Source organism: Pituophis catenifer, unplaced genomic scaffold (assembly GCF_029215685.1).
Source record: "Pituophis catenifer annectens isolate HBS135680 unplaced genomic scaffold, rPitCat1.0.hap2 SCAF_7, whole genome shotgun sequence".
Classification (NCBI taxonomy): Eukaryota; Metazoa; Chordata; class Lepidosauria; order Squamata; family Colubridae; genus Pituophis; species Pituophis catenifer.
Genome location: NW_027256887.1, coordinates 79,362,112 through 79,434,200, shown reverse-complemented (window position 1 = coordinate 79,434,200; position 72,089 = coordinate 79,362,112). Strand labels below are relative to the sequence as shown.

At 42.6% G+C, this 72,089-nt stretch overlaps 1 protein-coding gene across 1 annotated transcript; it reads left to right on the top strand.

Moving 5' to 3' along the window:
- The first annotated feature begins 16,875 nt into the window (after positions 1 to 16,875).
- On the top strand, positions 16,876 to 71,453 carry SLC15A5 (solute carrier family 15 member 5). The gene is made up of 9 exons (XM_070947791.1): positions 16,876 to 17,236; positions 19,297 to 19,519; positions 36,977 to 37,146; positions 41,189 to 41,409; positions 42,726 to 42,912; positions 48,325 to 48,513; positions 50,001 to 50,132; positions 67,867 to 67,975; positions 71,306 to 71,453. Exons 1-9 carry the CDS (start codon positions 16,876 to 16,878, stop codon positions 71,451 to 71,453), a joined length of 1,740 nt encoding a protein of 579 aa, XP_070803892.1.
- Positions 71,454 to 72,089: the final 636 nt, after the last annotated feature.

Here is a 72,089-nt window from a genome sequence, read left to right as displayed (position 1 = left end):
AAACTCTACTTGCTCTTCTGTTCTAGGGTTTTGCAAAGCCATTTTCTTCCTGTATTACCTACACAGAACTCCAATTTATTGGCTGGATACACCCTATGCTTTAAGCCATGCTTTGTTTTAACCTTGGTTTCTGGCATAAATCACCATGGTTGGCTTCCCATATTAAATAAAGCCAACAAGTTATGGTTTACAACTTTATGGCTGGGTTCCCACACAGTGCAAAACTAGCATGGACAGGAGCTGCTCTTAATAATTGTACAAAAACTACCCCCTAAAAGTGCTTTAGAAAGGGAAAAAGTACAACATAAAAAAGAATAGAAACCAAGTATAATGTATTATTGTGGCAATTAACAGTTGCAATTCTACATAGACTAATGTAGATATTAGTCTATTAGTCTAGATATTTACATAAGGTAAAGGTAAAGGTTCCCCTCGCACATATGTGCTAGTCGTTCCTGACTCTAAGGGTCGGTGCTCATCTTCGTTTCAAAGCCAAAGAGCCAGCGCTGTCCGAAGACGTCTCCGTGGTCATGTGGCCGGCATGACTAAATGCCAAAGGCGCACAGAATGCTGTTCCTTTCCCACCAAAGGTGGTCCCTATTTTTCTACTTGCATTTTTTACCTGCTTTCGAACTGCTAGGTTGGCAGAAGCTGGGACAAGTAACAGGAGCTCATCCCATTACGCGGCACTAGGGATTCGAACCGCTGAACTGCCGACCTTTCCATCGACAAGCTCAGTGTCTTAGCCACTGAGCCACCACACCCCTAGATATTTACATAATGTAATATAAATATTCAGGGAACATGTACATTTCTAATTCATTTATATAACTATCTTTCTTTCTTTTTTTTATTAACCTACTGTATTTGGAATAATTGAGTTTCATATTTCTTTATAATTCTCTATCCAAAATCTATGTTTATAGGTCATCTGCTCAAAGCTGGCAATCAATCATAGGTCATCAATCCATTGAGTGAATGGGGCAACGATATATTTACCTTTCTAAAGTTGCAATATCAGTCTTTTAGCCTTAGGGCAGGGAGAATCCATTTACATTGTCCAGTTGTTAAATTCCACGTAGTTAATGGAAATTCAAGATTCCATGTAGTTCATATATAGTTCAAGGGAATATCATCCTCTGAAAATTTTAGTTCTTACCACTATTTTCTCTCCAAACCTGTTATGTAGAGGAGATTGTAAAAACATACGTTATAAAGAATCATTATCTTTATTATATCTCCAATAAAAGTTTCTCTTAGGCAATCCTTTTTATATACAAATGTATTGGAATGCAATAAAGAACCAATTGTATAACTTTAATTCTCAGATTATTATTTTTTTTAATCTGAAGGATGGCAGGATGGCAAAACATAATTTTAATGGTTTAATTATTTCTTGGCAGCAAAAAACAGGCCAGAACAAGCTAGTATGCTCTTGGCTGGCTATTGTCAATTACTGGCAGAAAACCAGCCACTGAGCATGCTCTCTGTGCTTAGCAAGCAAGAACGAGACAGGTGCAAAGGAGGGGCTTGGCAGTGATGTCACCGAGGAGCAGAGTTTTCCATAACTTGTCCTACTTTCCTGTGGCAACTCCTATGTGTAGCCAAAATCCATGTGGGATAGACTTTGGAAGAAATTTTTAATGACTTCCTCCTCCTCCTCCTCCTCCTCTTCTTCTTCCTCTTCCTCTTCTTCTTCCCCTTCTTTCTCCTCTCCTCCTCTTCTTTTCTTCTCCTTCTTCTTCTTCTTCTTCTTCTTCTTCTTCTTCTTCTTCTTCTTTTCTTCTTCTTCCTCTTCCTCTTTCTCTTCCTCCTCCTCCTCCTTCGTCTCTCTCACCACTTCCTGAATGCTTCCCTCCAATCCTCAGCATTTTTGCTTGAATGGGGTTTCACAGGGCAAAGAAAAAAGGATTTAATGTGTAATCAGCCAAGAAATGAAACACTTTTTAAGGACAACCAGCATTGAAAGTGCATACAAAGGTGAATAAAATGAAAACAAAAAACCTGATGCAACTTCTAGTCTGGTTTTTGTTTTGTTTTTTTTAGCCATTTCCATCTCCAGCTTTGGAAAAAATAGCAGATGAATGAGAATTTGCTGAAAAAGAAGATAGGGTTTGTTTAGTTTTTTTGGCTTGGGAATGTAACATTTTACTACATGGATAGGATTTCCCACATTTAAGGTTACCCCGTGGGATATTTTAAGGAAAAGTAGAAACAGTGTATGCACAAGCAAATATAACAGAGCATTATTGGCTTCGAGTTTTCCTTCCATTGAGGGATTTCCATAAATAGATGCTGGATGCGTTTTGCAAAAATAATTCTGATCGTGTAATAGAGCAGAAGTGGTACTTGGAATGAAGTCAGAAAAATTGTTTTGAGATTTACAGTTTTGGTGCTGTCAAAAGCTTTATTCTCATTTCCATGAGTAGCAGAAACCAGGCTAAACAATCTGAATTATGCAAACCAGAGGAACAGTGAACTATAGGTAGTCCTCAACGTACAATCACAATTGAGCCCAAAGTTTATGTTGCTAAGTGAGACATTTGTTAAGTGAGTTTTGTCCCATGTTGCCACTTTTCTTGCTGCAGTTGTTAAGTGAATCACCACAGTTGTTAAGTTGGCAACACGGTTGTTAACTGAATTCAGCTTCCCCATTGACTTAGCTTGTCAGAAGGTCGTAAAAGGTGATCGCCATGACTCTGGGACACTGCAACGGTCATAAATATGAGTCAGTTGCCAAGTGTCTGAATTTTGATGATATAACCATGGGGAGGTAAGACAGATTTTATTTTCCTGGGCTCCAAGATCACCACAGATGGGGACTGCAGCCAAGAAATTAAAAGATGCTAGCTCCTGGGGAGGAAAGCTATGGCAAATCTAGGTAACTTACTAAAAAGCAGAGACATCACCCTGCCAACAAAAGTGTGTATAGTCAAGGCTATGGTTTTCCCAGTTGCAATGTATGGCTGTGAAAGTTGGACCATAAGGAAGGCTGAGCGCCAAAGAATCAAGGCCTTTGAACTAGGGTGCTGGAGAAGATTTCTGCGAGTCCCTTGGACTGCAAGGCGATCAAACCGGCCAGTCCTAGAGGAGATCAACCCTGACTGCTCTTTAGAAGGCCAGATCCTGAAGATGAAACTTAAATACTTTGGCCACCTAATGGGAAGGAAGGACTCACTGAAGAAGAGCCTAATGCTGGGAATGATGGAGGGCAAAAGAAGAAGGGGACGACAGAGAATGAGGTGGCTGGATAGAGTCACTGAAGCAGTCAGCATGAGCTTAAGTGGTCTCCGGGGGATGGTAGAGGACAGGAAGGCTTGGAGGAATGTTGTCCATGGGGTCGCGATGTGTCGGACACAACTTCGCAACTAACAACAACAAACCATGGGGATGCTGCAACAGTCATAAGTGTGAAAAAAATTGGTCCTAAGTCACTTTTTTTCAGTGGTGATGTAACTTTGGTCACTAAATAAACTTGTTTTAAGGTAAGGACTACCTGATGGTGACACGAACAGCATACAGCTTTCTAGATGCTGAATTTGAACAACCGCAGTGGTGAATTTGGGTGAACTCACCCAGTCATGCTTTTCTCCTTCCTTCTGAGACCCTGCCGGTTTCATTCCCATCTTTTCTGGAGCCAACCTTGGTGGAGGCAGTTTAGGCATTATTTATAATTAACACAGAGCTGCTTTATCTCAAATGCATTTGGCCCAAGGTCAGTATGAAAATTTGGTGCCGTGGAGAGAAATGATGGATTGCTAATTACTTTGAATGAGGTCTTCTACCATGCTTGCTGCCTTGCTGGGTCACTTATTATTATTATTACTTCCTACTTATCACTTATTATATTTATATGGGAGGGGAAGGGGAAGGAAGCGGAGGTGGAGGCGTTCAATTAATTCCTCCAAAGCGATTTGTATTTCTAACAGGCTACTTGACTGACAGCTGTAAAGACTGCATCTTTCACTGTTATGCAACACATTTACAGGTGATGTTGTCCTTGAAGATGGTTCCGGAAACTTCAGTTAGTCAAAAGCGTTGCAGCTGTCTGGAACCGGAGACAGCTTTGGGAAGATTGCAGTAGATTCCCTTTTTTAAAAAATATCCATGATAAATTCTTGCCTAGGAGAGATACCAATAGCATTTAACTATGATGGAGACTCATTGAATGCCACCTAGGATCCTCTTTGATGAGATGGGTAGCACACAAGTTTGATGAATAAATAAAATAATATGTTTTCAATGATCTTCTACAAGGGAGGAACCTCTGGAAGAAGAGGGTTGGAAGAGGCATCTCATCTCATCCATGTCCCCCTAACTTCAGATGGAGGAAGAAATCTTAATAAACCTTCTTGAGGTGTTCTCACCAATACAATTCAGGTAAGGTTAATCGACCCAGAATCAATGGTGGGATTCAGCCGGTTTGGGCCGATTCGGGCAAACCAGTAGTTAAATTTCTGGCCCCTCTTTTTTTGGGGGCGGGGGAAGTGTGTCTTATACTCGAAAAAATATGGTAATTGTATTTATCTACTTCTGCCTCCTTGGGAAGTATTCTGTCCAGAATAGGTAATCCAAGAAATACTTAAAAAATAAATTCCATTGATTGAAGGCACAAATTTATCCAAACCCTCCCAGAGAAGGAATTCTAATCCCTTCTAGTTTTATTAAAAAAAACAAAACAAAACAAAACATGAAGCTGTCCTTGAGAAGCATTTGCAGCACTTTGAGAAGAAGAGGCATTAAAACGGCTATTGCAAAAATGATTATCATCACGATTACTATCATTACATATCACTTCATTGACAGAGCGGTGCCTGAAATGCTCTCCTTCATTTGTTGTGCTCAGGGCTGACAGAACAGGATGAGTGTGGAAGGAAGCGGCAGGCAGCACAATCTACGCTTGAATAGGGAACGTACCTAATTGTACATTTGTGAATGAGAATACATGATGGGGAATATACTTATTCTCCAAGTTTTGTTCAGCGGTGTGCCATTTAAAAAGTAGGGTGTTTTTTTTTTTTTTTTTTAAAAGTAAATTCAGGGAATGGAATGGAATAGAATAGAAAACAAATAGAAATGAATAGGGTAGGGTAGGGTAGGGTAGGGTAGGGTAGGGTAGGGTAGAATAGAATAGAATAGAATAGAATAGAATAGAATAGAATAGAATAGAATAGAATAAGAAACAAATAGAAATGAATAGGGTAGGGTAGGGTAGGATAGAATAGAATAGAATAGAATAGAATAGAATAGAATAGAATAGAATAGAATAGAATAGAATAGGGTAGGGTAGGGTAGGGTAGGGTAGGGTAGGGTAGGGTAGGGTAGGGTAGGGTAGGGTAGGGTAGGGAGGGTAGGGTAGGGTAGGGTAGGGTAGGGTAGGGTAGGGTAGAGTAGAGTAGAATAGAATAGAATAGAATAGAATAGAATAGAATAGAATAGAATAGAATAGAATAGAATAGAATAGAATAGAATAGAATAGAATAGAATAGAATAGAATAGAATAGAATAGAACAGAACAGAACAGAATAGAACAGAATAGAGTTGGAAAGGACCTTGGAGGTCTTTTTTTTTTTTTTAATTAAATTTATATACCACCCTACTCCCGAAGGACTCAGGGCAGTGAACAGCCAAAAGATAAAATACACACAGTACAAACATTAAAAAACCATTTAAAATACATTAAATACTTTGGCCCAGAACAAATTTAAAACACCCCAATTTATAAAACAAATTTAAAAGCAATTAAAAGAGAGGTTAGGCCAGCCCAGCCTGCTGGAATAAGAATGTTTTGAGGGCACAGCGGAAAGTGCGCAAATCCGGGATCCTTCGTATCTCCGGGGGGAGCTCGTTCCAGATGGCAGGTGCCCCCACAGAGAAGGCTCTCCCCCAGGGGCCACCAGTCGACATTGTTTGACCGACGGCACCCTGAGAAGACCCTCTCTATCGGAGCATACTGGTCGGTGAGAGGCTACTGGTGGCAGAAGCCGGTCCTAAGCCATGGAGCGCTCCAAAGGTGGTAACCAAAACCTTGAAGCACACCTGGAAGACCACCGGGAGCCAGTGCAGCTCATGCAGGAGGGGAGTCACATGGAAGTGTCACGTCGCTCCCGTAACCACCCGCGCGGCCACATTCTGGACCAGCTGGAGCCTCCAGGTGTTCCTCAAGGGGAGCCCCATGTAGAGAGCATTGCAGTAGTCCAGGCGGGAAGTGACGAGGGCATGAGTGACCGTACGTAACAAGTCCCGATCCAGAAAGGGACGCAACTGGCGGATCAGGTGAACCTGATAAAAAGTCCTCCCGGCCACAGTCGTCAAATGTTCTTCTAAAGACAGCCATGAGTCCAGGAGGACATCCAAGTTGCATGCCCTCTCCGTGGGGGCCAACGACTCACCCCCAATAGTCAGTGATGGCACCAACCGACTATATCGGAACGTCGTTCTCTGCCTCCCAAGTCCCAGCTGATCGGGAAGAAATGGGGATTTTACAGTATCCTTCCCCTGCCATGCCCACCAAGCCACACCCACCAAGCCATTTCATGCCCACTAAGCCACGCCCATAGAACTGGTAGTAAAAAAAATTCAATCCCATCACTGGACTAAATGTCAAAGGCGCACGGATCGCTGTTACCTTCCCACCAAAGTGGCCCCTGTTTTTCCATTTGCATTTTTTACGTGCTTTTGAACTGCTAGGTTGGCAGAAGCTGGGACAAGTAACGGGAGCTCACCCTGTTACGCGGCGCTAGGGATTCGAACCGCTGAACTGCTGACCTTCCCATCGACCAGCTCAGCATCTCAGCCACTAAGCCACCACGTCCCTTAAGGATAAGCTAGCTGCCCTTGAAACCAATATTCTACTTCAAGCTGGAGAACTTACCTGCGATCTACGTTAACTGGCAAAGTTGGGTCCGTATTAAAATGGGTTGCTGCTATGTGTTCAGAGGTGTCATTAGTAAAACCATCTACATTAGCAGCCTCTGACGGAGCCCAATTATACTGTCAGGCTTCCCCTGAGAAAAACCAGTCAAAGACAATCAGTGTGTTTCAGAAGTGTTAAACACTTTGCAGAACTGCACATAATCAGCCTGGTGTGCAAAGAAGAAGAAAAAATATGGGGGAGGAGAAAGTACAATTTCTTCAGCAAAGGAGACACATTGGAAGTCGCTGTACCCCCAAACCCCAAACTACAGGAAACTATTTCTATAATGTGGATCTCCTCTACGTGTGTTGCCTGCACATGTTGTCATGCAGCTGGGACTTTAAGAATTGCAAGGCTGCCTCTGGAGACAAGGCAACTACAGTAGGTACATCTACCTTCCAGCTGATATCAGTTCAATTACAGATGCATCATGTTCCCAATATGAAGCATATTTCTCAATAATAAACCGTATCAGAGAGCCTGAATGGCTTGAAACCTCCTCAGTTTCACCCCATTTCTCCTCGGGAAAGATAATGGCTAGATGGAGAACAATTAATCTCATATGAGAACATGGAAGCATACGTTACTCTAAAATGGACTTAAAGTTGAGTCGTAATTTCTATTTAAACCACATCTTTATAAAATGCGTATTGAAAATCCACTGTGGGGGAAAAACACATTTTATTATGTGAAGTAACTTTTTAAATATAGCAGAATTAGAGTCAGGAGAATTCCGGAAGAAACTGTGACAGCTATTTTTTTTTTTTTCAGAAAGAAATGATAGTACTGCTTCATACTGCACTAGTGAAGTTACACTTGGAATATTGTGAGCCGTCTTGGTCACCACAATACAAAAAAAAAAAGATGCGGAGATCTTAGAAAGTGTGCAGAAAAGAGCACCAAAGATAATTAAGGAGGTCTGGAGGCTAAATCATATAATGAACTGTTGAGGGAACTAGGCATGTCTAGCCTATTGAAAACAAGGATTAGGCATGATAACTGTCTTCCAGTACTTGACAGACTGTCACAGAGAAGAGGGGATTTTCCAAGGCACCAGAGAGCAGGACAAGAAGTAATGGGTGGAAGCTTGTCAAAGAGAGATCCAAGTAAGGAGAAATTTTCTGACAGTGAGAACAAATATTCAATGGAATAGCTTCAGTGGTGATTTGCTCCTGGTTCGCACCGGTTTGCAAGAACCGGTAGTAAAAATTTGTAGTAGTTCAGAGAACCGGTAATAACATTGGCTGGCCACGCCCCCAAACCGGTCCCCGGCTTGGTTGCCACTTGCTTACCCCGCCCACCTCATCAGAGGCTTTTTTTTTTTTTTTTTACTTTTAAAAGCATTTTTTCTACAACCTCTTTGGCCAAAAAAAGGCTTTTAAAAGTAAAAAAAAAAAGCCTCTGATGATCGTGCGGCTCAGCTGGGATCGTCAGAGGCTTCTAAAAACATTTTTTCTACAACCTCTTCAGCCGAAGAGGTTGTAGGGAAAAAAAATGCCTTTAAAAACCTCTGGCGATCCCAGCTGAGTTGCCTGATCGTCAGAGGCTTCTAAAAGCATTTTTTTCTGCAACCTCTTAAAGTTGTAGAAAAAATGTTTTTAAAAGTAAAAAAAAAAAAGTTGGCCACGCCCACCCAGTCACATTACCCCCCATCAAGCCATGCCCACAAAATAAGCCACGCCCACAGAACCGGTAGTAAAAAAAATTAAACCCACTCCTGATTATAGCTTGCTTCCGGAAGTTGTGAGCGTTCCATCACTGGAGGTTTTCAAATCAGACTGGACAACCATTTAACCAGGATAGTATAAGGTCTTCTGCTTTGAGCAGGGGGTTGGACTAGGAGACCTCCAAGGTCCTTTCCAGCCCTATGATTTTATATTCTAAACACTGGTAATATTCCTAGCAGAGGTGGGTTTCAGCAGGTTCTGACAAGTTCTGGAGAACCGGTAGCAGAAATTTTGAGTAGTTCGGAGAACCGGTAGTAAAAATTCTGACTGGCCCTGCCCCATCTATTCTCTGCCTCCCAAGTCCCAGCTGATTAGGAAGAAATGGGGATTTTGCAGCAACCTTCCCCTGGATTGGGGACGGAATGGACCCTTCTCCTGCCATGTCCACCAAGCCACGCCCACAGAACCGGTAGTAAAAAATTTTGAAACCCACCACTGATTCCTAGTCTGGCTATTTATCCCCCACCCAACTCACCCCAAGCATTTTAGGAACATTTATCCCAAACAAATCTCTTTGTGTTTTGTTCATTCAAACACTTTTCATACACAAACAAACATATATACACATACACATGCATACACATAAGTGGCCTATCGCTCATCCACATATCAATAGTCCCCAAAAAAGGGACTCAATCCAACAACATTAATTGTAACTGAATTCAGATTAATTTGAGTTTGCAGTCCTAGCATACCTCAGTGGCAGCTGGAGAACCTCTTCTGAAATCAAGTGTCTTTGCACAGAGCCATACCTCTTTTGACAAAACACCAAAGAAGATACACTGAGATGCAATTTGGTATCGTTGTATAGAGGTCATTGTTAATCACCTGGTCAAGATAGTAGAGATAATTCTGCAAACAACTCTTAGCACATAGCCCTTAGCCCAGGAAGAACAGATATTTTCCAAACAAAAACTCTGATCAGCATATCTGGGAGATGAAATAAGGACAAACGGTGAGGTTGTCACAACTCTGTAGCATACAAACTCTTCAGTCTATCATATTCTTAGCTCCAGGAATATAAAATGTGCGAGGATACTTAGATGGCCCATGAGAGTTCAGTATTTTTAATATTCACTAAACTCTACCTTCGCTTTTCCACCAAGTTGCTCGTGACTTTCCTGACCTTATGTTAAGCTTCACAACCATCCTGTAAAATAAATTAAGTTGAAAGATACTTTAAATCTGGCTGAAAATCAATCAGTGAGTTCTGCAGATGAACAGGGACTAGAAACTGGCTCCCCAGATATCCTTTTGCAGAAATTGATGTTCTTTCTACAACCTCATAAAGGCCTCTTGCAAGTAGTTGGATTACAAAAAAGGAAACTTGGATAGACAACTGCAAAATTGTTTCTAAAATTCTAGCTTACATGATGATTTTCTCCTAGGGAGAATCTCATTTGAAAGCATTCTCTGCCCAGCCAGTTTGCACACAGATTGCTTCAACCTCCCCACTCCCATCCTCCCAAAAGCATTTGGATAAAAGTCAATTTTCAGTGGAGAAGAAAGTTCCACTTTTATCAGAAATTGATTGCTCTTCTTGGACTGGGCAATGGTGTTTTGCCTAAGATGGAAGTAGAAGTCTCGGTTTCCAGGTTTCTAGCTTGGTCCCTTAAACCTCCACACCAAAGTGGGTCTCAAAGGGGTATTACTCCTTGGTTCCTACTCAATGGTACAACAGCTGTGTTCAGGCATGTAGATTCAAGAAATGGAACAAGAATATAATTCATTCCCCTATCTACCCGTGAACTGACACCATGTCAAAAGTGTTAGATTTATAGTACTATATTGGATAGTACCTCTATCGAGAAATGGATACCCTAACTTTCCTGAGATTGCTGAGTTATGGCTCTCTGCATCTCTCACTGACCACATTAAATGAAACTTCTCTGTCCGGCAACATGTGGGAGGCTCAGATTCCTCATCCCGATGTTATCTACACAATTGCAATCCAGGAGTTTATCCATGTAATCTGTTCACTGAGCTAACAATTCCTAGGTGCCACGGGTAAGGCTTACTGTCCATTCATGCTAGAGATTGCTAAGGGTGAAACACAGCAATTAAATTAGTGAATACTTGTAAAAGACTCAGTTAAAACTTAGAACTATCTTCATTGTCTGGCAGCATCTCCCTAAAGTAGCGATGGCTAACCTTTTTTTCTTTGGGTGCCAAAACTGCACGTGCTCGCACGATAGCGCACAGGTGCAGGCCCACACCCATAATGCAATGCCTCCATGCTGCCCTGCCCCCCTGTGCAAGTCCAAATGACCCCCCTCCGCTGCCCCACCCCACCCCCATCACATGCGTGTGCGACCCCCCCCACGCCCCATTTTGGGCCTAGCAGGCCTCCCTGAAGCCTCCAGAGGCCAGAAATGGTTTGTTTCTGGACTGCCGGTAGGCCTGTTTTTCGCCCTCCCAGAGCATCCGCGCAAGCCCTGTATTTACTTGGCATCCAAAACAGGTCATGTGGAGACTCCTGGGAGGGAAGGGGCGGCATGGGCGTGCGCATGTGTCTCCCACATGCACAGCAGAGACTTGAAAATCAGCTGGCTGGTGGGAGGCACGCATGCATGTGCAGTGGAGATGACCTAGGGCAACAGCTCGCGTGCCCTCAGAAATGGCTCCGTGTGCCACCTGTGGCACGCATGCCATATATGTTCGCCATCATGGCCCTAAAGTTTTAGATTGGGTCTTTCTCAGCTTCAGCTGAAGATGCCATGGACCAAATCTGGAACTTCTTAGCATGTTTACCATGGAAGTATAGTTAAAGGAGATTTTTCCTCCACCCTAATCATGGTTACTCTAAATTACTAGCAATGAGCAGCTAGAAGCAAATCTAAGTAAATTAATGTTTTATTTGTAAGGAGTTTGTGATATATGAGAGAGAGAGAGAGAGAGAGAGAGAGAGAGAGAGAGATACATGCACACATACACTGTACCCTTTTAGTAGATAAAAGTATGGAGAAGAACCTTGAGTACTTTCTCCCATTTACAATTTGTCATACGATTTTTAAAAAGTAATCTTTCCAGATGATAAAGCTGGGTCTAATTTACCCATTAGTGAAAACAATGTCGTAAAGAATATCTGCCGACTGCCCAATATAAAACTCCACCATGCATCATGAAAAATAATCGCAATGCAATTACCTCTGAATTATAAAAACGTCAAATAGGTGCAAGTAAGACAAGAACTTACGAATATATATGAAAAACTGCCTGGCACAGATATAATGTCTATGTTTGCTTTGAAGCTAAAGAAGAAGGACATAGAGAAGGAGAAAGAAAAGTGGAACAATGATCAGGTGCCAATAAAGAGCATAATGGGGCCTTTCAGCGTATCCTGCAAGATAATAAAATAATGGCTGAACATGGATATGTGCCAACACTTTACTAGTATAGCATACATACATGCGTACATACACACAAAGGGTATGCTTATCATGCTTGCCATCATTTATCTTTTTTTTATGTTCTCTTGATTTTATTGTAATTTCTTTAATTATTGTGAGCATTCCAGAGTCATTGAGAGCTGGGTGAGACATTTAATAAATGATTGCAGATGGTTGTCATTTAATGACTACTCATTCAGTGACCATTCAGAAGTGCAAGAGGAGTTGAGGCCATCGCTGCATCCCTGTGGTCACTTGTTCACCATTTGCAGCCTTCATGGTCAGCTTCCAACAAGCAAAATCATTGAGGAAGCTGCCAGTAGATCATAAAACGATCAAGTGATCTGATGACCTAATGACCACAATTAACAACAGCAACCAGAACTGCTGCCTCTGCTGTTGTAAGGCATCATGGTCATGTGATATCATGCTTTAAGGCTGCGTTGCTTAGTGACCATTGCCAGTCCCAATGACAATCTTTAAGTGAGAACTACCTGTGTTATTATTGTTGGTAGCACAGTCAGCCAAATTTTTAGACTGGATTTGGCATTTTTGTCCACCTATCCCAAGGTCTTGTCCACCTTTGTCCCAAGGTCTTCGGATAAGCAGATGTTGTTTGAGGGGTCCTTGGTGCTCTCTGAGCTGGCTTGCAGACATTTCATTACCCTAACTAGCAGGGGTGGGTTCTACTTACCTTTACTACCAGTTTGCAACGAGATCGCGCGCGTGCACAAGTGAAGCAAGCGTGCACGCCTTGCTTCTGTGCATGCATAGATCGCCGATGACGACATGCGGGGCAGTGGACGGGGCCTCCCACTGGTTTTACTACCAGTTCTTGCGAACCGGTCTGAACCGGGGGCAACCCACCACTGCTAACTAGGTAACATCATCAGTGCTAGTAAGGAGTGCAGTTTGCTCTCAGTTTATATTCTGGTGTCTTTCCTGTCTGTGTGGGTGGGGACGGTTTTAAAGGTTCTTTGGTTGAGCTGTTTACTGTTGGCTCTTTGGCAGTTTCTTGAGGTATTGCTTACTTGATTGTTGGCCTGAAGTTGACCTTGGAGTTAATCTACGCTGATCTGAATGCTGATTACTGGTGGATTACTGTTGTTTGATGGTGTTATAAGCCATTTCAAGTAAAGTTGCCTTTTGCAATTGACGGAATTGCAATTGATGGAAATATTGTCAATGTCGGACAGCGTTCAAACGGTGCTCCAATAGTTTTGCAATTGCACCCAAGGCACCTATCACTATTGGTACTATCTTTGCTTTCTTTTGCCATTGTCATTCTACTTCTATTTTCAGGTCTTCGCACTTTGTGATTTTTCTATTATGGTTCGTGAAACAATCAGCCAGATGTTTAGGCTGGATTTGGCATTTTTATCCACCTACCAGGTTCTTCCCAAAGACCTGGGATAGGGAGATGTTGTTTGTGGGCATTAAAGGTATTGTAATCCTGTTTAACAGGGACATGGTGGCTCAGTGGCTAAGACGCTGAGCTTATTGATTGAAAGGTTGACAATTCAGTGGTTCAAATCTCTAGTGCTGCTTAACAGGGTGAGCTCCCGTTATTTGTCCCAGCTTCTGCCAACCTAGCAGTTCGAAAGCAGGTTAAAAAATGCAAGTAGAAAAATAGGGAAGGTAACAACGTTCCGTGCACCTTTGGCGTTTAGTCATGCCAGCCACATGACCACGGAGACATCTTCGGATAGCGCTGGCTCTTCGGCTTTGAAACGGAGATGAGCACCACCCCCTAGAGTCGGGAACGACTAGCACATATGTGCGAGGGGAACCTTTACCTTTAATCCTGCTTGAGGGTGGGTTGGATTAGATGACCTATAAAGTCCCTTCCAACTCTGCTAATCTGTAATCTGTGTATATGTTATACAGCTGTGGTCATACAATATGCTAAGTCATAGAACATAGAATAATAGAGTTGGAAGGAACTTTGGAGTCCTTCTAGTCCAATGGCTAAACCCAAAGACAACAAGGCAACCTGAAGCAACCTTATTGTGTCCTCCAGTAATCAGAAAGGAAGTTTATAGTGCATGCATCGTCATTGCCTTATTTCTACACTTTTTCCCCTTTTAGTTTACACTGACCTTCCAAGAATATTACACAATACCTGAAACCCTTGTTCCTGGAAACACAATAAATCATGCAAATATATCCTGAGTTACAGAGTGTCTTAACTACTGTTCCTAATTATTTAAAAACATACCGTACATGCTCTAAATCTGAAAATTCCCTCTTTGGTTGAATGGTTTTGCTTTCTATTATTCCAACTGTCTACTGCAGTCTTTTACAATACTTTGTAGTAGAGTCGTCTGTAGAACATTTCCTTCTGTAAATAGGCTAAATGTGTAAAATGTAAATTCTTGGGGAACTAAGCGACTCTCCATCTTTGATGACTGTGCTGTGACCTTTGCATATTTATCTAGAAGAATGTTGTGTTGTGAACAATGGATCTACTTGCAAGTAAGTGAGCATAAAATTGCTCCCATGAAGCTAAGTGGCTTCAGGGTTGGGCCTCAACATACTACGGAACTGAAGGCTCAGTAGCTGGCCACGGACAAGAGCAGACAGGTAAGTCAACAATAGTCATCCTCAACTGAATTGGATTCTTATTTCTACCCTTCCAGAGTAGATTTGCTGGCTGGCAGTAATGAGAACTATTATCTATCCCATGAAGAGGAGACCAAGTTGGAGTAGACTGCTTGCAATATTAAGAGTAGAAATTATCCAGCCACATTTGTGTGATTGATAAACTGGGTTATCAATCAAACACAAAAATCAGTCAAATTGGTGGGATTCACAGAGTGCTCTAAACAAAAACTGAACAAGCTACCTTATGTTTTAGCCATAATCAGATAAATAAGCGAGCAGGTTGTGTTTATTATTGAAAAAGTGTTAACTTTATGAAAAACCATCACCGGGAGTATAGAAATATTCTTTGACTGCATAAAATACAAGTGTTTAAATGTCTAGCATTCAGTTTAATGTTATAGTTCAAATTAATTCCACACAAATCAACGATGAAAAAATGATGAGATGTGTTTTTTTCTCACAGGAAGAAGTCTCATTCAAAAAAAAAAAAAAATGGAATGCAGATTAAGAGGTGAGTTTGCAGATTATTCAATCTATTTTAGCATAAAATAAATTTACCAGGTTTGTGAAAAGAAGTTGAAGAAGAGATGGGTTAAAAATATGATATGTTGGGGTTCTTTTTAATAACTGTTTAATTTAGCCAGCCATTTTGATTTATAAATCATGGTTTGTCTTTTTACCAACATGATTATGCTGCCTACGCTTTGCGTTACTGGCTGGGTTATGATTTAGCCTGTTGCATAAACCTTCTGGCCTATGCAGTGGACTAATTTATGGCTTAATATGTTGTGTGAACTCAGCCAATTATGGTTTATTTAAAAAACCATGGCTCCCTAAGCAACAGTTTAAAAAATGTGAATTTAGCCACAGTGCTTCCAGTAAGATGGCTACAGTAGGACCTGCGAACCCATTCTCTTGTTCCATCTCAATTGAAGTTTGCTTGCTTTCTTGTAATAAATAGACAAAACGAAGGATGTGAAAGGTTACAAACAGGTAATGTCTCTGCAGTTTTTCTTAATCTTGGCTACTCTTAAAATGTGTGGACTTCAGCGCTCAAAATTCCCTAGCTAGAACACTAGTTAAGGAATTCTGGGAGTTGAAGTTCACATACCATAAAGAGGCTGAGGTTGAGAAACACCGCTTTAAATATTAATGCATAGAAAAAAGCCCCAACTTTTTTGCTGCCAGGGACTGGTTCCATGGAGGCTGGTTTTTCCACAGACTGGGGGTGGGGGGCAGGCGGGCATGGTTTCATGCACTGCCTGCATCCTGTGCATGTGCGGATGGGGCTTTGTTCAGTTGTGTGGCCTGGTTCCTGGTAGGCCACAGACAGGTGCCCACGGGTTAGGAACACCTGAGATAGTCTCTCTGTTTAAACTGCAGACTGACACCATAGATTTTAGCTATAAGAATTTTTTTCTGGAAATCTTGCAAACAAGGTTGAGATTAGAACAAAGTTGCAAGAAAGAAATATGTATATATTTTGGTTTGGAGATATCCCAGGTGATTTTCTTCATGGCTCCCAAACTTTTCATTAGCACTTTGCAATTATTTGGAAGAAGGTTTGTTGATGGAGATCCTACTTACTACACTTAAATCTAGTGGAATATAGTTTTTTTTTTCCTAATTAACTTTCTTATCTGAATTTAACTAAGAAAATAGCAAAATGTAATAACGATAAGCTGTTGTTCATCCTGTAATGTGTATCCATCACATCTTTATCTGTTTACTTCCAGTTTCATTCGTGGCTGCTTAATTAAAGCATCGGAATATTAGCCTCATGTTATTTTCTCGATCCTAATACTTGAATTTTGCCAAGGTATTTTATCTGTAACGGACAGATAAAGTTTGCTGCACATTGTATTGGATTCACATAATTTTAATCGGCAATTGTGGTCTGGAGGTAGGTGGAAGAGAGGGCACAGATCATGTTTGCCACCTAACAAGCTAATTAAACAGGGATGGTTTTGGGGTGTTTTTTTTTTTTTTTTTTTTTTGTGGGTTTTTTTTTAATACAGAAGTTGCGCCGTCTTATAAAATCAATGCCAATGTTTTGAATCTGTTTTTTTTTTTAAACAGAATGAAAATAGGACTCGCTCTGAAAATTGTGGCCGAGGATGGAATCTAACACAAATCTCTCACTTAGGTGTTAATTATAGAAGAGGGTAAACTGAAGCACACACATACACATAGACACACTGACACACACGTTCCGTTGCTCACAGCAACCTTCAAAGTCATGCCTCTCTTAGACTTAAGACCTGGGCAGGACGAACAACTTCTGAATCACGTTTCCAAGATAGAAAAAAGACTAGCCAATCCCCTTGGCCTGGCAAATTCAAAGTTTGAGAAAGAATTCCAGGTGATGGTTTGCTTACTGCTGGTGGAACTGTGCGAAAAATTTACTTTCTACGGCATCGTCTGCAACATGATTCTTTTCTGCACCATCAAGCTTGGTTATCACAATTACGAAGCCGCCATGCTCAATGTTTGCTTTGCTGGGGCGTGTATGGTGGCCCCAGTTCTGATAGGCTGGCTTGCTGAGCACCCGGTGGGACGGATCAGACTGGTGTACCTGTGTGCCTTGCTGCATTTTATCGGTAGGTATCACTTTCTTGGGGCACCTTATGGTAGCTGCCAGTTATTTCCAAATGTAAATGGTACGCAAATGATAGCTTTATAAAACCTGGATGTTTCTGTATCAAACTGGGGCATTTGAGAAATCAATGTGCGGCATATTTTGAAGTAGTATATATGGCCTCTTTTTAATTTTTTTTTTACATTTTGGGGGGAACTTATGTTGCTTTTCCTGTCATTCATGCTGTGACAGTCATGTAGACCATAAGGGATGAAACTAATCAGCCTTGAGACAACAAGCAGAGATTTCTCAAGTTTGAGGCAATTCAGACTGATGTCAGGTTAAGGAAAGAATAAGCAATATTGTCCCAAGTCTTTTTGACTTTACAGTGCTTTGGTTTAATTTTAGAAAATTACAAGTAGAGCTTTATTATTTTTGATGAATGTTTAATGAAAAGAAGAACTAGAGATAATATGATAGCAGTGTTCCGATTGTCAGGGTTCCAGAAAACCCCCCAACTCCAAGTAAAAACTCTGAAGCAAGCATTTTTCAAAGTTCTATTTACTAGAATAGGTAAACTGGCACATCTGGGAAAACCCGAATCTGAAAGGTCCGGGTTTTCTCTCAGTAAATCAAACCCCCCAAAACCATCCCCTCAGTCCTCAGTTGATCACATGCTCCAATCAACTGCCATCCCATCTCAAGACAGCAGTCCGATCACTCCTTCTCCAGATGCAGGATCGGCCTGACCTTGACCAACAGGAAGAATGCTATTATGTCTAAAGACAACCCCTCTACTAAATTCCCCCTCCTACTTTCCCACACATGAGAAAGTGGCAGCATGGAAGCTTCCGGCCTAATATGGCTTCCAAAGCTGACAGGCGTCTCCCCCCCACCCCCTGGCAGAAAAAAAGCACACCCTGAAAAATAAAACAGACAAAACACAAAAGATGGGGTTAACGCCTTGTATATAACCTCTTAACCCCCTGACACTGATATCTAAAGTGCTGCCACAAAGAAGAGGTGGTCAACCTATTTTCCAAAGCACCTGAAGGCAAGACAAGAAACAATGGGTGGAAACTAATCAAGGAGAGAAGCAACCTAGAACTAAAGAGACATTTCTTGATGGAACAATTAACCAGTTGAACAGTTTGCCTCCAGAAGTTGTGGGTGCTCCCACACTGGAGGTTTTTAAGAAGAGTTTGGACAATGATTTGTCTGAAATGGTATAGGATTTCCTGCCTGAGCAGAGGGTTGGTCTAGAAGACCTCCAAGGTCCCCTCTAACTCTCTTATTCTGTTGTTTATTTATGCCTCCAGCAACAGCTCCCAGGGGCATTTTTTTAAAAAAATCAGAACAGCAGGTTGCCTTAGCTGGATGGCTTTGTTAGGAAGTGCGCTACCTATTGACATTAAAAAGGACAAAGCTTCAACTGAGATAATTGAATGACAGGATAGTTAATTGTATCTTCTGACTGGCAAAGTCCACTGTGGCAGCCATTTTGTTAATGCCTAACCTCATTTGAAATACAGACAGTCCTTGACTTATAACTACAATTGGGATCAGAACTTCCATTGCAAAGCAAGGCAGTTGTTCAGTGGGGTTGTGCCTGATTTTATGACCTTTTTTTTTGTCATGATTGTTAAACAAATCACTGCATTTGTTAAGTGACTCACACATTTGTTAAGCAAATTTGGCTTCCCCCATTGACTTTCCTTTTCAAAAATTGACTGGGAAGATTACAGATGACAATCACATGACCTGGGGATGTAAATTGTAAATTTGTAAAAATAAATGCTGCTTACCAAATGCCCAAATTTTAATCACATGTCCTTGGAGACCGTGCAACGGTCGTAAGTGTGAGGACCAATTGTAAATAACTTTTTTCAGTGTCCGAACTTTGAATGGTCTCTAAACAAATGGTTGCAAGTCAATGGCTGCCTTAGTTCTTTTTTAAGAGCCACCATGACCTGCTCCCAAAATTTATAAGGCACCTACCACTTCAAAAAGTCTATGTTCCTTCAGAACTTCCCAAAATAACATGTCTATGTAATGCTTTCAGATGTTCCTTTCTTTCTGCAGGTACAGCCCTGTTACCTGTGGTGGCCTTCCCTTTTGAGGATTTTTTCATAGATAAGCACTATGTCCTCCACACTTTGGCTAAAAAGAAGCAGGAAATCCTCTTCTACATTGCGTTGTTGGCCACCTGCCTTGGCTCTGGAGGAATAAGAGCCATTGTGTGTCCTTTAAGTGTTTACAACCCCGATGAACATAGACCAAAGGAGCTTCTGTCCTTCTTCAACTGGTCAGTATCATGTGCAGGTGATACAAGTGGTCAACTGTGGGAGGGGGTCCAATCATTTTGGGAAATCTGAAAGTGGTTTGTTTGTTGCAAGCTATGGAATTTAGTGCCAATGGTTTCACTTGTGTGGTTAATTATCAAAGAAGACAAATATTAAGGTCCAATGATCGCTGATGAGCCAATTTATCACAGAATCCTAGATTTGGAAAGACCCTCAAAGATCATCTAGTTCAAACTCCTCTTGGTTCAGGTTCCTTTAAAGCATTTTAGACAGGTCTGTTTGAAGATCTCCAATAATGAGTGCCGTGGTAGCCTCATGGTGATATTACTCTCCTCCCACTCAGAAGGTTGAGAGTTCGATCCTAAAGAGCAGCAGAGGTTTCTCTATCAGAAGATAGAGGATTCTCTATATCTATACCTCTATATTTTCTGCAAAGAGAAAATATCTACTGTGAATTCCGCATGGTGTCAGGAAGGGCATCTGGCCAGTAAACGTTCAGCTCCATCTAGTTGCCCCAACTCTACCCTGAATTAAGGGATTACAGGGTCATAAAAAGGGAGGGTATTTTTGTTTGAAGTTCTCCAATATCACTTCATAAGGTAAGGTTTTCATAAGGCAAGGTCTTACCGTGAGAAAATTCCTCCTGATAACCTAACCTGGAATTTCTCGGGCAGAAGAGAAGAGATCCATTCCCCCTCTATATAATGCCCTTTAGATTTCTGAAAACTCCTGTATATTTCCCCTCAGTCTTCTCTGCTGCAAAGTAAACACGTCCACTTCTCTCTCTTCTCCTTTTCAACATCTCCATGAAATCAAGGGGTCAGCTGCCAGTTTGGGGTTCGGTATCATGAATACATTAAAGATACCCAGTTATATTGACTCAGGGCTGGTCAAGAGAAGCTGTCAAGCTTCCATCCCAGTACCTGAAGACTGTATGGATTTCAATGGAGAGTAGCCAACTCCGAGTTGAACCTATCAAGACTGAGTGACCATGAGTCAGTGATGGTATTCAGCCGGTTCTATCCAGTTTGGGTGAACTGGTAGCGGTGGCGGCGGGAAGCTCTGCCCACCCAACAGGACGTCATCACATCCCATTTTTGACGCTCTGCGCATATGCAGAAGGTCCTGCGCATGCACGGAAGTCATACATGTGCGTTCACATTTGCGAACTGGTAGCAAGGGTAAGTAAATACCTCCCCTGAAAGTGAGTGTTTGGGCCACCTTAATGTGGGGATATTCCACCTCTGATCTTGGATGGAGTGACACTTTCCCATTCAAGGATGGTGTGCAATTTGGGGGTATTTCTGGATTTACTGCTCCTGCTTGATGAGCAGGTAGCAATTATGGCCTTTGTATAGCTTCACAGGTATTCTGCAGAACATCATGCTACATTTACCATTGCTTAGGTTGGGGGTCCCTTCAGATAGTCATCCATGTCCTGTTCATCTCACAGCTTGACTACTGCAATGTGCTCTACGTGGAGCTGCCTTTCAAGACCAACTGGAAGTTTCAAATGGTCTAGAAGGCAGCCATGCAGGCAGTGATGGGCAGGGGTGGGATTCAGCCAGTTTGGGACTGGTTTGGGTGAACCGGATGCTAATATTACATCTCATTCACCGAACTGGTAGTTGCAAGGACTGGCTGACCCCACCCACCCCGCCCTGCCCCTCCCAGGAGTCTCCATGCAGCCCATTTTGGATGCCAGGTAAGTGCAGGGCCCGTGTGGAGGCTCTGGGAGGGAGAAAAATGGGCCTCCCGGAAGTTCCAGAAGTCTGGAAAGGCACCCTTTCCAGCCTCCGAAGGGCCTCTGGAGCCCAGAGGAGGCTGTTTTCCCCTTCCCGGAGGCTTGAGGAAAGCCTCCGGAGCCTGGGGAGGGTGAAAAACGGGCCTCCGGAAGTTCCAGAACTCCAGAAACGCTTCCAGATCCCAGAGGAGGCTGTTTTCGCCCTCCTGGAGGTTTGAGGAAAGCCTCTGGAGCTTGGGGATGGCGAAAATGCCACCTTCCCCCCCCCCCCACTATGGTGCAGGAGGCTGAGTAGGCCATGCCCACCATGGCCACACCCACCCAACAACCGGGCAGAGAATCGGTTGCTAAAATTTTTGAATCCCACTCCTGGTGATGGGCATGGCTCAAACTGCCCTTGTAATAGCTCTGCTTCATGAGTTTCATCGGTTGACAGTTTGCTTCTGGGTACAGGGTTGGTTCTTATCTATAAAGCTTCTAATGGCATAGGGCCTGGTTACTTGGTAACATGAAGACTTGCTAATCTCCTATGGTCTCTGCCCAGTTGATCTAATCTGACAAAGTTGGTGCACTCTGGGTTCTTTGAATTAAACAAAGCCATCTATCAGAACTCCAGAACCTCAGCTTCTCTGCCCTCTGGAATAAGATTGCCCCCAAGATTTGAACAATCCCCGCTACTTTTTTTTAGAATAGAATTTTTTATTGGCCAAGTGTGATTGGACACACAAGGAATTTGTCTTCGTGCATATGTTCTCAGTGTACATTAAAAAAAAGATACGTTCATCAAGAATCATAAGGTACAACACTTAATGATAGTCATAGGGTACAAATAAGCAATCAGGAATCAATATCAATATAAATCGTAAGGATACAAGCAACAAAGTTACAGTCATATAGTCATAAGTGGAAGGAGATGAGTGGTGGGAACGATGAGAAGATTAATAGTAGTGCAGACTTAGTGAATAGTTTGACAGTGTTGAGGGAATTATTTGTTTAGCAGAGTGATGGCGTTCGGAGAAAAAACTGTTCTTTTGTCTAGTTGTGCGCAGTGTTCTATAGCATCGTTTTGAGGGTAGGAGTTGAAACAATTTATGTCCAGGATGTGAGGGGTCTGTAAATATTTTCACAGCCCTCTTTTTGAATCGTGTAGTATAGAGGTCCTCAATGGAAGGCAGGTTGGTAGCCATTGTTTTTTCTGCAGTTCTAACTATCCTCTGAAGTCTGTGTCTGTCTTGTTGGGTTGTAGAACCAAATCAGACAGTTATAGAGGTGGAGATGACAGACTCATCTGTGTTTCAAAAGGAACTGGGAGACCTTATTCTTCTTCCAGGACTTTGCCAAGGGTGACTGAAAAGACCCCTTTCGATTGTGTGAATGTTCCGATCTGGTTTTATCATCCTTGCCATCTTTACTCTTCATTTTGACTTGTGTTAAGTTTTCTTGTTTTCAACACATTTTGTAAATGGCCCATTTATTGCTGGGAGCTGGGCAGTGTATAAATGTCATTATTATCAGTTTCCTTTCATCAATCCACACAAGACTTTGTTTCTCACCATCATGCAGGCCTCCTCTGAAGAAACTCTTTTTTTTTAACTTGGATTTTAAATTTTGGCATCCAGAACTAGACACCAAATACCAAGTGGGGCTTGTGATCTAGACACCATAGATGATGGTTACCTTCATACTTTGTTTTACACTGAAACAAAAATTTTAAAATCCCACAAGTGCAATAAACAGAAAAGATGTAAAAAGCACAATGGTTAGCAAAGCTCAGTCATATATTTAATGCGAAATGGGTGGTTGGTTGGATATGTTTAGCTGTGACCGAAACCTTCACAGAGCAATTCCAGTTAATTGAAGAACATTTAATTTTAAAGTTCTAAAATGTTTTTATTGCAAGTTAGAGCATTTGAAGGAAGTTCATCTGGGGAATGTCTACGGTTCTTCTCTGCAGAAAGACTCGTGAAAATAATGTTTGTAGGAGAGAGTTGAGCTATAAAATCGCATCTATGGTTTTCCTAGCAAAGGTGTATATCTATTTTTGGAAACGGAGGAGTTACTGAACAAGAGAATAGCCAAGGCAAGGCTTGTTTGAGAAAAAGCGGTAAAAAGGAAGGTTAAGAATGGCCTAAAAGCAGAACTGAGAACAACTTGTAAGGGAGAGGAAAAGAAATATTGGACTTCAGTAAAGTTTGCAGTTATTGACAGTGGTGGTATTTAGCCGGTTCTATCCGGTTCAGGCAAACCGATAACGGCGGTTGCGGGAGGCTCCACCCACCCAGACGTCATCACGTCCCGTTTTTGACGCTCTGTGCTTGCGCGCGCTCACATTTGCAAACCGGTAGCGAAGGTAAGTGAATACCACCCCTGGTTATTGAGTTCATGAATGTTAATTAACTTCTGGACCAAGGAGAAGAAATAGGAGTTTGTAAAACTTTTTTTCTGGCTTGGATATGTTGGAAGCAGGAAGCCTAAAGATCCTTCCTAACTGGAAGGATCTAATTTTTACTACCTTTCTTCTCTTCAAAGGTCTGGAGCTAATGAGGATCTTTATTTATTTTTATCTCCCTTCATTAGGAGTCTTGTTAACAAAGGCAAGTTCTCACTTCAGAATAGCCTCTCAGAATATTGTTGGGGTGTAAATCAAAAACTGCTTTTCTTTTTCTTTCTTGGGTGCTTTTTTTTTTTTAAAGCACACAAATCGGATGCAACTTGATAAATTTTCATCAGTGAGAGATAACAATTGAGGTGACCAGATGTGGTGCCAACAGCAGAACTGGAATAGCAAACTTCAACATCAGAAAAAAAATGTGCAATAGAAGAATAACAGAATAACGGAGTTGGAAGGGACCTTGGAGGTATTCTACTCCAACCCACAGCTCAGGCAGGAAACCAGTGGTGGGTTTCAAAAAATTTTATTACTGGTTCTGTGGGTGTGGCTTGTTGGGTGTGGAATGGCTTGTTGGGCGTGGCTTGTTGGGCGTGATAGGGGTAAAATCTCCATTCCCACCCCAATCCAGAAGAAGGTTACTGCAAAATCCCCATTTCCTCCCAATCAGCTGGGACTTGGGAGGCAGAGAATAGATGGGGGGCGGGGCCAGTCAGAATTTTTACTACCGGTTCTCCGAACTACTCAAAATTTCCGCTACCGGTTCTCCAGAACTGGTCAGAACCTGCTGAAACCCACCTCTGCAGGAGACCTTATATAATTCTGGACAAATAGATTGATAGATAGAATAACTTTATTGTCACGTTGAATGTACACTAATCGGCATACATTAAAATGAAATTTTGTTGCATGCAGCTCTCAAAGTGGCACCTCCTACAATATACACTACATAAACATGACAAATGAATAAATACAAAACTATGCAAATAGCCACATATATTATATTATTACAAATGGTTGTCCAATCTCTTCTTAAAAATTTTCATTGCTGGAGCATCCACAACTTCTGGAAGCAAATCGTTCCACTAGTTAATTGTTTAAACTGTCAGGAAGTTCCTCCTTAATTTTAGGTTACTTCTCTCCTTGATTAGTTTCCATCCATTGCTTCTTGTCCTGCCTTCAGGTGCTTTGGAGAATAGGTTGACCCCTTCTTCTATGTGGCAGCCCCTGAGATATTGGAACACTGCTATCATGTCACCCCTAGTCCTTCTTTTCATCAAACTAGACATACTCAATTCCTGCAACCGTAGCAGAGGGTTGAACTGTAGGGTCCTTGATGCTCCCTGAGCTTTGTTGTTTTGTTGTAGACATTTCATTACCCAACTACTGTAACCCAACTAGGTAACATCACTGATGATGCCACTTAGTTAGTTGGTCATGAAACATCTACAAGAAAACATCCAAGCTCAGAGAGCATCCTGGACCTCACAAAGTAGACGTTGTAAAACTGATAGTCTGATCTTCTTTTTGGATTAAACAGGAAGGCAAAAGTCAGCATTGATATTATTTGGTAGCAATGTCTTAAGCAACATCTCCAATTCCACACATGTAAATATGGAGGAGGAGAAGTATTCACATAAGACAATTGAGTAATAGAATAACAAGAGTTTTGCAAGGGACCTTGGAGGTCTTCTCGTCCAAACCCCTGCTCAAGCAGGAAACCCTATAACAGTGATGGCTAATCATTTTTCCATCATGTGCCAAAAGCAGGGGGAGTGTGTGGGGGACACGCGCACGCGTGCCCACACCCATAATTCAGTGCGTCCCGCCCCCCCCGCACATGCGTGTGCCCCCCCTGCTTTTGATACGTGATGGCACGGTGAGCCCGGTAGCCTGTTTTTCGCCCTCTCCAGGCTCCAGAGGCTTTCTAGGAGCCTGGGGAGGGCAAAAACTGCCTCCCCCTCTCCCCCCTCGGAGGCCCTCCGGAGGTCGGAAACAGCCTGTTTCCCAACTTCCGGTGGGCCCGGAAGGCCCGAAAAGCAGCTGCCCAGCACATGCATGCGCACCGGAGCTGACCTAGGGCAACGCTCGTGTGCCCACCGATATGGCTCCATGTGCCACCTGTGGAATGCGTGCCATAGATTCGCCATCACGGCCCTATAACTATTTCAGAGAAATTGTTGTCCAATCTCTTCTTAAATACCTCCAGTGTTGAAACAGCAACAACTTCTGGAGGCAAGTCGTTCCACTGATTAATTGTTCTCACTGTCGGGAAATTTCTCCTTAGTTCTAGGTTGCTTCTCTCCCTGATTAGTTTCTACCCATTGCTTCTTGTTCTACCCTCAGGTGCTTTGGAGAATTCTTTCTGGCAGCCCCTTAGATATTGAGCCCACTGTACATGCTTGTAAAGGCTCATGGCTGACTGTTTTGTTTGAAATGTATGTTTTGCATCACTTTCAGAAATGGAGGGGTGTCACAAAGGAAATTTCTCCCCTCAGGTATAGATTATCCTCTAACAAAATTCAGAAGATCATCTCAATAACATGGGAAAAAAGCACCATTCCTACAGTAGTTTCAGATGTGACCCAATCTCAACACTGAGCTCTTTCCCATGGTGAATTTGGGAGAGGAGCACAGAAACTTAGAAAATGTGCTTTAATGAAGCTGAATACATTTTATTATTGAGAATGAAAGCTTCAATGAGAATGTGCTACTTTTTGTTTCCTTGGAGAATGGTTTTACTGAGTTTAGCTTCTTTATTCTCCTCCACCAACCCCCTCCCCCCAATTACTTTGACACCTCTCCTTTTGGAAGAAGTCCCGTTCCTAAATATTGCAGCTTTACCGAAGGGAAAAAATATTGTTTGGTTCTTCCCAGCAAATTCTTCCTCCTTGACCTACACAAAAGAGAGAGAATGAAAGAGAAAAGCCTTCCTTTTTAAAAAATTCAATTCTGGGTTTTAATCCTTAATTAGCAACATCATTTTGATTAAATAAGACTCCAGAGAATTAAGGCTGAAGATCCATCTAAATGGTTGCTCAGGAGAATTTATTGTACTGCAGTCCTAGTAATTCAGGAGAAGGTGGGTTATTTAATCAAAGTGACATTTCCTAGCGTTGATTACAAAAGAAAAGATTAATTTTTATAAAATAGATCCGTGAGGTAATCTGAGCAGGGTGTTGTAGGAGTTTAGACTAGTTGGAGAAAGTCAGGTGAGAAAATGAATTTTTGTAAGGATGGATAGATGGATGGATGGATGGGGAGGGAGGGAAGGGAAGGGAAGGGAAGGGAAGGGAAGGGAAGGGAAGGGAAGGGAAGGAAGGAAGGAAGGAAGGAAGGAAGGAAGGAAGGAAGGAAGGAAGGAAGGAAGGAAGGAAGGAAGGAAGGAAGGAAGGAAGGAAAATACTGTAATACACTAATTGTAATACAGGTAGTCTTTGACTTATAACCACAATTGGGACCAGAACCTCTGTGGCTACACGATGCAATCATTAAATGAGTTCTGCCCAATTTTATGGCCTTTTCTCTGTGGTCATTAAGCAAAGCAAATCCAGTTTCCCCCACTGACTTTGCTTGTTGGAAGCACCTTGTGAAGTCCGAAAATGGCGATCATGCAACCCCAGGATGCTGCAATTGTTTTAAATACATGTCCGTTGCCAAGGCCCCAAATTATGATCACATGACTGCAGGGATACTCTTAAGAATCGTAAGTGCAAGGACCAGTTGTAAGTTGTAACTTTTTTCAGCACCTTCGTAACTTTGAACAGTTGTTAAATGAATGGTCACAAGTGGAGGACTACCTGTATTTTTTTTTCTTTCGGTGCTTTGTGTCAGTGTTGGCTCCCAGTGACTGCTGGGGGTTTTAAGAAATGGTTTGGCATTGCTTCTTCTTCCTAGGTCTGAGAGCGAGTAAGTGACCCAAGGTCACTCAATTGGTTTTGTGCCTAAATTGGGACTAGAACTCATGGTCTCCAGATAGCTAACCTGGTACTTTAATCACTATACCAAACTGTCTCTCTTCATAGCAATAAGACTAGCCAAATAAAGCTACATCTTTGACACACACACATCCCATCCCATCCCTGTATTCTTGTCATCTGAAGTAATCTTTCCCTGACTTGCATCTCTTACATTGGGGTTCAAACAGGACAGTCCTAAGGTGACCAATCGTCCTCCTTTAGGGAGGACAGTCCTTCTTTTGTAAGTTCTGTCCTCTCTCGAACAGTGTCCTCCTACATGTCCTCCTTTTCGATATTTGAAAACTAATCTGTAAATCTCCGTATTCGATCGATGCCGATCCGATCCATTGCGTGTGATGTGACGTATTTGTATTTGACATGGGTTGCCCCCGGTTCGCACCGGTTCTAGAGAACCGGTAGTAAAACCAGCGGGAGGCTCCGCCCACCGACTCCGACTTCATCAAAACTTCTGCGCTTGCACAGAAGAGCGCGCGTGGCTCTGCTGCGAACTGGTAGTAAAGGTAAGTAGAACCCACTTCTGGACATGATGATTCGTCAAGGCTCGGTACAATGTGGCGAGACGCAATTATGAGATACATGCGCTCTGCACAGGAGAATTGTTTTGAGAGAGTGCGCTGCGCGCAAGTGGTTTTGTTTACTTCTTACCGAAACACGACACAGTACACACGCACATGTCCTCCTTTCATTGTAAAAAAGTTAGTCACCTTACAGTCCACCAACATCTTCTCTGTGGCTCCTGGAACCCCTTTCTATTTTGGGTGGCCCTCTCAATTGAGGTCTCTCTTGCATTTTGGAAGGTATTGCAGATGCTTGCATTACTGTTCATGAACCACCCTATCAAAATAGTCCTGCACCCTGATCTTCTCCTTGTATTGTTCCCCTGAAACTGACATGAGGCATATTGCCCCAAACATGGAGATAGCATATAGTCTCCAAAACTGTTAGTTTCAGATAGACCTATCCTGCATGAAAGTATGTTGTTGTTGTTAGTTGCAAAGTCGTTTCCAACCCATTGCGACCCCATGGACAACATTCCTCCAGGCCTTCCTGTCCTCTACCATCCTCTGAAGTCCACTTAAGCTCACGCCTACCACTTCAGTGACTCCATCCAGCCACCTCATTCTCTGTCATCCTTTTCTTCTTTTGCTCTCAATCTTTCCCAGCATTAGGCTCTTCTCCAGTGAGTCCTTCCTTCTCATTAGGTGGCCAAAGTATTTGAGTTTCATCTTCAGGATCTGGCCTTCTAAAGAGCAGTCAGGAAATGAAAGTATACAAACCCCTTTTAAAGCCATCCCCATTACTTGGCCATAAGTATGTCTTGAGTAATGAATCCCACAGATTAATTATATGCTGTGTTGAGAAGTATTTCACCTAAATCTATTTCCAGTCAGCTTCATTGGCCATAAATGATGTAGGTTTATTTAGGGAAGACCATCTCTCCACAAACCATTTACAGAGGTTTGTAATCCTTCCTTGGAGCTGATTAAACTTAAAAATGTAAGGAAAGGAGAGTAGAAGAAGGGTGAAAAAAAAACACAAGCTCGGACATCGCTTCTTAAAGGGCTATTTCAGGGGTGAAATCCAGCAGGTTCTGGAGAACCGGTAGTGGAAATTTTGAGTAGTTCAGAGAACCGGCAACTGCCACCTCTGGCTGGCCCCAGAGTGGGGTGGGAATGATAATTTTGCAATATCCTTCCCCCAGGAGTGGGGAGGGAATGGGAATCTTGTAGTATCCTTCCCTTGGAGTGGGGTGGGAATGAAGATTTTGCAGTATCCTTCCCCTGCCATGCCCACCAAGCCACGCCCACCAAGCCATACCCACAGAATCGGTAGTAAAATTATTTGGATTTCACCAGTGGGCTATTTCTTAGGATGACAGGATGTAAAGAAGAAAGATACCTGTCTTTCAAAAGGAGCAAACTTCACAATTCTATTGAAACCTGGCTTGTTTGTGTTCAACGATGAAGGATCTTAAAAAGTGACACAGGTAGTCCTTACAATGACAACTGAGACCAAAATTTCTCTTGCTAAGTAAGAGAGGTATTAAATGAGTTTTGCCCCATTTTATTACCATTTTGGGATGTGGTGGCTCAGTGGCTAAGATGAAAGGTCGGCAGTTCAGAGGTTCGAATCCCTAGTGCCGCGTAATGGGATGAGCTCCCGTTACTTGTCCCAACTTCTGCCAACCTAGCAGTTTGAAAGCAGGTAAAAAATGCAAGTAGAAAAATAGGGGCCACCTTTGATGGGAAGGTAACAGCGTTCCGTGCACCTTTGGCGTTTAGTCATGCCGACCACATGACCACGGAGACGTCTTTGGACGGCGCTGGCTCTTTGGCTTTGAAACGGAGATGAGCACTGCCCCCTAGAGTCGGGAACGACTAGCACATATCTGCGAGGGGAACCTTTACCTTTATGACCCTTTTACAGCATATCACATGAAAGGACGGTTTGTTTAAACATGGTTCTCAATGGGTCAGGTTGGATGAGGGACTCCTCAGTTTGTTTGGGACTTCTGAACAGTTGTTTCTGGACTTTTAGATTGAATACACTTTATTTGCATTGTTGTTTTCTTGTGAGCTACCCAGCGTTGACAGCGATTGGAGGAGACTACGAATGTAATAAAAGAAATACCGTTTATAAATGGTGCCACAAATCCTGGCTTCATACAACACATTAAGTGAATACAAAACTAATTCAGTAGGTTTGATGTTTTGCATGTTTGAGGGAAACTATAAGCAAGGAGAGAAGCAACCTAGAACTTAGGACAAATATTTTGACAGAACAATTAATCAGGGGAACGATTTGCCTCCTGAAGTTGTGGGTGCTCCATCACTGGAGGTTTTTGAGAAGAGATTGCACAGCCATTTGTCTGAAATGGTATAGGAAAGACTAGAAGACCTCAAAGGTCCCTTCCAACTCTGTTATTCTGTTATATTCTGTTAAAACCAGTGGTGAAATTCAATTTTTTTTACTACCAGTTCTGTGGGCATGGTGTGGCTTGGTGGGAGTGGCTTGGTGGGCGTGGCAGGGGAAGGATACTGCAAAATCTCCATTCCCACCCCACTCTGGGGCCAGCCAGAAGGTGGTATTTGCCGGTTCTCTGAACTACTCAAAATTTCCGCTGCCGGTTCTCCGAACTGCTCAAAATTTCCACTACTGGTTCGTCAGAACCTGTCAGAACCTGCTGGATTTTACCCCTGGTTATAACCCCATCACGCATGATAGTTTAGTGCAATCTGTGAATCTAACCGTTGTGTATTTTTTTTCCTCCACCCTCCTTTAGCCAGGCATTACCACTGGCACTTTCCCGGCTCTTCTTTTATTTCTTGAAGAGGATGTGTGTCTCTAAATGAGAGGAAGGAGGGAAGAAGATCCAGCCTATGTTGAATTTGACTTTTTAGAAAACATGTAATTGCTTTGAGTTTTGGGGGCCCCTGCACTTACTTGCAAGGCACTATTAATCTAACCTCTTGTCTTCTGAGGTCCCTATTCTGGGTATACCTTAATTGCTCACAGCTTCACTTGGAGACATCATTATTTCCTTCTAACCAAGCAACAACCAGATAATAGCTGGGATGTGAATATATATGATATTAATTGGAACGAAAGAAGCCCCCTGTTAGGAAATGGGAGTGGATCAAATGTTTAGCTAGCGGGAAATCAACAGTTCTAAAAAAGTTGCACTTTGTGTGAGTTGCTAGCTTACTCCCTCAATCTGGTACCCAATTGAGATTCCTTATGGCCTACCTTAGCAAATGGATTTGTGTGTGTGTGTGTGTGTGTGTGTGTGTGTGTTTAATCATGTAACGCTACAACTGTTAGATTGCAAATTGGTAGCAGGTGAATGGAAAATCAGTACAAATCAGCAGCGGTTGGATACGTAGGTTGAGTGCAGTCTTGTTAAAAGAAACTAGATACTCAGTTGTTCCATTTGGGGTGTTTGTTTGTTTGTTTTTTGACTATAGGTAGTCCTTGGTTTATGACCATAATTGGGCCGAACATTTCCATTGCTGAGTGAGATAGTTTTTAAGTGAGTTTTCCCCAATTTTACGGCCTTTCTTGCTACGGTTGTTAAGTGAATGACTGCACTTGTTAAGTTAGTGACACGGTTGTTAAGTGAATCTGACTTCCCCATTGAGTCTGCTTGTCAGAAGGTGGCAAAAGGTGATCGCATGACCCTGGGACACAAATGTACATAAATATGAACCAGTTGCAAACCATCTGAGCTTTGATCATGTGACCATGGGGATGCTGCAAGGGTCATAAGTGTGAAAAATGGTCATAACGGGCCTGGTGGCTCAGCAGACTGATAGCATTGTGATTAACACCAGCTGTCTGCAATTACTGTAGGTTCGAATCTCGCCAGGCTCAAGGTTGACTCAGCCTTCCATCCTTTCTAAGGTAGGTAAATTGAGGACCCAGTTTGTAGGGGCAATAAGCTGACTTTGTATAAATATACAAAAGGATGAAGGCTATTGCTTAACGCATTGTAAACCGCCCTGAGTCTCCGGAGAAGGGCGGCATATAAATCAAATTAAAAAAAATAAATAAGCAGGGTTGGGTTCTAAATTTTTTTACTACCGGTTCTGTGGACGTGGCTTATTTTGTGAGCGTGGCTTGATGGTCATGTGACAATTCTTTATGATTTAGCAGAGGTACTGGTCTACCGGGCTTTTAACTGCTTGCAGAGCTGTATTGGTCTACTCATTTGTTTTTTGGAGGCACCGGTCTACCACCAAACTGCCTTTTACCACTGATCAGCTATAGGGCAGCCCTTTGAAGCCCCGTGGCAAGAATTTAAAGTTTTTTTTCCTTATAGCCCATCAGCTGGGACTCAGGAGGCAGCAATAGATTGGGGGTGGGGCCAAATAAAAGGTAAGAATAACGCGGGGTGGGGTGGGGCAGAACCGGGTCGGTGACGTCATATCACCGCTACCAGCTCCGTGGAACCGGGCTGAACCAGAGGGAACCCACCACTGGTCATAAGTCACTTTTTTCAGCGCTGTTGTTAGTTCAAACCGTCACCAAACAAACCGTCACCAAACAAACTGCTACAATACCTCTAATACAATACCTCTAATCATTATGAATTGTCTCCCCTTGAGATCTGTTGACTTTATTCTGATTTGAATTCTAAACTCAAAAAGGGAAAGCAGTATCCATTTTTTTAAAAAAAAAAAATCTCTGTGAGAATTAAAATGTAGAGTCAGACTAACATTTCTCAGTCTTGACCACTTTAAGATGGATGCTGGCTGGGGAATTCTGGGAGTTGAAGTCCACCCATCTTAAAGTGGCCAAGGTTGAAAAAACCACCATGCATTTTCTTCAAGATATATGACTGTAAATGCTCTGGAACAAAGATGATCCTTTTTGACTCAGGCGCACAATATTTTTGTAGCCGTTTATATTATTTTTCCTTTATCACCTTCTCTTCCACGGTAATGGAAGAAATGTCCATCTGGATTCAGTTCCAAGTGGGGAGAAAGACACTGGAAACATGGAGACTGCTTGAAATGATGGTTTAATGGTAGCACAGGACCACATGGTTTTGAGGTCCTGGGCAAAAAAGATACATGGGTGAGAGAGAGAGAGAAAGAGAGAGATTTATACCAGAGGTGGGTTTCAGCAGGTTCTGACCGGTTCTGGAGAACCGGTAGCAGAAATTTTGAGTAGTTCGGAGAACCGGTAGTAAAAATGCTGACTGGCCCCACCCCCATCTATTCTCTGCCTCCCAAGTCCCAGCTGATTGGGAGGAAATGGGGATTTTGCAGTAACCTTCCCCTGGAGTGGGGAGGGAATGGAGATTTTACAGTATCCTTCCCCTGCCATGTCCACAAAGCCACAGCCACAAAGCTATGCCATGCCCACAAAGCCACACCCACAGAACCGATAGTAAAAAAAATTGAAACCCACCACTGATTTATACCCTTGGTTGGGCTTTGAATTTGAGCTTGTATTCTGATTGGTTGTCAGACTTCCATGGGGCCATGCAGGGGTGACTTTGTAGGTTGTCTTTTGAATCCCAGGCTTGGTTGAGCCTTGCTGGGTGATGCAATCTCCCTAGGTGCCATGTGGTGAGTTCTGTTGCTAGATGGGTAGAAGGCTAATTCTATCTTTGTTGGATCTTGGGTGGGGGCATTTGCTTATGAATGGATCTAGCTATCTCTTTATCTCTTAAGTGCTGACATCTGCTGTGGGCTATTGAGGGTGTGGGTGTGGGTTATTAAGAGTGAGTCTGCTTCCTGCCTAAAAAACATGTTTCTCCACTTCTCATCCAGGGAAGTATAATATTCTGCCTTTTTAATACTTCCTAGAATATTTCATTTTTCTAGGAGAGGGGTGGGTGCTAACTTCCTACAATGGTTAGTGAATTTTAATTTCTGTTCCTGCTAAGGATGGATATACTACTCAAGATACTAAATGAAAGAGCACTTACCTGTGTTTCTCTGTGCCTAAAATACATGTGTAACAATTCTATGTTTTAATGCTTATCTGAGCTACTCATTCCCCATTATCTGTAAATAGAAATGTTCGGTGAGTTAACAAATCCCTATCTTTGTGAGATTGAAAGTTTGAGCAAATTAATCCATAATCTGAGAGGGGGAAGTTGTGATCCCTCATATAATAGTACATAAATCTGCCCTATGTGGATCTCACACCTCTGGGACAATCTGGAGTTGCATTTACGTGTAAACTGAGGAGGCCCCAAAGAGTGATAACTCAAAGAGTAGGACAGAATCTATGCATGCAGATGGACTTAGATTCGATTTATGACTTCTCCAGGTAAAACTGGGAAATGCCCTCCTCTGAAACTATGTGCTTTTTGCCAGTTAATGTGAATAGCACTAAGGTACACAATTGCAATTCTTCATAAAGTAGATTTCCAGTGGCCTAGCCACTCTGCAGATTTATATTGCACCATTATTTCTTCTGTGTGGGTTGCTCCGCTCTCCTCACACACACATACACACACGTCAGTGGTGGGTTTCAAAAATTTTTTACTACCGGTTCTGTGGGTGTGGCTTGGTGGGCGTGGCATGGCTTGGTGGGTGTGGCAGGGGAAGGATACCGTAAAATCTCCATTCCCTCCCCACTCCAGGGGAAGGATACTGCAAAATCTCCATTCCCTCCCCACTCCAGGGGAAGGTTACTGCAAAATCCCCATTTCCTCCCGATCAGCTGGGACTTGGGAAGCAGAGAATAGATGGGGGTGGGGCCAGTCAGAGGTGGTATTTACTGGTTCTCCAAACTACTCAAAATTTCCGCTACCTGTTCTCCAGAACTGGTCAGAACCTGCTGAAACTGACCTCTGACGTACATACAGCAAGAGTTCTACAGGTGTTTATTCAAACCCCCGAAACAGGTCCTCAGAAAGTACTCCCATTAAGCATGTTTGGATTCCAAGCTCAGCACAGCAAGAGTCACTAGGTAATCAAGCCCAATGGGCACACACGAAGTCCAGGAAAGCAGAACGGGTCAGGATACATTGGCATGAGCATACTACCGGTTCGCAACGCGCGCGAGCTTCCAGAAGTCTGGAAATAGGCCTGTTTCCAGCCTCCGGATCCCAATGGAAACTGTTTATGCCCTCCCGGAGGCTCAAGGAAAGCCCCCGGAGCCTGGGGAGGGCAAAAAACGCTCCCCACCATGGTGCAGGTGGACGACTAGGCCATGCCCACCATGGCTACGCCCACCCAGCAACGGGGCAGCGAACCTGTTGCTAAAGGATCTGAAGCCCACCCTGTGGTGCCAGGCTTCGATGAACTCACGAGCATGGTGGGGGGGGTAGCGTGACCGATGATTTTTGTGTTGCTCCTATCGAAGTGGTGCTGTTTGGTGGCGATGTCGATAGAGGTTAAGGATTTGGGATTCAGGATTTGGGATTGGGGGCACTTGACTGCCAGCCAGTGTTCATGGATCCTGGTTTTTAATGGATGTGAAGTTTGTCCCAGGTAGAATTGGCTGCAATGGTTACAAGTTGATTTTATTTCTACTTCTCAATTCACTCCAGTTGGATCTATCATTATTCCATTCTTCAACTGCTGTCTGTATTCTCTTTGGCCCATTAGGCAGTTATATGCCTCTGACTCAGCCGCTGCCATTCTGCTCTAACAAGATGAAAGATAGTTTAGTTCAGTGTTAATACCCACTGGGGGATTCCCCCAGTCTCTCGTCTTCCAGCATACAAAGATTCTGCCTTGACCTTTGGAGTCCCTGAAATGCTCTTGATCTAAAATTACCGGGGTTTTAAAAACCACTTTTGAATTATGTCTGTCATTGTGATAAAAAAAAATTTAAAAAATCCAACAGAGGTCCAATGAAGGCCACCTGGCAAAAATCCTTGGTGGAGTAATTGTCATGTGAAAATCGTAGTGGGCTTGTTCTCCACCAGGATAGACTAGGGCCCTGATGGCGAACCTATGGCACGGGTGCCACAGGTGGCACGCGGAGCCATATTGGTGGGCACACGAGTGTTGCCTTAGCTCAGCTCCAGCGCGCATGCACATACCAGCCAACTGATTTTCAGGCCTTCCGGTCCCACCAGAAGTCAGGAAACTGGCTATTTCCGGCCTCCGGAAGGCCTCCGGGGGGATGGGGAAGGCTGTTTTTGCCCTCCCCAGGCTCCTAGAAAGCCTCTGGAGCCTGGGGAGGGGGAAAAAACGGGCCTACCGTGCCCACCGTGCCATCGTGTGCCAAAAGCAGGGGGAAGTGTGGGGGGGGGTCACGTGCGCGGGAGGGCGGGCACATTGAATTATGGATGTGGGCACCCGCACCCACGACCCCCCACGTTCCCCCCACTTTTGGCACGCGACAGCAAAAAGGTTAGCCATCACTGGACTAGGGAATACAGGTAGTCCTCGACTTACGACCACGATTGAGCCCCAACAACAATGTACGTTGTTAAGTGAGAAATTTGTTAAGTGAGTTTGCTCCATTTTATGACTTTTCTCATCTCATTTGTCAAGCGAATCACTGCAGCTCTTCAATTAGCAACACGGTTGTTAAACAAATCTGGCTTCCCCGTTGACTTTGCTTGTGAGAAGGTCGCAAAAGGGGATCACGTGACCCTGGGATACTAAACAGTAAACAGATTTAACAGAGTTGGAAGGGACCTTGCAGGTCATCTAGTCCAACCCCCTGCGCAAGCAGGAGACCCTAACATCTGCCTCTACCTAGGATCGAATTCATAACCTCCTGATTGTGAGGCAAGAGCATCGGCCTGGATTTATCGTCTTCAGAATTGCACTGTGACTTCCATTTTAAAAGGAACCGGCTTCTTCTCACAAATAAAAGTTCTTTTTCATCTGTCTCTAAAAATAATGATTGTTGCCGTTTCCTATTACAGGTTTTATTGGTTGGTCAGTCTCAGTTCAGCCATTGTCTTCATCAGCATTTCATACATCCAGCAGTCGGTGGCCCAAAACCTGGGTTTTCTTATTCCATTTGTTTCCATCCTTATGGGACTGATCACAATTCACATGGCACGTAGTGAAATGATTTACCAGCCCCCCAGAGGTAAGCAGTTACGTTATATACATAATTAAATTAAGTGGGAGAACATCCTGGGCTTTCAATATTGGCCATTTAAGATTGTCCAGTTTGGATTCTCTAACACCCCTAAAGCTTCACATATAGGCAGGGGTGGGTTGCAGGGGTTCGGGAGAACCTCTAGCAAAGATTCTGTGCAGTTCGGAGAACCCCCAAATCCCACTCCTGTCTCGCCCCGCCCTCCCCGCCCCTCCCAGGAGTCCCCACGCAGCTCGTTTTGGATGCAGGTAAGTGCAAGGTGTGCACGGAGGTTAAGGGAGGGCGAAAAACGGGCCTACCAGAAGTTCGGGAAGGCTGGAAATGGGCCTGTTTCCGGCCTCCAGACGTCCTCCGGAGCCTGGGGAGGCTGTTTTCGCCCTCCTGGAGGCTTGAGAAAAGGGCTAGATTGCATTAATCTTCCCAGTAGACTGATATGAATTTTGTTCCTTGGGGATGCTTTTTGTCTCTTTTCATACCTCTTTTGACCAATCAATTTTGACCAGTCAAGGACCTAGGAGTACTCATTTCAAAAGATCTAAACCCCAGAGCTCACTGTAACAACATTGCCAAAAAGGCATTAAGAGCTGTTAACCTAATTTTGCGGAGCTTCTTCTCCAGTAACATTGTACTGCAAACGAGGGCATACAAAATCTTTGCCAGACCAATTCTCGAATACAGCTCATCTGCCTGGATCCACACTGTATAACGGACATTAATACAATTGAGCGAGTCCAGAGATATTTCACGAGAAGAGTCCTCCACTCCTCTGCTCCTAATAGAATTCCCTATGCCACCAGGCTTGAAATTTTGGACCTCAACAACCTAGAACTACACTGCCTACAGTGTACCTAAGCTTAGTACACAAAATTGTCTGCTACAACATCCTACTTGTCAATGGCTACTTCAGCTACAACTGCAATAATATAGGAGCAAACAATAGATACTAACTTAAGGTAAACCGCTCCAAACTCGATTACAGAAAATACGACTTCAGCAACAGAGTGGTCAATGCCTCGAATGCACTATCTGACTGTTGTTACATCCTCAAACCCTCACAGTTTCAACCTTAAATTGTCTACCGTGATCTCACCCCATTCCGTAAAGGGGGCAGGCATAAGTGCACCAGCGTGCCTACCGTCCCTGTCCTACTGTCCCCATTTATTTGTACTCATTTCCTATGTATATACTTATACCTGTTTATACTTATATGTTTATATGTTATGTTCATACTTACACTTGTTTTCTCATACATGCTTGACAAACTAAATTAAATAAATAAATAAATATTTCCAAGCAGGGCTACTCCCATTTCTAAATAGCTGGATTTAAAACCTTATTTTAGCTTCTTCCAATCAAATGACTTGGCTAGAATTCTCTCTCAAGCCAATAATTCAAGTCCATAAGTGACCTTAAAGAAATTGCCAAGTTCTATTTTAAAGAAGTCTTTCTCTCTCTCTCTCTCTCTCTCTTTTTTTTTCATATGTGGGCCCAGCATATGTCAAGCAAGGATTTCATTTGCATGTCTTTGTTCGGCTATAATTTTGACAATTGGCAGTTGACCAAAGATTGAGGTAGGGTTGGGGGGAATCATCTAGAGAGCCATATAGCCTTTTAAACTACTGTAATTAAGTAGCATAGATTAACTCAAGGTCAGGGGAGAACACAGGAGCCAAGATTTAAAGGGGAAAAGGTACAAAGGTAGGAAAGGAATATTGCTTAGAAAACATACTTCAGTCAATTCCTGCAGTTTTGTTCCAACATTCCAGTATATATTATGTGCGCTTTTGGAAATACATATAGTCATGCTCCTTATTGCAGATAGTCCTTGACTTATGACCACTTAGGAGACTTTCCCCGAGCTATTTTTGAACAGAATATCAGAATTGAAAGGGACCTTGTAGGTCATCTAGCTCCACCCCCCGCCTAAGCAGGGGACCCTACACCATTTCTGACAGATGGCAATCCAGTCTCCTCTTGAAAGCGTCCAGTGATGAAGCTCCCACAATTTCTGAAGGAAACTTCTGTTCCATTGATTGATTGATTGATTTATGACCGGAATTCAAAGTTTCAATGGCTGCCCCCCAACCTGTGGTCCGGCACACAGCAACCAATTCACTTTACGGCCTGTGATCACATGACTGTGATTCCCAATGATTTTTGCCAGAAACCAGCATTTACTTCTCGTTTCCAGTAAAAAAATGCCCATTGTGGACAATGGATCATGGTGACTCACTTTATGATGGCTGAATGTCTATAGAGATTCTCAGTCATCCAGGTCATGGTTATTCCAAAAGTGCTTTTTCAGGAGGCAATTGGACTTTCTTGTTTTTTTCTTGAAGACGTTTCGCTTCTCATCCAAGAAGCTTCTTCAGGTCTGACAGGATAAATCTTCCATTCCCCACCATTGTGTCAGAGCTGAAGAAGCTTCTTGGATGAGAAGCGAAACATCTTCAAAGAAAAAACAAGAAAGTCCAGTTGCCTCCTGAAAAAGCACCTTTGGGATGTTAATGATGGATGCAAAAAAGGTATAAAATCGGATGAACTCACATGATAACCTGCCTAATAAGTCATGGGAAGACATCAAATTTTGTCATTCTCAACCAAACTCACCCAAGAAGTGTGGAGGGGAATACAAACATTCAACTATTTTCATTCTTTTTTTGAAAATTAATGTTGGACTCCACTTTCTAGACTCTAGAAAGAGTGCAGAGAAGAGCAATAAAGATGATTAGGGGACTGGAGGCTAAAACATATCAAGAATGGCTGCAGAACTGCGTATGTCTAGTTTAATGAAAAGAACTAAGGGAGACATGACAGCAGTGTTCCAGGGGCTGCCACAAGGAAGAGGGAGTCAAGCTATTCTCCAAAGCACCTGAGGGTAGGACAAGAAGCAATGGGTGGAAACTAATTGGCCTTCCGAAAAGCGGTGAAGACCTGGCTTTTCCGGCAGGCCTGGGGCCGTTGATCTCGCTCTTGCGATCCGGCGAGATCCGGCCATGAATGGTGTGAATGAGTTTTAATGTTTTTAATTTTTAAATGTTTTTTATAATGATTTTAAATGCATTGTGAGCTGCCCTGAGTCTTCAGAGAGGGGCATCATACAAATTGAATTAATAATAATAAATAAATAATCAAGGAGAGAAGCAACTTAGAACTAAGGAGAAATTTCCTGACAGTTAGAATAATTAATCAGTGGAACAACTTGCCTGCAGAGGTTGTGAATGCTCCAACACTGGAAGTTTTTAAGAAGATGTTGGATAACCATTTGTCTGAAGTGGTGTAGGGTTTCCTGCCTAAGCAGGGGGTTGGACTAGAAGACCTCCAAGGTTCCTTCCAATTCTGTTATTCTATTCTATTCTATTCTATTCTATTCTATTCTATTCTATTCTATTCTATTCTATTCTATTCTATTCTATTCTATTCTATCCTATCCTATCCTATCCTATCCTATCCTATCCTATCCTATCCTACTCTACTCTACTCTACTCTACTCTACTCTACTCTACTCTACTCTACTCTACTCTACTCTACTCTACTCTACTCTATTCTATTCGTGAAGGCCACATAGAGTTGGATTTGGCTACCATAATGGCTATAGGTGTTATAGTACTGACACTTCGCTTAAGAGTGTAGCTCTCAGCTTTCAGTGATGATCCAACTGTCCAAGTAAGAAAAAGGACTTTAAAGTAGCAGATCACGGATACAGTTAATACCAGCACTTACTGAATTTTTCTGTGCTGAACTTCAGTCTACAAACAACTCCTGTTGTCACTAACAGTGGCCCCACTCTATAATACAATTAGCAAAATGCAGATTTTCTGCCCTATTGCTTTAATCCTTTGAATTGTTAAGTTGGATTTTGTGGTGAAGAGAGATTTCTAGGCAACTAGAGCCACAAACCCTGACCTAATTTCTTCACCAGTTGAAATCTGCCAAAACTTTCAGAGAGGAGTGCCAGCTGCTATAGCAGGCATATTTGGTCTTGTAAAGTCTCTGTTGTAGATTATTAACGCCCCTGTCTTGTTCTTAGGTAGCTGCCTGTTGACAGTCTGTGGCATAATCCTCAATGCATTGAAGGTGTGTTGCGTACAATGCCGCTATTTCAGTGGGAACGTGGCAAACTGGCTGGACCACGCCAAGGAAAACTATGGAGGCCACTACACCGAAACACAAGTGGAAAACACAAAACTGCTCATCCGTCTCTTTCCTTTATTTGCCTTCCAGATCCTTTATCGATTGTGTGTTATGCAAGTGAGTTAATTATGCTTTTGTTTTAAATTCGATTCGGTTTGGTTGAGACACACACTCTTGTCCCTTTATTATTATTATTTATTTTTATTTATTATTTATTTGATTTGTATGCCGCCCTATCTCCATAGGACTCAGGGCGGCTCACAACAATTAAAATCAAACCAGATAAAACATGTTAAAAATACATATTAAACACATATTAAAATAATCCAAACCCCATCAGTCCAGGCTGGGCAGTTTGAGCAGCCATGTTTGTAATTCGCGGCAGAAGGTGCGAAGGTCAGGGGCCAACCGGAGCCCCAGGGGGAGTTGATTCCAAAGGGTGGGAGCCCCCACAGAGAAAGCTCTACTTCTGGGGGTCGCCAGCCGACATTGTCTAGCAGACGGCACCCTGAGTAGGCCCTTCCTGTTGGAACGCACCGGGCGATGGGGAGCTGTTGTTGGTTGCAGATGGTCCGACAGATATCCTGGGCCTAAGCCATGAAGGGCTTTATAGGTAATCACCAGCACCTTGAATCTCACCTGAAGGGCAACCGGCAACCAATGCAAATCGCGCAGGAGAGGTGTAACATGGGAGTATTGGGACCCTCCCATCACAACCCGCGCGGCCGCATTCTGTACCAGCTGAAGCCTCCGAGTGGTCTTCAAGGGCAGCCCCAAGTAGAGAGCATTGCAGTAGTCAATACGGGAGGTGACTTTAATTTTAGCATGCAACATATCAGTGGTGGGTTCCAAATTTTTTTACTACCGGTTCTGAGGGTGTGGTTTGGTGGGCATGGCATGGCTTGGTGGCGCAACTTGGTGGGCGTGGCAAAGGATGGATACTGTAAAATCTCCATTCCCACCCCACTCCAGGGGAAGGATACTGTAAAATCTCCATTCCCTCCCCAATCCAGGGAAAGGTTACTGCAAAATACCCATTTCCTCCTGATAGGTATTCTCTGGGAGTCAGAGAATAGATGGGGGCGGGGCCAGCCAGAATTTTTACTACCGGTTCTCCAGAACTGGTCAGAACCTGCTGAAACCCACCTCTGCAACATATCCTAGTCTAACCTGACTAGGAGGCTCAGTCGCTAAGACACTGAGTTTGTCAATCAGAAAGGTTGGCGGTTCGAATCCCTAGTACAGGTCTCCTGCGTGAGCAGGGGGTTGGACTAGATGACCTCCAAGGTCCCTTCCAACTCTGTTACTGTTATCCCTTCAAAAATGGAGGTAAACAACCAACAAAAAAAACCCGCTTTCTTTTCTTACTTTTCCATCAGTTGGAAGGAAGTCGAGTCATCAACTAGACGAAAGCATTTCTTTTTCCTATTCAGATCCCATCTGGATATAATATACAGACAATGAATTCCAATCTGAATTTGAATGGATTCCTTTTGCCGATCGCCGCCATGAATTTAATAAGTATCTTGCCATTTTTAATTCTGGCGCCCCTTCTGGAGTGTGTCAATGCTTGTTTGTTGAACGCCAAAACGAGTGGATGGTACCCTACGATCTGTATCGGTGAGTACTAAAAAAAATTAGTGCAAATTATTACAGGTAGTCCTCGGCTTACGATCACAATCGAACCAGAAAATACTGTTGCTGAGCAAGACAGTTGTTAAGTGAGTTTTGCCCCATTTTACGACCTTTCTTGTCACAATGGTTAAGTGAATCACTGCAGTCATTAAGTTAGTAACAAGATGGTTAAGTGAATCTAGTTTCCTCATTGACTTTGCTTATCGGAGGGTCGCAAAATGTGATCACATGACCCTGGGATAATGCAATTGTCATGAATACAGGACAAGCGCCTGAATTTTGATCACATGACCATGGGGGTGCTGCAACAATTATAAGTGTGAAAAACAGTCATAAATCACTTTTTTCCTCCGGTGCTGTTGTAACTTCAAACAAGGACTACTTGCAATGTTATTTTTTTTCTTTCCCTTGTGTATTTTATAATGTTTGGAAATGTCTTTATTACAATCTATTCTGTGTTATACATCTGCTTATTTTCCTGATTTTATACACAGGTAGTCCTCGACATACAACAGAGTCATTTAATGACCAATTGAAGGTGCAACATCACTGAAAAAAGTGACTTATTACCAGGGGTGAAATGCTCCCGGTTCGGACCGGATCACCCGATCCGGTAGCGATGGAGGTGGGTGGTTCGGAGAACCGGTAGCAAAAATCCCTGCCCCCCCATTGCCCAGCCGAACCGCGCAATCATCAGAGGCTTTTTTTTTTAATTTTAAAAGCATTTTTTCTACAACCTCTTTGGCCGAAAAAATGCTTTTAAAAGTTTAAAAAAAGCCTCTGATGATCGCGTGGCTGAGCTGGCATCATCAGAGGCTTTTAAAAGCATTTTTTCTACAACTCTCTTCGGCCGAAGAGGTTATAGAAAAAATGTTTTTAAAGGGAAAAAAAGCCTCTGCTGATCAGGCAAGTCAGATGGGATCATCAGAGGCTTTAAACCTCAGCCAAAGAGGTTGTAGAAAAAATGGTTTTAAAAGTAAAACAAAAACAAAAAACGTTGGCCATGCCCACTCAGTCATATTACCCCCCCCCCCCGCCAAGCCACATCCACAGAACCGGTAGTAACAAATTTTACATTTCACCACTGCTTATGACCATTTTTCACATTTATGACCGTTGCAGCATCCCCATGGTCACATAAACTGTCTCACTTAGCAACAGAAATGTTGGGCTCCATTGTAGTTGTAAGTCGTGGACTACCTGTGTATCTATCATAAATACTTTTTTTTTAGAAAGATGCAAATAATGCTTATACAGTATTTATAAAAGAAACACTATTGCTTTTGAGAATACTAGCATCCAAATAGTAATAATAATATATATATATAATAATGGAGACTCTTGAGTAATATTACAGGACAATATTAGTATTTGTGCATTCGTAGCTGTGCATCATTAGGGGAGCTTCTTTATTAAATAACTTCTGGTGATTAAACAATGTATATTTCACATTAAGAAAGTATTATGATTATTTTATTTGTTGTGCATATATTTGGTCAATTTTTTAAAAGCGCTCATGGCAATTTGTAAAGTAGTTTATGATGTGCAGAAATATCACTCCACTTTATACTGTTGTTTGCAAATTCGAAATAGAATAATCCAAGTAAGAAGGTGCCCTTTTTATGGCCCAAAGCCAGCAATAAAACATCCAGAAGTTAATTGCAATCTCATAAATCAGATCAGGGTCTTAAGAGAAACCAATTGACATATGAGGTCCCAAACCCAGAGACCTCTTTCCGCAAGTGCATAACATTACCATCAAAACTGATAGGAGAAATCTTTTGACTGTGCAGGGATCTCGGACTGGATAGAGATGGTAAAAGGTCAGAAATCAAATCTATTTTTTACTACCGGTTCTGTGGGTGTGGCTTGGTGGGTGTGGCATGGCTTGGTGGGCGTGGCAGGGGAAGGATACTGTAAAATCTCCATTTGCACCCCACTCCAGGGGAAGGTTACCGCAAAATTCCCATTTCCTCCTGATCAGCTGGGAATTGGGAGGCAGAGAATAGATGGGGGTGGGGCAGTCAAAATTTTTACTACTGGTTCTCCGAACTACTCAAAATTTCCGCTACCGGTTCTCCAGAACTGGTCAGAACCTGCTGAAACCCACCTCTAAATCTATCCATATATCTGTCCATACTTGGAAGCTAAGCAGGTCAAGCTGACAATTTCTGTAGCTTTCTTTTTCCTTTTCCCATTCAGTGACACTTTATTGATTAACCTGTAGACCAGGGATGTCAAACTCAATTTCATTTTGGGCCTAGTAGGCCTCTCTGCAGCCTCCTGGGAGTGAAAATGGGCCGCAGGGGGGTGCACCGCATCCCCTGCGCCCCGTTTGGGGCCTAGTAGGCCTCCCTGCACTTACCTGGGAGCCAAAATGGGGTGCGTAGGAACTCCTGGAAGGGGCAGAGAGAGGAGGGAGGCCAGCCAACAATTTAACTACTGGTTCGCCCATACCGTCCCGAACCGGCTGAATCCCATCACTGGCTTCTTTCCAATCCAATTACAAAGCCAGTTCTCCAATCTTCTGGCACTTCCCTTGTCTTCCAGGAGTTCTCAAAGCTTAAAGTCAGTGGTCCTGAAATCATATCTAGCAGTTCTTTTAGCACTGTGAAATGGAATACATCTAGTTTTGGTGATGTGAAGTCCTATAAAACGGCTAGGTTTATGTTCTCTCATGACTTCCTTGCCCTGCATTTTTCTTTTGCTGTCTATGGTACAGCTTCTAACAAGTTAGGTCACCTTTTTCTTTTGTTAAAAGGTAAAGAGGCTCTCTACATTAAAATTGAACAGCCCTCTCTCAACAGAGGGAGAGGGATACAACACTACCTATCTCCTGTTTACAACAGAGTCCTTTCAGCAGTTCCACGCCCATTTGCACTATTCATGTGACCCTGAGGGCACAGCTAAACCTCCAAGTGGCCTCAACAACTCTCAGAAAGAATGATAATGACCAGATGACTTGCAAGAATATAAATCCTTCCATTTCCCACCATTCAGTCAGAAGGGAAGAAGCTTCTTGGATGAGAAGCAAAATGTCTTCAAGGAAAAGTCCAGTTGCCTCTTGAAAAAAACACCATGGCCTGGATGACTGAGAATCTTCATAGATGTAAAAGATAAAGGGGTCCCTGTGGGTTTTACCCCGCTAGTCTTGACTGATTTTAGGGAGCAGTATTCATCTCCAAAACCAAAGAGCCAGCGTCGTCCAGAAGTATTTTGACAGTCATGTGACTGGCATGACATCACGGCGCAGCACAGATCATACGACAGAACACGGAAGGCTTCTACCTTCCTGCATGCTGATATGCAGTACCTATTCAACTTCTTGCATTTGCATGCTTTCGAACTGCTAGGTTGGCAGGAGCTGGGACAGGTGATGGTAGCTCACTCTGTCCCATGTCACTCAGGTCTTGAATTGCCAAGCTGATAGACCTTTGGTGATCTAAGTCTCAGCATCTTAACCACTGAGCCCACGGCGTCCCTCTGAAAAGACAAATACAAAACAGGCATTAAACTGTTCAGCCTTTTCCTGTTGTCCATCACCATGTTTACTATCTTCTCCAACCATCAGCCCAACCATTTCCCTGACCTGTTTTGGGTATTCAGTCCTGATCCCCTCCATTCAGATTTGGGTTAATTTCCTGAAATCCTGCTTTTGGGATATGCCCCCCCCCTTCGCTCATTCCCAGCTGCAGTATTTCCTAATTGTAAAGTAGAACAGCAGCTCCCAATTTCTGCTTTGGAGATCACTTCCCGTTTGCATGAACTGGACCTATGGAGTGCTCACCCAGCTTGAGCTGCCTCCTATCCTGCAGTGCATCTTAAAGCCTGCCCGTAGTTAGAAATCAACATTTCCCGTATTCCCTCCATTTAATTTGGCAAGCACGTAGCATGCGGCACAGCTAGTGCCGAAAAGACAGGAAATATTAATCTGACTAGAATTAGCCTAATTAAGTTTGTTGTTAAGCTTTGCGCAAAGTAGAAGCACATGAAACAGCAGGTGGCAATTACTCAGGATTTAAAATAAAATAATGTCTCAGCTGAGCTGCGGAAAAGAAGATTTGGATAATGATGCTGACAATTCTTTCAGTTACATGTTGGCCTAGAACAGGTGTGTCAAACTCAATTTCATTGAGGGCCGCATCAGGGCTGTGGTTGACTTTGAGGGGGGGCTGGGGGCGTGGCCAACTGGGTGGGTGTGGCTGACTAGGTGGGTGTGGCCAGTTTGATACCACTCCCCAAAGCGCTGGCATGTTTCCTCTTTGCACTGGGTAGATCGGGCCAAAGCCACGCGAGCCAGCCCTTTTTCCAGGACAGCCCCGTGGACCGGATCCAACCACATTGCAGGCCAGATGTGGCTCATGTGCCTTGAGCTTGACACCCGTAGCTTAGAGTCTAATGGCACTGCAAATATTTGAAAGATTTAGTGTTTCACTTGATATCACAGAAGAGATATTGGATGTCCAGATTCTTCTTTCTCCAGTTTCATTGGTACAGTACACGGAGTGGGCATGAATGTGATACTGCAGGCTAGTTTTTTTCTCAAATAGCAATGCTGACTGGGGAATTCTGGGAACTGAAGTCCACGAATATTGTCAAGATTGACAAACACTGCTATACCTCAACGTACAGCCAGAATTGAGTCCCAAATTACTGTTGCTAAGCGACACATTTGTACAGTGAGTTCTGCCCCCATTGTACGACTTTTCTCGCCACGGTTGTTAAATGAATCACTGCAGTTGTTAAGTTAGTCACACGGTTGTTAAGGGAGTCTGGCTCTCCCATTGCGTTTGCTCGTCAGAAGGTCACAAAAGGGGATCACATGAAACCCAGATGTGTGTAGCACAGGTGCAAAACACCTGTTCCTGTTAGTCTACCCTGGATGTGCTACTTGGAAAATAATTTCATAGTTCAAGTAGCACATCCAGGGTGTCCATCTGGAGAAAGGCATGTGTGGAATGTGCTTTCGGTCGAGGCAGCTCCATCAGTTCTTCCCCCCTCCTGCTTATGGCAACTCAAGAGCAGTCCTGGAATGTTTTACGAGTTGACAATTGGATCCTGCAACATTATCCTGAGACATGTTTATTTGCCTTCTCATTCATAAAATGAGTTAGTTGGCAAATAATCTCATAAATTGGCAACTTGGCCAACTTTTATGACTTGTGGACTTCAACTCCCAGAATTCCTGAACTAACCCTTGTTCTAGAAGAAGAGTCTTAGAAGCGATGGTGATTAAAAACTTGAGGTCTAGAAAAATACTCCTCCATCTTTTCCCCACAAAAAAATTAGAATTTTTAAAAGCAGTTTTCACTAAGCATGGCACGTGCAATTTTTATTACACTTTGCAATGTATATATTTCTGTACAAAATTAATTGTTCTTTGTGTTTGACACTCAGTTGTAGGTTATACATCTGCAACTCTTTCCATGGTTGTTGCTGGTTTCTTTGAGCTACGTCGGAAGCATTTCCCTCTGGTTCAACAGACACTTTCAGGAAAAGCGCTCCTTGTTTCTTCCATGCCAAGTCTCCATCTGGCCCCACAATACCTCTTGCTTGGTATAGCAGAAACTCTGGTGACACCCACATGTAAGAGCCCCTTTTTTCGGTTTCATTTCCTCATCGTCAAATCGACTGTCTTAAACCCAGAATGACCTGGGTTGGTTAAGGGATTTTTTTATCATTCTCCTCATCCTGGTGTAGAAAGTTAGCACCCACCCCACTCCTAGAAGAATGAAATATTTTGAGAAAGAATAGAGTAGAGTAGAGTAGAGTAGAGTAGAGTAGAGTAGAGTAGAGTAGAGTAGAATAGAATAGAATAGAATAGAATAGAATAGAATAGAATAGAATAGAATAGAATAGAATAGAATCATGGGTGGGTTCTACTTACCTTTACTACCAGTTTGCATTGTGCCCGCACACACGCGCTCTTCTGCACATGCGCAGATCACTTCTGATGACATCCGGGTCAGTGGGTGGAGCCTCCCGCCGGTTTTACTACCGGTTCTTGCGAACCGGTCCGAACCGGGGGCAACCCACCACTGAATAGGGTAGGGTAGGGTAGGGTAGGATAAAACATACAAAGCACTATTGCAGGAATTGAATATGTCTAGTGCAGAGAAAAGAAGGACTAGGGGAGACATGGTAGCAGTGTTCCAATATCTCAGGGGCTGCCACAAAGAAGAGGGGGTCAAACTATTCTCCAAAGCACCTGAGGGCAGGACAAGAAGCAATGGGTGGAAACTAATTAAGGAGAGAAGCAACCTAGAACTAAGGAGGAATTTCCTAACAGTGAGAACAATTAATCAGTAGAAAATCTTGCCTCCAGAAGTTGTGGCTGCTCCATCACTGGAGGTTTTCAAGAAGAGATATGGGCAGCCATTTGTATGAAATGGAATAGGGTCTCCTGCTTGAGAAGGGGTTGGACTACAAGACCTCCAAGGTCCCTTCCTATTCTGTTATTCTTTCTTCAGTAAATGTAAGACCCAGGATGTTACTTTAAAAATCAACCAAATAGCCTTTTTCTAAGTGGGTTCAATGGCAATTTTATGGAAGGAGGGCTTTTTCACAGGGCTGTTTGCCCATTTCTAATCTATGGAGAAAGGAAAAGAGCTAGGGGAAACCTGGGGTGAGCATTGAAGCAAACGTAGCATTCCCTTGATATATTTCTGCCTTTTTGCTCCCTTCCAAACACGGAATTACATCGCTGAAAATATGGTGCTATAGCCAAAAAAAACCTCACTGCCTACTTGTTTATTTGCTAGTTGCATTGAGTATCCTGTTTTTTTTTTTTGTAGGACTCTGAGGCAACATATTACATAGGAGCTCAGGGCACACTGTAAAAAAGATTCCAAAGAAGTGTTTCAGCCAAGTCCATGTCATAATAGGATCACTTGCTGCTACTTGTTAAAGCCACTTTCCTTTGAATGTGAACATGGAACATGCCAAGGATGATGTGGAAGGTCACTTCCTTCCCATATCCCAATCCACCTCCCTAACCACTTGTTTAGCCTGTCTCTCTCTCCATCCTCAGGATAGTTCTCCTTCATCATTATTTTTTCTCTTCCGTTGCATAGGTGTCTTCATTACCTTCCGATTTCTGCCAGGCCAAATTCGTGGGGTTGCCATGCAAATTTTGGCTTTCTTCAATGGAGCCGGTTGCATCATGGGTGCCCTCCTTATCCAAACAACTTACATTGGCTCACAAGGTAAAGCATCCCATAAATTTAGACTCTGTCTGGATCTCACAACTCTTTTCTACTTTTTTCCTATTGTTTTCTTACATGGGGAATCGCCCTTTAATGGATGCTAAGTGCTTTATTGGAAAGAAACAGATCCGTTCCCTTCGCTTGAGTAGGGGCATATCATCATGAGCTCTTTTGGGGAGCTATCCAACCTTCTTCAGTTTCTGTTCCTATCCCATCTGACTCCCTTGCACATAGTAATGGTTATCAGTCCCCACACAAATATTTTGTTGCATTTATAGCAATAGCACTTAGACTTTATATACCACTTCACAGTGCTTTTACAGCCCTCTCTAAGCGGTTTACAGAGTCAGCCTCTTGCCCCCAACAATCTGGGACCTCATTTTACCGATCTTGGAAGGATGGAAGGCTGAGTCAACCTTGAGCCGATAAGAACTACTGACAGTCAGCAGAGTTAGCCTGCAATACTGCATTCTAACCACTGTGCCACCACGGCTCCTGTATGATTTATGCATGTATGATTTAACTGGAACACAGAAATGTCAAAATATTTCAAGTTCTGGTAGCGTTTTAGGATCGCCAAGACTCGCTTGTTTGCGAGATGGCCGACCATGTGAATGTGACGAATAAATAATAAATAAAATTATCCTCTATGCTATTTAATAACAAGGACAAAGCAGCTATTTATATATCCATTAGATTCCGTCTTTCCCCTAGGAGTTCAATAGAGGGTACATTCCATTTCTTTCTTCTAGTTTTTTCTTTTTCCCACAACAGTAAATTTATGGGATAAATTGGGCTGAAAGAGAGAGATTGCAAGTAGTTCTTGACTTAAACATTCGTTTAGTGACCATTCAAAGCGGGGGGGGGGGGTTCTAAAATTTTTTACTACTGGTTCTGTGGGCGTGGCTTATTTTGTGGGCGTGGTTTGATGGTCATGTGACAATTCTTTAGGATTTAGCAGAGGTCCTGGTCTACCAGGCTTTTAACTGCTTGCAGAGCTGTACTGGTCTACCCATTTGTTCTTGGAGCGTTCCGGTCTACCCATTTGTTTTTGGAGCACACTGGTCTACCACCACACTGCCTTTTAACACTGATCAGCTGTAGGGCGGCCCTTTGAAGCCCCGCGGCAAGAGTTTAAACAGTTTTTTCCCTTCTAGCCGATCAGCTGGGACTCGGGAGGCAGCGAATAGATTGGGGGCGGGGCCAAATAAAAGGTAAGAATAACGCGGGGGGGGCTCCCAAAAAAAGAGAACCGGTTCGGTGACATCATATCGTCACCGCTACCGGCTCGGCCAAACCGGGCTGAACCGGGAGGAACCCACCACTGGTGATTCAAAGTTAAAACAGCACTGTAAAAATGATTCATGGCCATCTTTCACACTTACGACCGTCGTTGCAGCATCCTTGTGGCCACCTGATCAAAATTCAGACACTTGGCAACTGACCATGTATTTATGATGGCTGCAGTGTCCCGGGGTGACATGATCACCTTTTCCAACCTTCTGACAAGTAAGGTCAACGGCCAGATTCACTTAACGACTGTGTTACTAATTTAACAACTGCAGTGATTCGCCTGAATGGGTGAAAATGGGGCTAAACTCACTTAACAACTGTCTTGCTTAGCAACAGAAATTTGGGACTCAATTGTGGTCATAAGAATCTTAGTGTTTTTAAATTTTGGGTTTTTTTTTTTAATTAAATTTAATGTTATATTTTTTTAGCTTTTAAAATTATTAGCTGTTTGTATTCTACTCGTCCTATGCTGTCTATGACTATAATAAAGATTCAGTTTGATTGATAGCTGAGAGAGGGACTTGAACCTGGTTCTCCTTAGTGCTAGACAAGCACTTTAACCACTACACCACATGGTCTGTATTTGTAATCACCTCTTAATTAACTCTCATCACCAAAGACCAACTCTCTCTCTCCAATCAAAGTGGGAAAATGTTCAAAACCTTTCACATTATTTTTCTGTCCTCTTTCTCATTGTCCAACTCTTTTATTTTTTTCTATTGCTGCCTAGCTGATTATCCCATTATGAAAGGAAGATAAATACTAAGATTGATGATCAAAGGATGACCATCAGATGTGAATGTTCAATAAAATTCCTATCATGATCTGTTGGTAATTCACCAAAAACTGTTTTCTGCAGCCAAAATGAAGATAGGCGATTTTTCCTTACTTCTTTTCTGAGTAGCTATTCTTATCCTCTTCCTATTGACCATTGACATCCATTAGAAACATGTAGCAAAGTCTAAGAACCTCCAACGAATTGATTTTTTCATGATTAAGATGGGTCACTAAGCTACAGCTGTATTCCTCATAATATAATGAATCATTCCTGTTTTGAAAGGTAGAATAATTAATAGGAGCTGTTTCAGAACTCCTTTTTTTTTTTTTTATTCTCCTCTGGAAATGAATTAAAAGCCCTTAAATTACACTACTAAAGCATAGGGTGGGCAGAACTTTTTTAAAAAAATTGTATTTCAGTTTTTTGTTTTTAAATGCTCATGCCATATTTCAAAATATTTTCTCCAGGATGACTTGTATTAAGCACATAAGATGATCCATTTCTAACATTGTTATAAATAAATATAATCTCCTTAAGAAGAGATTGGGCAACCATTTGTTTGAAATGTTATGGGATCTCCTGTTCCAGCAGGGGGTTGGAGTAGATGACCTCCAAGATCCCTTCCAACTCTGTTATTCTATTCTGTTCTGTTCTGTTCTGTTCTGTTCTGTTCTGTTCATAATTTTAAAAGAACAGTATAGAATGCAGTCAAAGCAAGTAATGAACACAAAATCAACCACAGCAAAAAGTTTTAGCGGGAAAATATATTTTCAAAAAAGCAAGCTTTTGTTTAAAATAGTCTGATTTATCATAGGACAGCTTGAAATAAAATTTCAGAACAATGGAATTTAGATAATTGTTAAATGCAAATAGGAATAGAAACAAATATTATTCTTAAAGACACTGAGCTTGTCAGCTGGAAAAATAAATATGTATTTGGTATATCATAAGAGTTGTGGCCCAAACCTGGCTCACCTCAATAGCAGTCAGTGAAAATACACTGAAGTTTTAAAAGATTAAGAATTTTGACAAAAATTAATAGATGTTTAAAAGTCTTGGAAGAGTTAAAATGTCTTAATCTGGTACAGAAAGGATAGCACAGGGGTGATAATCTAAATCAGTGGTTCCCAACATTTGGCCCATGCCCCACAGGGGGGGCAATTTGAACCTTGTTTAAGTTAATGGCCCTTTAGGCTCCTTCATGTGAGTAGAGTTCACTTTTTGAGTAAAGTAAGAATTATATGTCACGGGGGGCGGGGGGGCAGGTGGAGATATCAGGATTTTAGAAATGCTTAGGTGGGGCATGGCCAAAAAGAGGTTGGGAACCACTGATCTAAACCACACTGTACAGCAGAGGTGGTATTCAGCAGGTTCTGACCAGTTCTGGAGAACCAGTAGCGGAAATTTTGACTAGTTCAGAGAACCCGTAAATACCACCTCTGACTGGTCCCGCCTCCATCTATTCTCTGCCTCCTGAGTCCCAGCTGATCAGGAGGAAATGGGGATTTTGCAGTAACCTTTCCCTAGAGTGGGGAGGGAATGGAGATTTTATAGTATCCTTCCCCTGCTATGCCCACCAAGCTACACCCACCAAGCCACGCCTACAGAACTGATAGTAAAAAAATTTGAATCCCACCACTGCTGTACAGACATTGTTAGCAGTAGCTGAAGATGATCTACAAATACAATTCTTGCAATGGAGTCAAAGTGTTGGTCCATGAAGTGTGTATATCCTTTTTTTTAATTAGGTGTATATCCCACCTTTTTTTAGCTATATAAGACCACCTTTATTTTGTACAATTCAAGGCAGTTGTGGAAAAACAAGCAGAGCTGGAGGTGGAGTCAAGAGTGAAATCAGCCTGGAATCATTACATTCTCACAAATGCTCTACAATCCAATTCCTCTTGACTTCTATTGACTCTTATGCATGAGCAATAAATCAGCTTAACAGGAACTTAACATGTGGTCTGGACTCTTCATGCTTGACAGCAGCGTCCATAATGCGCCTGCCTATTTTCTCCACAACAACAACAACACTTCAAGGTAGTTTGGGCTGAGAAAGTGACTGGTCCAAAGTCACCCATTTGGTTTGTGTGCCTAAGAGAAAAATAGAATAGCCACCCTCCTAGTTTCTACCATGTTTCCCCTAAAATAAGACCTACCCCGCAAAGAAGCCCTATCATGTTTTTGAATGCATGTGCTCAAATTAAGCCCTACCCCCAAAATTAGCCCTAATTAAGACCCCATCCATCCCGGGGTGCAGTGAGTGGGGCGAAGCGCACAGGTAAAAAAATAAGCTAGGGTGGGGATAGGGTGTGTGGAGCTGCCCTATTTACCAGACTTCGCACGCACCGACACCTGCCTCACCTTCTTTTGCGTCCGCTTCTTCTGCAGCCCACTTCTTCTGTGGCCGCTTGCCGCTGCTTGCACGCATCGCCCCCGGCTTCTGTTTCGCCATCAGAACCTTCCGGAAAGCCCTCTGCAGCTGAGAAACGGGCTCCGGATTGATGCACACAGCGCCCCCTGGCTTTCATTTCGCCTTTAGATGCCTTCCGGAAAGCTCTCTGCAGCCGATAACAGAGTTCTGAATTCGGACCCGGTCTTACTTTTGGGAAAACATGATAGTTTGGCACCTTCACCAAAACACAGAAATGAATGTTGTATGATTTAAAGAGCCTCAGCCTCAGACAATCCTGCTTGAAGAAAAAGCTTTTTTTTTTTTCTGTTTTGCAACCTGTATAAATCAATTAAGGAGAGAAAATGTCTTTCTTTCCTAAATATATGCCTGCTTTGCATAACATATTCTACTTTTCCCATAAATAAGAGACACTACTGTCATCTTTTGGAGCTTTGTCTCCACCGAAATTCTTATGTGAAATTCTGGAAGTTGTTAACCGTAAAGCTGCAATTACAACATAACTTCATCAACCGTTGTAAGAATAAGAAATGTTTCATTTTCTTTTTAAGAAGGGGGGAAAAAAATCTAGATTCTATGCTTGAGAGAGGATTCTGTGATTTTAAAATAAATAACATGCACCTGACCTCATTTTCTGTTTAAAACGTTCTCTCTTTAAAATGTTTTCAATCATGACAGCAACGAGAGGTATTTTGATTTCATTCACATATTTTTTCCTCATATATTCATGGTTAGTATTAATTTCTCTTAAGTACAGGGTATGCTCAACTTATGACCGATTGCTTAGCGACCATTCAAAATTCCAATAGATTTATCTCTGGGGGTTACTTATGACCCAGATTTAAAATGCTGACGGTCCCCTCCCCCAACATGTAGTCATGTGATCTCACTTCAAGTCTTCGCTGACTTGATGCCCTTTTACAGCGTTCTGCAGTTACATGACCATGTTTTATGATGGTTTTGCTGAAAACCAGCATTTACCTCTAGTTTTTTGCAAACCCGCACACATAGCAAATCATTGATTTCCTTCACAACCATGGCATTTGTTTAACAATTGTGGACTCACTTCACCATTGCTGCAAAAAAAGGTCATAAAGTGAGTCAATCACATGACTGTGCCCCTTTACAATTAACATGAGCTAGGGCCATGATGGGTAGACGCCATCATGGTCATAGCTTGAGGACTACCTACAGAACTAATGTGAGAAGACAACTATACTACGCAAGAGTTATTTTTTATCGGTGCTCACTTTATAGCGTGTGTATGTGTGTGTGTGTATTTGTTTTCATAGATTTTCACGGGTACAGGTATGCAAGTCTTGGCATATTCGGGTCTTTTCCCGTGTAAGATTGAGATTATCTTGGCGACGTTGGACCTCATCGAAATGTCGGCAAGATACTCTCAATCTTACACGGGAAAAAACCCGAATACGCCAAGACTTGCATATATATAGAGGGAGAGGGAGAGAACCGAGCCAGAAGATAGGCTGAGATCTCAACAGGCAACCAGTGGTTTTGTGATGCCTACCAGAATCCTTTCCTCTTTGCAGTTGACAGTTAGTAATAGAGAACCAGAAAAAGCTGGGCCTTTAACACACAGTCAGCCTGCAGCCCTGATAATGAAGCAGGAGAAAAAACGGCTGCCCTCCAATCAGGACACAGAGTTGCAGGCTAACCAGCATACGTCAGCAGCAGTGAACAGAGAAAAGCGACAACTCCGACCTCGCAGCATACCCAGTGGTAGGATTCTGCCAGTTCTAGGGAGTTCGGCCGAACCGTTTGTTAAATTGCTGGCTCGCCCCGCCCCTTGCCCCACCCCTCCACACCACTATTTATTGCCAATAAATAGTGGTGGGCGAGGGGCGGGCAAGCCAGCAATTTAACAAACGTTTTGGTGTTTTTTTGTAATTTTATTGGCCTGCGGAGCTTCAGCATAGGCTAATTAGCCCTTGATTAGATCGGCTCCCGACTCTCAGCTGATTTGCTCTCAGCTATTTTTCTCAGGGCTCTGCTGCTTGCTGGAGCAGATTTTTTTTTCCCCTAGCTATACTGAAAAACGAAACTGAAAGTAAAGCAGGCTGTTGGCTTTGCTGTTGCTGCAACATTGGAAAATTAGGCAGGCAGATTTCTTATCTTTTTCCTCACCAAAAAAGGTAGGTGAAAACAATGGGAAATTTAGGGGAAAAGAGGAGAGTTCAAGATTTTAAAACACAAAAGAAAAAAAGCTCTATTTAACTAGGGAATTGTAATAATTGAGATACTATTAATTGTATATTGTGTTGAAAGCAGAAATGGTTAAGTTGTGGTTTGGAGGAATATATGGGGGAAATTATTTGGTTTATTATTATTGGTAAATATAATTAATTGATTTGTAAGAAATTGGATTGCATGGAAATAATTGGAATATTCATGTTCATATTGATTAATATACAAAAAAGGTAATTATATAACTATTTGATTTATATTAAAATGTTGAATTTATATTAAACAACTGTAATATTACATAATTAACCAATGTGAGGATGGATATAAAAATAGATGACAATGGGAAGGGGTATAATATAGAATAGAAGGGAAAAATTGAATTTGATTAAGATTAGAGATGAGGATGAAGGATAATATTGGTTTTTTACAAAAATAGATGAGGAATAAATATGGCAAAAAGGAAATATAGAAATTGTAAATTTAATTGAAATGACTAAACACTGTTTAAACAAATACTCTGTTCAAAGAAAATACATTGTATGTTTGTATGTGTGTTTCTAATTATTGTTATTTATTCATATTTGTTCTCTTTTATTCTTTAAAGTTTAACAATTCATTCTTTATCTTAATATCTTTATATTTGTTTGGGACTGGCTTTCTTCCCTTTCATCTTTTTTATTGTACAGCAATCTTTCTCCTCAAACCTACCACCTCTCTCTTTTCTTTCCTTCTTACTTTCTCTTCCTCCCCCTCTTCTCCTCCTCCCTACTTCCTCTTCCTTTCTCCTTCTCCTCCTCCCTTCCTCCCTCTCTTACCCTCACTCCTACTCTAATTTCCCTTCCCTTCCTTCATCCCTCTCTATTGCTGTATCCTTTTATGCATATGGACTACTCAGAGGGCTGAAAAAGTTATTTCTGACTGGTCCTCACACTTTTGACCAGTCCTCGAACTTACGACTGTCCTCACATTTTACGTTTTTGCCCTATCTTGTCACCATGGTGAAGAGAAGCAGTTGTGAAATGAGTGACATGGTTGTTAAGAATGCTACAATGGGTATAATTGATGACCAGTCATAAGTGCGAAGACCGGTCAAAAGTGCGAGGACCAGTCAGAAATCACTTTTTTCAGCTCTCTGGGTAGCCCTTTTGTGCATATGGACTACTCAGAGGGCTGAAAAAGTTATATTTTGACTGGTCCTCGCACTTTTGACCAGTCCTCGAACTTACGACTGTCCTCACATTTTACGTTTTTGCCCTATCTTGTCACCATGATGAAGAGAAGCAGTTGTGAAATGAGTGACACGGTTGTTAAGAATGCCGCAACGGGCATAAATGTGAGGATGGTCATAAGTGCGAAGACCGGTCAAAAGTGCGAGGACCAGTCAGAAATGACTTTTTTCAGCCCTCTGTAGTCCCTATGCAGATAGCCATGCCCACCGGTCACATGACCAGCTAGCCACGCCCACCCAGTCACATGACATGCTAGCCACGCCCACCCAGTCACATGGCCACCAAGCCACACCCCCAACTAAGCCACGCCCACAGAACCGGTTGTTAAAAAAATTGAATCCCACCACTGAGCATACCCACAGCTTCTAAACTGAAAGTAGGGGCCCGATGATGACAAGTTAGAGAGCTTGTTGAAACGTTGCCAAAAAAACCTTTAAAGTGTTGGTTAAGATTTTAGCCAAAGTTTTAAAAGACCTTACAAAGTGTTTTGTTAGGATTTTAGAGGATTTTGAGCTGGGATTTTAGCCAGGATTTTAAGATTTCAAGCATTTGAACTAACAGACTTTATCACAATCACATTTGAGAAATGGGCGTAGATTAGGGATGGGCAATTTTTCAAACCAAGATTCATGAGAGAATGATGACATAGGTAACAAGCATGTAATCTTTGCCTCTTTTTTGTGGGGGCGAGCAAAACAAAATATAGGCAGTCCTCGGTGTATGACTACAGTCAGCCCAAAATTTCTGTTGCTAAGTGAGACATTTGTTAAGTGAATTTTGCCTTTTTTTACGACCTTTCTTGCAACAGTTGTTAAGTAAATCACTACAGTTGTTAAGTTAGTAACAAGGTTGTTAAGTGAATCTGACTTCCCCATTGACTTTACTTCTCAGAAGGTCACAAAATTGGATCATGTGACCCCGGGACACTGCAACTGTCATAAATATGAGTCAGTTACCAAGCATCTGAACTTTAATGATGTGCCCATGGGGTTGCTGCAACAGTCATAAGCGTGAAAAATGGTAATAAGTCGCTTTTTTCAATGACGTTGTAACTTCAAACAGTCACTAAATGAACTATTGTAAGTGGAAGACTATCTGTAGTAAATTGTTTTACCCAAAACTAGCAATGTGATATTGGGCTGCTTTGATGGGCCCTAAAATGGTGTCTTTGGCCTTGTGTAGCCTACAGATACCCACCTCCAGAATATTGTTAGAATTGTCAATGTTTTGGCTTCTTCCTTTTAAAAAAAGATTTATTTATTTATTTTATTTTGTCGAGTACATATTAGATAATATGTATAAGTATAAGCATGAATTGAATACATAAAATGAATACAATTAAAGGGAACATTAGGACAGGGACGGTAGGTATGCTGGTGCACTTATGCACGCCCCTTACAGACCTCTTAGGAATGGGGTGAGGTCAACAGTAGACAGTCTTAGGTTAAAGTTTTGGGGGTTTTGGGATGAGACCACAGAGTCAGGTAGTGCATTCCAGGCATTGACCACTCTGTTGCTGAAGTCATATTTTCTGCAATCGAGTTTGGAGCAGTTCACTTTAAGTTTGTATCTATTGTGTGCTCGTGTATTGTTGTGGTTGAAGCTGAAGTAGTCATTGACAGGACATTGTAGGAGATGATTTTATGAGCTATGCTTAGGTCATACCAAAGGTGTAGCAAACAATTGGTATAGTTTCTCTCCCTTCCCGAAGACAATTTTATCTTCATTTTCACTTTGGATGCAGTGAGCTACCCACATTTAGGAAATCAAGGTTGCCATGGATTTGATTTATTTATTATTTAGATTTATGGGCTGACAAATCAAAAGGCTGGAGGTGGTGTACAAAGCTACAGTATAACAACGTAAATGATATCGATATCAACTTTTTCACCTTAGTATAGCAGTGAAAGTTGACCCAGGTTAACAATATTACTGAAGCTTCAGTTTCTCCTTTTTTTCCCCCCACTCAATTTTTGGATCCTTCATGGCGATGTGAAAAATCCTGTCATCACCTAAAAGAATCGTCAGCTCATTCCTTAAAGCTGCTGTGGAAACCTCATAAAGCAAAAGTTGCTGTGGTTAAAAGCAGTCAATAAATTATCGCAAAAATTTGTTCTCCAAGGAGCCCCAAGTGTAATTGAGATTATCAGATTAGTTGTATTGTTGTCAAAGAAAACTTGATTAACCACCCCATGTGGTCCCCAGGAGTAGAGTTCAATTTGAGGCAGTATTTTACCTTAACTTCCAGTTTAGTGACAATGTGTGGATTATATTTATATTCATAGTTTTTAGGTGAAGCAGAGGTTGAAGTCTATAGCCTTGTTTTTATGAATGGAAGAACCTGTTCTTTTAAATTCCTTTCTCTATTGTGGCAAATGTGAGTCTTCCATTAAGGGAGGGGTGTGGCAATATTTCGGTATCTGACAGGTAGGCCTCATTTAGTGACTACCTCATTTAGCAACCATTTGTAATAATAACGGGCAGAGGTGGGCTTTACATAATTTAACAACCAGTTCTCCCAGCACCGAAAATGTGAGCGTGCGGGCCCACCCACAGGTCACTACTACTGGTTCTCCTGAACTGCTCCGAACCGGCTGAATCCCACCATTGATAACGGGGGTGAAAAAGTAACTTCGTGACCAATCCTTGCATTTAAGACCTTTGGGTAGCTTTATAAATTTGCTTAAGAAATAAAGGAAAGTGAGCGCTTCACTTAACAGACTCATTGCGTTTATTAAATGAGAACTATTTATTTATTTATTTATTTATTTATTTATTTATTTATTTATTTATTTATTTATTTATTTTAAATTTATATACCGCCCTTCTCCCTGAGGACTCAGGGCGGTGTACAGCCAGAATTAAAAAACATAAAATACAAATATTAAAAAACAATTAAAATAGATATAAATTTGGCCCAAAATTAAAAATACAAACCAATTAAAACATTTAAAATTTCTTCTTAAGCCAGCCCGGCTTGCTGGAAAAAGTGGGTTTTAAGGGCACGGCGGAAGGCACCGAGGTCTTGGATTCTCCTTATCTCTGGGGGCAACTGATTCCAGAGGGTAGGTGCCCCCACAGAGAAGGTCCTCCCCCTAGGGGTCACCAGCCTACATTGATTGGCTGATGGCACCCTGAGGAGGCCCTCTCTGTGGGAGCGCACGGGACGATGGGAGGTCGTTGGTAGCAGCAGGCGGTCTCGAAGATAGCTAGGCCCGATGCCATGGAGCGCTTTAAAGGTGATAACCAGCACCTTGAAGCGCACCCGGAAGACCACTGGGAGCCAGTGCAGCTCGCGCAGGAGCGGTGTTACATGGGAGCGCCATGCTGCTCCCGTCACTACCCGCGCTGCTGCATTCTGGAGCAGTTGGAGCCTCCGGGTGCTCTTCAAGGGGAGCCCCATGTAGAGACCATTGCAGTAGTCAAGGCGAGAGGTGACGAGGGCATGAGTGACTGTGCACAGGGAATCCCGATCAAGAAAGAGCCGCAACTGGCGAATCAGGTGAACCTGACAAAAGGTCCCCCTGGTTACAGCTGTCAGATGTTCCTCCAAGGACAGCTGCATATCCAGGAGGACTCCCAGATTGCGAGCCCTTTCTGTGGGGGCCAAAGACTCGCCCCCAATAGTCAGTGATGGAGTCAACTGACTATATCGGGATGCCGGGAGCCACAGCCACTCAGTCTTGGAAGGGTTGAGCTTGAGCCTGTTCCTCCCCATCCAGATCCGCACAGCCTCCAGGCACTGGGACATCACTTCAAGGGCATCATTGGGGTGGCCTGGGGTGGAGATGTACAGTTGGGTGTCATCAACGTACTGGTGGTATCTCACCCCGAAGCCACGGATGATCTCGCCCAGCGACTTTTTATGTTTGTTATCTCCTTGTTGACATTTTCCCTCCAGTTTCTCCAAAACAGGTAGTCCTCCCTTTACAACTGCAATTGTTCCCAAAATTTCTGTGGCTATGTAAGACATTTACTAAGTGAGATTTGCCTCGTTTTGCAACTTTTCTTGCCACTGTTTTAAGTGAATCACTGCAGGTGTTAAATTAGTGACAAGATTGTTAAGTGAATCTGGCTTCCTCATTGACTTTGTTTGTCAGAAGGTGGCAAAAAGGGATCACATGACCCCAGGACACTGCAACCATCATAAATATGAGACAGCTGCCAAGCAACGGTCATAAGTGTGAAAAATGGTCATAAGTCATTTTCTTTGCTCCTGTTGTAACTTCAAACAGTCACTAAACAAACGGCTGTAAGTTGAGGACTATGTGTATGTTACACAAATGGCCAGTTTTTATCCATGATTGATTAACCTTATCATGTTACATATTACTGCGGTTATTTGGATACTGTGCTTTTTGGCTTACTTTATCAAATACCATATTTTTCGGAGTATAAGATGCTCCTGATTATAAGACGCACATTAGTTTTTTGGGGGGGAAAAAATTCTGCCTCTGCCTACCAGCATCCATTCGGTATTCATCTGGTTAGCGTCCTTGCAGCAAATAGCAAACACCATGGTACACTTCAGCACATTATCGCAGCCTGATTTAGCACGAACAGCTGATTGGCCATTGGATCAGCCTCCCGGAATACTGCCAATCAGCTGTTCCAGGCTGCGGGATTGCCAGAGCCCATCGCCACCTACGAGCATCGTGTTTTTGGTCAATGCATGCCCTGTTTTTGGCCTGTATACATCACATTTTCAGCCGGTTTCAGACATCACCGCCACCGCTGATCCCCACCACCTGGAACCATCCAAAAATACGACACATGGAGGCCAAAAACAGGGCATGCGGAGGCCGAAAACACAACGTGCGGAGGCCAAAAATGCAACGCATGGAGGCAGCGATCGGCGGCAATGTGCTGTGACAATCCCTGCAGCCTGGAACGGGTCTAAAATGGGGCGTGCAGAGGCTGAAAACGCAACACACAGAGGCCGAAAATGGCCAAAGGGTGGGGGCTGGCAAGTGGGCGGGACTTCGGCAACATTTGGTGTATAAGTCGAACTACAATTTTCACCCACTTTTAGGGGGGGGAAGTGCATCTTATACTCCGAAAAGTACGGTAGCTTAAGAATTTTTTATTTTTTTGATTTTATCTGAGTGAAGGATTGCATTCTGGGGTCCTAATCCATAAAAAGTTACCCATGTTTTAGTCCCGGGGAAATTAACAAGGAAACTTAGATGGAACAATTTTGTATCCCATTATTTTTCAAATCAATTTGACCATGATTAATTTTGTATTGAGATTTTAGTACAGAAACAAATGTTACCATTGCTATATCATGCTTTTATGCATACAGAAGAACTTCCTTTCAATCTGATTTCTAAGAAGGGATTCTAATTTATAACAGTCTGGCCCGTTTATTGGCCCTGAATTAATTTCCAAATATTCCAGTCCCCACATGGGCACAGAAGTTAGAAGTTCCAATACTTAAACCAGGTTTCTCAACTTAAAGATGTGTGGACTTTAACTCCCAGAATTCCTTAGGCCAGCATGGGATTCTGGGAGTTGAAGTTCAGATATCTTCAAGTTGCTAAGGTTGAGAAACACTGACTTAATCATTATTTGCATCCAGTAGTAGCATCTTGTTCATCCAGAGTTGTGTTGTACTAGCAAAGTGGATAAGATATTCACTTAGCGGCTTAAGTGATGCTAATCACTTTTTAAAAATCACATTTCTGAAAGATAGTGTGAATATGATAAAATAAGACGTTTTCAGAAGTTTGACGAGTGCAAACAGATGACAAGTGACAGTGATATTTTCAGTACACATTGAGGAAGCTGGTTACTAAAGACTCTTGTGCATTCCTTGACATTTTAATGAGATATATAATAAATCTTATTCCCACCATCCCTCCCTTTTGTTTCACACAAACACACACACACACACACACACACACACACACACACACACACACAGAGTTATAGAAGTAACTTTTGCCAAAGTTGTGGTGTGAACCAGTAGTGGGTTTCAATTTCGGTTGCTACCGGTTTGCTCACGGGCGCGCTAATGCAAAGCTTCTGCGCATGCGCAGAGACATCTGGGCGGGTGGGCGGAGCCTCCTGCCACTCCTGCTACCGGTTCGCCTGACTCGGGGCGAACCGGTAGCAACTCACCACTGGTTTGAACTCATATACTGTGATTTGGGTTGGTTGCTAAAAGTGAAGGAATTTGGTCTGAACCAGGGGTGAAATCCAGCAGGTTCTGACAGGTTCTGGAGAACCGTTAGCGGAAATTTTGAGCAGTTTGGAGAACCGGTAGCGGAAATTTTGAGTAGTTCAAAGAACCGGCAAATACCACCTCTGGCTGGCCCCAGAGTGGGGTAGGAATGGGGATTTTGCAGTATCCTTCCCCTGGAGTGGGGGAGAATGGAGATTTTGCAGTATCCTCCCCCTGGAGTGGGGGGTGGGAATGGGGATTTTGCAGTATCCTTCCCCTGCCACCCCCACCAAGCCACACCCACAGAACTGGTAGTAAAAAATTTTGAAACCCATCACTGGTGTTAGGGCTCCTTCCATTTAATCCAGGGGTGAAATCCAGCAGGTTCTGACAGGTTCTGGAGAACCGTTAGCGGAAATTTTGAGCAGTTTGGAGAACCGGTAGCGGAAATTTTGAGTAGTTCAAAGAACCGGCAAATACCACCTCTGGCTGGCCCCAGAGTGGGGTAGGAATGGGAATTTTGCAGTATCCTTCCCCTGGAGTGGAGGAGAATGGAGATTTTGCAGTATCTTCCCCCTGGAGTGGGGGGTGGGAATGGGGATTTTGCAGTATCCTTCCCCTGGAGTGGGGGGGTGGGGATGGGGATTTTGCAGTATCCTTCCCCTGCCACACCCACCAAGCCATGCCCACTAAGCCACACCGTGCCCACCAAGCCATGCCCACAGAACCAGTAGTAAAAAAAATTGGATTTCACCACTGGTCTGAACCAATTCATTACTGTATACATAACAACCTGAAGCCAGAGCTTCTTTAGCTGGTGTTGGCCTTTATACACACTGACTTCTTCCCAAGAACCTTGGTGGCGCAGCAGACTAAAGTGCTGTTAAGTAGCACCAGCTGCCTGCAATTACTGCAAGTTCAAATCTCACCAGGCTCAAGGTTGACTCAGCCTTCCATTCTTTCGAGGTAGGTAAAATGAGGACCCGGATTGTGGGGCCAATAAGCTGACTTTTTATAAAGAAGAACACTGCTTGGGGGGGGGTGAAAGCCCTACTAAGCAGGTATATACAAAAGTATGAAGGCTATTGCTTAACTCATTGTAAGCCGCCCTGAGTCTCCGGAGAAAGGGCGGCATATAAATCGAACCAATAAATAAATAAATAAATAAATAAATAAATAAATAAATAAATAAATAAATAAATAAATAAATAAATAAATAAATAATAAATAATAAATAAATAAATAAATAAATAAATAAATAAATAAATAAACCTAGATGTAATATATTATTAATATTATTCATTCTAATTCACATGGTCGTGGATTTTTACTAGTTCACCATAAAATCCTGCCCCACAGCTTTCTTCCAGTATATCACGACAATGGTAATTGTTGAGACGTGGGATGTCTATTCTCAGTCATCCAGGTCGTGGTTGTCCCAAAGGTGCTTTTTCAAAAGGCAACTGGACTTCCTTGGTTTTTTTTTTCCTTGAAGACGTTTCGCTTCTCGTCCAAGAAGCTTCTTCAGTTCAGTTCATTCCCTGCCTATTTTGCAAAGCACGTATGATGAGAAGAACCCAATTAGTTAGGAGTAAATGAGTTAATATTAAGTTGATATTAAATAATGAATATTAATATTATTAAACTTTAATGCTATTTATAACATTAAATTATTAAATTTAATATTATTAAATTTAATATTAGTTAATATGGAATTAACAATGAGAAGACAGATGCTTAAGCATCCAAAAAGGAATACAAAAGTTAGAGGCTTTGATAAGGAGGACTGCATTTTTGAGGTTTTTAGACTTACAGGAAAGAAGTAAGAAAGAAAGATTTTACGGTAGGCAGCCTTGAGCTAAAGGGGGAAATCTAAGACTATAAATCTAACAATCTGTGGAAAGTAGAGCCGAGGAATAAAAAGAGAGAGGCTTGGCTTGAGAGCAGTGCTTATATAATGCCTCCAGGATTCAAGTGGATAAATGGTGAAAGAATTGCTCCTGCTGCTGGAGCTACATCTCCATCAGAAGCGTGAGCGCGAGACTCAAAATCGGGGGTGGGTTCTAAATTTTTTTACTACTGGTTCTGTGGGTGTGGCTTATTTGGTGGGCATGGTTTGATGGTCATGTGACAATTCTTTAGGATTTAGTAGAGGTACTAGTCTACCAGGCTTTTAACTACTTGCAGAGCCGTACCCAGTGGTGGGTTCCTCCCGGTTCGGTCCGGTTCGGCCGAGCCGGTAGCAGTGACGATATGATGTCACTGAACCGGTTCTCCCCCCCCCCGCCCTCCCACCCCCCCACCCCTCCACGTTATTCTTACCTTTTATTTGGTCCCACCCCCAATCTATTGCTGCCTCCTGAGTCTCAGCTGATGACTAGAGGGAAAAAAACTGTTTAAACTCTTCAAAGGGCCGCCCTACAGCTGATCAGTGTTAAAAGCAAACAAATGAGTCGGGTCATAAGTGCGAGGACTGGTCGTAAGTGCGAGGACCTTCCAGAAATGACTCTGACCAGTTAGCCACGCCCACCTAGTCACATGACCTCCAAGCCACACCCACAAAATAAGCCACGCCCACAGAACCGGTAGTAAAAAAATTTAGAACCCACCCCTGGCCGTACCAGTCTATCCATTTGTTTTGGGAGTGTTCCGATCTACCCATTTATTTTTGGAGTGCATTGGTCTACTACCACACTGCCTTTTACCGCTGATCAGCTGTAGGGCGGCCCTCTGAAGTGCCGCGGCAAGAGTTTAAACAGTTTTTTTCCTTCTAGCCGATCAGCTGGGACTCAGGAGGCAGCGAATAGATTGGGGGCGGGGCCAGGCAGAGGTGGTATTTACCGGTTCTCCGAACTATTCAAAATTTCCACTACAGGTTCGCAAGAACCGGGGAGAACCGGTAGCAACCCACCACGGCTCAAAACTGCTGTGAATGTACAGGAAGTCCTCGACTTACATCCGTTCATTTAGTGACCATTCAAAGTTAAAACAGCAGCACTGGGGGGGGAAAATGACTAATGACCATTCTTCACATTTAGAATGAGTCACGACACAATGATTAGAATGCAATACTGGAGGCTGTTTCTGCTGACTGCTATTTGACAGTTCAAATCTCACCAGGCTCAAGGGCTGGAGTCAACTTTGAAGGTAGAGTCACCTTTCTCCACAGAACCGGTCCCTGGTGCCCAAAAAGATTGGGGGGGGGCCACTGTGCTGAAGCTAAGATAGGCAACATGGAATGTCCTCACAGTTCCATTTTCTTGAATTGTGGCATGATGTAGGTACATTAAGGTTCTTACTGTTTTAAGCTGGGTTTTTTTTAAGGAAGAGGGAATGAAATGGGCTATTGAAAATTGCCAAGTTGCTGCTGAATTTGACAGGGCCATCCTAAGGAGTTTTAAGAATGTCAAAAATGAATGGGGGGGGGCCACGAAGGCTCTCCGCTGCCCACTACATCTTAGAATAAGAAGACAACCATACTGAAACTGACCGATAATCCATAACAGAAGCATAATTCTGCAATTATGGGACTGGGCCAGAAAACCCCATTGCAAGCAGAGTTTGGTCACCCTTTTCTTGTATTTTGGATTTTCACTTAATATATATATATATATTTCTTCCCCCCCCCCCCCCCCCCATTCTTCTAGGTGAGTGGTTTCCAAACATTCTAAACGAGGGTAAATTTGAGAGATTTTTCTTCTTCTTGGCTTCATTAATGATTGTGAACACTTTGGGCTTCTGGACCATTTCACACAAGTAAGTCCTTAACTTTTCAGCTCTTGGTATCTTAATCTTTTGTAGAACAAGTTTGTCAGTAAATTGAAGAAATATCCTCCTATGGTTACTTCAAATGGTTCCTGTGCAAATAACAGCCAGTAAATCTGAATTTGAGATTACAGGTAGTCCTTGATTTATGACCACAATTGATAAGTGAGATAGTTGTTAAGAGAGCTTTGTCCCATTTCACAACCTTTTCTTGCCATATTTGTTAAGTGAATCACTCCAGTTGTTAAGTTAGTAACCCGGTTGTTAATTGGATCTGGCTTCCCCATTGACTTTGCTGGTCAGAAAGGCACAAATGAGGATCGCACAACACCCCAGGACACTTGAGCTGTCATAAATATGAATCAATTGCCATGCATCCAAATTTTGACCATGTGACCATGGGGATGCTGCAATGATTGTGGAAACTGGTCATGGGCCACTTTTTTCAGTGCTGTTGTTATTTTGAACAGTCACTGAATGAATGGTTGTAAATCAAGGACTGCCTATGAATGGAATGGTGTGTGGAGTAGAGTCGAGTCGAGTCGAGTCGAGTGGAATGGAATAGAATAGATTTTTTTGGGGAAGAGGCCTGGAATAGAAACTATAAAATGACTAAGGCCGCAACGTCTGGACTATTGTAACGCTCTCTACATGGGGCTCCCCTTGAGGTGCACCCGGAGGCTCCAACTGGCGCAGAGTGCGGCCACGCGGGTGGTTATGGGAGCGGCGTGGAGCTCCCATGTAACACCTCTCCTGCGCGAGCTGCACTGGCTCCCGGTGGTCTTCCGGGTGCGCTTCAAAGTTCTGGTTACCACCTTTAAAGCGCTCCATGGCTTAGGACCTGGTTACTTACGGGACCGCCTACTACCATCAATAGCCTCCCACTGACCAGTACGCTCCCACAGAGAGGGGCTCCTCCAGGTGCCGTCGGCCAAACAATGTCGGCTGTCGGCCCCTAGGGGGAGAGCCTTCTCTGTGGGGGCACCGACGATCTGGAACGAGCTCCCCCCAGAGATACGGAGGATTCCGGATTTGCGCACCTTCCGCCGCGAGCTGAAGACTCTTTTATTTCATCAAGCTGGCCTCGCCTAAATCTCTCCCTTTTAAGTGCAAATTTTAAATTTTAATGTGTTTTAAAATATGGGTATTTTAAATTATGGGTATTAATTCAGCCAAATTTATTTAATTCATTTTATTCGATTTTAAATTTAGTATATGTATGTGTTTTATTCCATGGCTGTTCACCGCCCTGAGTCCTTCGGGAGTAGGGCAGTATAGAAATTCAATAAAATAAATAAATAAATAACATATAGGGAAAATCACTATAAGATGCTCCATAGGTGGCACCTAGCGCCAGCCAGACTTGCGAAGATGTTTCCTAATGCTTCAGCAACCTGTTGGAAGTGTGGTAAGGAAGTTGGCACTTTCTATCATATGTGGTGGACCTGCTCAGTGACAAAAAGGTTTTGGTCTAGAATTCAAATTTGGTTACGGGAAATAATTGATGAGGAATTAGATCTATCCCCTGAAATTTTTCTCTTGGGAATAATTAGGAATGGACTTACTAAAGATAAAATTCAACTTATAATTCATATTACAACAGTGGCCAGATTAGTCTATGCGAAATTTTGGAAAGATAAAACCATACCACCAGAGGAAATTTTAATAAATAAAATTTTAGAGTGCGCAGAAATGTCAAAACTAACGAACGAGCTAAACAACGACGAGGAATCTAAACGCCAAGTAGTATGGGGAAAGTGGTATGAATGGTTAAATAATAGGATAAAATTATGATGTCAGGGTATGCTTATCTTTTGCAATTTTAAATGTGAAATATACCTGATGTATATCTTGTAAATATGTACAAACACTGCACTTCTGATTTTAGTAGAGATTTGATGTTTTTAACTACAAACCCAATAAAGTATATTAAAAAAAAAAAAGAATAGATTTTTTCTGCCCCAGCTCCAGATCCCAAGGAGTGTGACACACACAAAGCTCCAAAAACTCCATTTAATACAAACAGACCCCTTTCAAAATGCAGGCTTCTAGTGCAAATGTCCTTATCAGCCTGCTATGAATTACAGAGAATAAACAAAGTCTGACAAGGGTTGGCAACCAGAAACCAAGATATAACAAGAAATTCACTCTCAAAATGCTCTGCGTAGTAATTAAACGTTGTTTCCAGCAGCATGTGCTATCTGTGAGCGAACTTAAATAGGCTAAGGGAGTGGCCAATTAGCCCCAAGCCTTACTCTCGAGGAGACCTCCTCCTGAGTAGCCACTCCTGCCTTTTGGCAGCCCTGCGTGCTCAAGCATTGAGAAGAGGCTCCTCCACTTCACCCTCTTCACTTGAAGGAGCCTCTGGAGGTTCTGAAGGCCCTGGCTGAGTCTCTGCCTCTGGCACCACATCCTCTTCAGCCTCCTCGCTGTCCGACTCGAGAGCCGGCTGCACAGGCTGCTGGCGTGACACCACACCAGCCTCCTCGTCGTCGGGATCAGCCACAATCCGTGCAGGCCGCTGGTTGGCCACAACAAGAATAGAATAGAATAGAATAGAATAGAATAGAATAGAATAGAATAGAACAGAACAGAACAGAACAGAACAGAACAGAACAGAACAGAACAGAACAATAGCTTTGGAAGGGATCTTAGCGGTCTACTCCAACTCCCTGCTCAAACAGGAGATCCTATACCATTTCAGACAAATAGTTGTCCAGTTTCTTTTTGAAAGCCTCCAGTGTTGGGGCACCCAGAAGTTCTGAAGGCAACCCATTCCACTGGTTGATTGTTCTCACTGTTAGGAAGTTCCTCCTTAGTTCTAGGTTGCTTCTCTCCGTGATTACTTTCCATCCGTTTTCTTCCGCCGTAGACAACCTCATCTCATTGACTAGCCTGTCTCCCTTGCCTGGGAGTGGTTTCTGTCTATAAAATGTTCTTCCATGATTTAGAAACTGCTGAATCTGATGATGTATGGGGTTCATTGCTTAGCTTTTTGAAGTGAAACTTTTTCAAAGCAGGGTAGTTCTATCAGAAACGGTGCTTACACAAAGAAAATTTGAAGAACATATAGTTGTCCAGACTGGGGGTTGACAGGTGACTCCACCTCCCACTCTTAAACTTTCTTTTGAGGAGACAACTTTATCCTTCAACTCGAAGAATCTGGCCAGATGACAGCCAGGATGAATCCTTGTTTTGATTTAGCAACTCTCCCCTTTCTCTCTGAATTTTTTTTTTCTTATATCAGACTTCGAAGACATTAAGCATATCCACATGTTTTATAGCACTGCAAAAGAGGTTTAATTTATTTTTGCTTTGCAGATATAATAATCTTCAGGAAGACTGTGATGAAGGATTCAGAGGGAGCCTTCTTCAGGAGCAGCTTTTACAGCATGAGAAATCACTTAAATTTTATGATAGTGTCCTGGTTTGCCCATCTCCCTTGTCCCGGATGGAAACTCTCCTGTGAACTCACCCGCTGAAAACGACTGGCTGAGAACTTGGTCTATTCTGTCTTCAGACTATTGCCTGTCAGATTTTAATGATGTGTTCCTTTCTTTGTTTATGGATTGACTTAGCAATAGTGGATCGTAGTTTGTCTTTTTCATGTCTGTCTGCTTTCTCTCTGTGAAAATTAATTCTATAAGGACTTAACACCTGAACGATTCTAAATCCATACATCTCATTCCTTTTCCTATCACTGAGAGCTTCATGGGTGACAAAGCCTTTTAATAAGGCACCTTGACTTTTTCTAATGTCATGCTCCATCTGTAGTACGGCTACCAGATCTGGTCTGCCAAAAATCCAGATGTTGGCATCCCAGCATGGAGATGGGATGCCAACCCATCGCTACCATGGAGTGGTCATCCAGATTTTTGCAGACTGTACTTGGTAGTTCCGTATATGTAGAGCATGGGTGTGGAGCTATGGCCCCTTTTATGATTTGTGGACTTCAGCTCCCAGAATTTCTAAACCAGCCTCCAGAATGCTGGGAGTTGAAGTCCACAAGTCATAAAAGGGGCCATACTCCCCACGTCTGATGTAGAGATATACCTATCTCTAAAGGAAAAGTTGTACAGTCGGAGTTATATGAAATGTTATTAGA

Coding starts and splice junctions, on each gene's coding strand:
- SLC15A5 (XM_070947791.1), top strand. CDS start 16,876: ATGCCTCTCTTAGACTTAAGACCTGGGCAGGACGAACAACTTCTGAAT. Junction 50,133..67,866: donor AACTTACATTGGCTCACAAG/GTAAAGCATCCC, acceptor CCATTCTTCTAG/GTGAGTGGTTTCCAAACATT. Junction 67,976..71,305: donor TTCTGGACCATTTCACACAA/GTAAGTCCTTAA, acceptor TTTGCTTTGCAG/ATATAATAATCTTCAGGAAG.